This window comes from Helianthus annuus, chromosome 10 (assembly GCF_002127325.2).
Source record: "Helianthus annuus cultivar XRQ/B chromosome 10, HanXRQr2.0-SUNRISE, whole genome shotgun sequence".
Classification (NCBI taxonomy): domain Eukaryota; kingdom Viridiplantae; phylum Streptophyta; class Magnoliopsida; order Asterales; family Asteraceae; genus Helianthus; species Helianthus annuus.
The window spans coordinates 155,785,290-155,857,378 of record NC_035442.2 but is presented as its reverse complement, the minus strand read 5'-3'; the positions used below and the strand labels follow the sequence as shown (position 1 = coordinate 155,857,378).

The 72,089-nt window shown below is 37.9% G+C and overlaps 2 protein-coding genes, 3 long non-coding RNA genes and 1 pseudogene across 5 annotated transcripts; 2 read left to right on the top strand and 4 right to left on the bottom strand.

Annotated features, from left to right (window-relative positions):
* Window positions 1-30,480: 30,480 nt before the first annotated feature.
* Window positions 30,481-45,352, bottom strand: LOC118482730 (annotated as a pseudogene).
* A 4,130-nt stretch (window positions 45,353-49,482) lies between these two features.
* LOC110882996 lies at window positions 49,483-52,066 on the top strand. Its single transcript, XR_002560321.1, has 3 exons — window positions 49,483-49,614; window positions 50,277-50,365; window positions 51,873-52,066. It is a non-coding gene; the product is annotated as an uncharacterized LOC110882996 (long non-coding RNA).
* Window positions 52,067-55,011: 2,945 nt separating this feature from the next.
* LOC110886088 (protein SUPPRESSOR OF MAX2 1) lies at window positions 55,012-58,894 on the top strand. The gene is made up of 3 exons (XM_022133846.2): window positions 55,012-56,733; window positions 56,829-57,060; window positions 57,151-58,894. Exons 1-3 carry the CDS (start codon window positions 55,424-55,426, stop codon window positions 58,663-58,665), a joined length of 3,057 nt encoding a protein of 1,018 aa, XP_021989538.1. The 5' UTR covers window positions 55,012-55,423; the 3' UTR covers window positions 58,666-58,894.
* A 1,349-nt stretch (window positions 58,895-60,243) lies between these two features.
* On the bottom strand, window positions 60,244-62,040 carry LOC110882935. The gene is made up of 3 exons (XM_022130820.2): window positions 61,838-62,040; window positions 61,610-61,740; window positions 60,244-60,367 (listed from the first exon to the last, which is right to left on the bottom strand). Exons 1-3 carry the CDS (start codon window positions 62,024-62,026, stop codon window positions 60,244-60,246), a joined length of 444 nt encoding a protein of 147 aa, XP_021986512.1. The 5' UTR covers window positions 62,027-62,040.
* A 388-nt stretch (window positions 62,041-62,428) lies between these two features.
* LOC118483187 lies at window positions 62,429-63,108 on the bottom strand. Its single transcript, XR_004869808.1, has 3 exons — window positions 63,029-63,108; window positions 62,869-62,937; window positions 62,429-62,472 (listed from the first exon to the last, which is right to left on the bottom strand). It is a non-coding gene; the product is annotated as an uncharacterized LOC118483187 (long non-coding RNA).
* Window positions 63,109-64,543: 1,435 nt separating this feature from the next.
* Window positions 64,544-66,399, bottom strand: LOC110882998. The gene is made up of 3 exons (XR_002560322.2): window positions 66,321-66,399; window positions 64,912-65,034; window positions 64,544-64,617 (listed from the first exon to the last, which is right to left on the bottom strand). It is a non-coding gene; the product is annotated as an uncharacterized LOC110882998 (long non-coding RNA).
* Between the last annotated feature and the right edge of the window lie 5,690 nt (window positions 66,400-72,089).

Below are 72,089 nucleotides of genomic sequence, written 5' to 3'. Positions count from 1 at the left end.
TAGGCGGGGTGACAAGATGGAGGTGCGGTTTCAAGAAGTACCAGTTTTGTATATGTTGATGAATGGGTCACCAAAGGTTCCTTTCCGATTTTTGGTACTAAACAACATCTGGTTGAGCAAGATTAGCGGGGAAAGGAAGATTATACCCCACTGCCGGTTGATTACGGCATTACTCAAGAAGTATGGGGCAATTAAAGGAGATGAAAGAGGTTCTTACAAGAGGTTTAGACCATTCGACCTTAAGAATCTTGGGTCGGATTGGACGTACACCGAATCGGATAGGTTTCATAAGTTGAAAACGGATGGTAGAAGGTGGAGAGCGTTAAAAGTAGACGCGAGACCGTTGCGACCGGGGGAGGAAGAGGAGCCCGAGTCAACGGATGATGAAGTGAGCGGGGATGATGATTACCGCGAAGACACATTCACGGTAGATGCTCAAGTAAGAGGTGTTGGTCAAGCGGGGGTTCAAGGAGCCGGCGTACAATCTGGCTATGTGGGAAGTGCATTTGACTATGCACAACAAGCTTACGACCCGTATTGGGCCCACTCGGGGGATATGGGTCAAATCATTCAACAAAGGCGGCCACCCACATTCGGCAATTGGAGTGAACCAAACCAAGTGTTATTTGATCATCAAACTTTTTTGGGTGCTAGTGCGGAAAGGGCTATCAAAAGAAGCTATGATAGGAATGAGCAATTGAACCGCGCTCATAGATATGCCCATGAAGAAGAGATGAATAACCGTTACTTGGATGATCGACAAAGGCGCATGCACGATCAATGGCATGCGGGGCAACCGGTTGTGGGAGATCCACCCGTTGTGGACTACACCACACTTCCACCATATGATGGTAGTGTGTCATACCCCACCCCACCATTGCACCACTCTCAATGGGTGGATCCGCATGCTATGAGTTACCAACAAGCAAATCCAAGTAGTGATCAAGGAAGCAGTAGTGGCGGTGGAGCATTTGGTTTTGGTGAATGGACGGATGTGATGACATCCATCTTTGGGCCTCCACAGCCGAAGTATTACTAGCCAGGTCGTATTTCGCTCCTTTGTACATTTTTGTATATATGTTTATGTGTTTATGTTTATGTTGCGGTTGGGAGGTAGGGTGGTGTTTGTGTTAATATGTTGATGGGTTGTGAGAGTCGGTGGAGTTTCTAAAAAAAAAAAAAAAAAAAAAATATTTGGGTTTGAGAATATAAGCCATTGGGGATGTTTTTGTTGAAAGCGATCTTTCCCTCAAAACCATACATTGGGACAATGTATCCCAAGTGTGGGGATGGGGGAAATTTTTGAGAAATTCAAAAATTTTTGCAAATCCAAGCGAAAGTGTAAAATTTTGAACACTTGATATTGTTCCATTTGACACACCGACACCCATCTCTAATCCTTTCTTGGTGAGAATTGAGCCACGCATGATTGTTAGTGATATTTTCTTGTTTGAGTGGCGTTGTGTGTTGTGTGTTAATAGAACTTGTGTGTGAATACTTGTTAAATCCTAGAGTCAACATGCTTTTGAAGATGATAGGGGACTTCTAGGATGCCTCGTCTAGATGAGTGCGAGTGTGGGATTTGGGGGGTTGGACCTCATTAATTATATATATGAGCATGGTTGCGAGAAGGGTGGGGGTTTGGACATTTAGTTGCCCATTTTGTGCTTAAAGCCTATCATTTGTTACCCCCCCTAGTTAGTTACCTAAAAATTTACCCGATTTGACCCAGTCTTATAATATTAGTGGTTGTTTAGTAGTTTGTGATTTAGTTGTGTTCTAAAAAAAAAAAAAAAAAAAAAAAAAAAAAGAGAAAAAGCAATGAAAATATGAAAAAAGGTGATGCTTAGTTGTCTTGTATATAGTAGTTAAGTTTGATAGTTGTTCGTTTATTTCATTGTGTAATAAAAGACCGGGTTAAATCCTTCGCTACTACATATATATTCCTTTTCCTACCCTTGCACCTAGCCCCATTACAACCCGTAAGTTTCCTTGATTCAAAAGCATGCTAGACATTGGTTAGGAGGCAACTTGATTTTCATACAAGCTTATTGTCGCACACACACATATACGCATTGAGTGGTTTAGCATAAGTTGCTAATTTTTCTTGTCACCGAGAGTTTGTGAGGGGTGTGTCTTGTGGATTGATAAAAAGCTAGTAAAAGGATGGCATTTTGGTTTGGTTTGCATGTTTGGTCGCTTATGGTTAAAAACAGTTTTTGAAGTGGTTGCTTGGGACAAGCAACGGGTAAGTGTGGGGATGTGACGGGTGGTCCGTAGGACAACCCTTAAAAGGCTTTAACTTAACGCACATTCTACATTTTATCCGGTTATTTGCGTGAATTAGGTAATCACAAGTTAATGGTGGTGCAGGTGTTAAAGTGTACAAGATGCAGCTTTTAGAGGGCTTGAAGGATGTTAGACTGGCGTGATCAAAATGTGTGAAAACAAAGGAAAATGAAGGAATCGGAAGCAAAAGATCACTCAGAGCCGTAAGCTACGCCACCAGGCCGTAGCTTACGGCCCCTATAACCTACAAGAAATGTCCGCCGTAAGACAGGAGCAAAGCGGCGTAAAGGTTCAATGCTCACCGTAAGCTACGGCCTCCTGCCGTACCTTACGGTGTTGATGGAGGGTGAATTGTTCGCTGGGTGGCGTAAGCTACGGCAGGCGCCGTAGCTTACGGCGCCGATTGTTCTAAATGGGTAACTCCTGCATTAAATGGCCGTTTTATGGAGCTTTAAGGGTCCTCATCATGGGTCTTCGGTTACACCTGAATGGAACACGACTTGGGAGCATAAATTAGAGTCTTGAAGGCTTGGGAAAACAGCTTTTGCATAATCTTTTCACTAGAATCATTGGGGAACAATCTTTGCATTATATTCTTGTCTTTGTTGGTGGAACTTGTGAACTTTGGTCTTATTTCTATTTTGTCATGATGTGTGTTAAAGCCATGAGTGGCTAAGTACTTTAATGACTATCTTGTGGTGAAGGTTTGTTTAGACTTTTGTGTTCTTATTTGCATTTCTAGAATATCAATCTCTTTTCATTTAAATTGATTGTTATGGTGTGTAATCAATTGTTAGTAACAGGTTGATTCTTATTTTAAACTAATTAGAAACCATACGTTCTTGGTGCCGTTGGCAATCGGGATATCATGGGTATAGTTAGGTTTGGGTAAGGGTTGATTGATCATCGGGTGACAACCTCACGTTCTCGGAATCTGAGTACTTCGTCCCCTTTCATCACTGCAATTGTTTATGCATGAACCATGTCTATGTAGTTCTTTCTAGTTAAATGATTAACACAAAAGTTGAAGCAAACCGGATACACAAGATAGTCGTTTATTTCTCAACTGTTTACAACTTCAAGTTTCATTTCGCAAATTAGTTAATTAATCTTAGTTTTTAAAACCAATCAAATCCAAACAACTCGTGAATTTTATTTTTCTTGCAATTAGTTTAATTTAGTTAACCTAGAGAAGCATCGCAAATAGCACATTTTCCACAAACTCCCTGTGTTCGATACCCGCTTACCACTATTTACATAGTTGTTTTTGGGATTAAATTTGCGTGACCACGACATCACGTCAATGATCTATGGTTGACATAAGAGGAAGAAATTGCAAATTCTTTCTAGGAACAGATAAAGAAGACGAAGAAGAAAAAGGTTTTCAAGAAAGTAATGATTAACAAGAATAGGCAATTGAAAACACTTATATACTCACCACCATAAATAGCCTAGGTAACTGCAACAACACCTTTTTCTGGATGGCACAGTTATCCAAGCGTCAGGGGTGAGTGGGGAAGAGCACAAACGCGAGTTTACGCACGCGTGTGAAACACGGTCAGTAATATACAGGCTGACAATGACAGCTGTCACCCGTCAACAGTCATTACTGCACCCTTTTGTAGACCCAAGGTCAAGATTTTAAAAAAATCAAAATAATGAGCAAAGAGTATCTTGTCCCAGAAGATTCTCCATATTCGCGCCAAAAAACCTCTAAAGCAAAAAACACATCCCTCTTATAGTCCAGTGCTCCACTTATTTGCATAAGAGCAACACTAGACTTGGGGGACTTGAAGGGGTAAGGTCCCAAAAACCTCGCCTTAAGTACTTGAGACCATAGCACCTCATCTTTAACCCTCTTTAGACCTTGCGCGACCGCGCACTGGTCCAACAAAGAGGACACAGAAGAAAGACAACAAGCAACACATGCGCGCCAAAAGGAAATTAATAAATCCTTACGCCTCTCTCCATAATAGACAGGGATAAAAAATCCCTGTAAGCACTCCCACTTAAATAATACCCAGACTTGGATATTATTTACTTCACTGATACCACATGATAAGGAGTCACACCGGATTACGGCTGTAATCTAGAAGACTCAATCATGCACCACCAGACGGTTATAACCGTCTAGGCCACGTGTCATCACCTCGGGCTCCCTTGAAGTCACGATGATGGCATGGAATTAGAGAGAAATCTCCATTTGCCCACTTTCCACATGGCAATACCCCAGCCGTAGATCTAAATCGCGATCTGTGTGCTCTCACATCGGATTCTAAGAATTATCAGAGAGAAAATAACTGCTTACGAAGTGAGCATATTCCGTCAATATTTCAATAATAGGTTTTCCCGCCCAAAATTCAGCTATAAATAGAAGACCAATTCAGGTACAACTTCAAGTTACTTTCACTTTACTCATACTTCTTCTTCTTCTTCATATACCGATACTTATTCTCACGCCGGAGGGTGGTGTAAGAACCTGCAAAAATATCCTAAAACGACCCGTAAGTAGTATCCCGGATCCCCAAAACCCTAATATTCAAGAAAAATCAAGAAATTAAGAAAATTGGTTTCCACGCGAGCCGTGTAAGCCATAAGGTAAGGCTACGTGGGCTGCGACAACTTAAAATTTCACCAGATAAGCGCTTAGGCCACATGTCGCACACGTGGCGGACCTACCGGTGACACGCTAGCCCTACACGTAGACTAGGGGGCCCTCACGGGCCGCGTAAGAACTTGTTAAGGTTTACGCGGGCCGCGTAAAACTTGAAAAGTTGCTATAAATTGCCTGGCACTGGGACTTGAATCTGTGTTCGAAAATTTAGATAAAAAACGTTTCTTACTGCTCAAATTCGAAGTTTTAAGTAGGGAAACGCTGCTACGAGTACAGGGTATTAACTCGATCATTGCTACGATACAATGTCCGATCGATTGAAACCGATCCGATGGATGTTTAAGTACTTCCCGTATTTGGGCTATACTTTGTCATTCGTCGTGAGGGTTTTGATTTCGTGAGCTAATCGTAAATGTTGTATTAAGTTACTAACCTACTTTCGTGTGCATTGTTATTTAACTAGGTAACAAGGCTAAAATCAGTAGGCACAGTTCTGTCCAACTAAACTTGCAATGTGAGTCATTCTCTTTTTATCAAAGTGTTTTACAAAACCCTAAATGTTTTCCAGTTATATTTTGCAGTGATTAAGTCTTTGCTAATCTTTAATTACTGGCAGTATGTGGGGGGGTTTTGTGCACATTACTACTAACGATTTATCACTGTTAGGTGGGCAAGCCTAACTATTGATATGTCCACAGTTATAGATTCGGTCGAGTGACATCAGAACCAGTTAATTATGATAGGGGCAAATATAAAAACCCTTAATGCTGTAAATTTATAACAATGTGTCTTTTGTGCAAATTGAATGACTCGCCAGTATTTCCCCGCTGATAAAATCTTTTTAAACATGTTTCAGGTGACTTACTGTGAATCAAGGAAAAGTGCTAGGTAGCACTAAAAAGCTTGAAGAGGTGGCTCAATAAAATAAATAAACACGTTTTGTAAAACCAGGGATTTCCTCGTGAAATTTCCTTTATTGTAAATTATGGGATTTATCCCAAATTGTGAAATAAAATAATTGGGCATTTTCAGTTAAAAAGATACTTTCAAATATTTCCGCTCCCAAATTAAATAATCAATACCACGGGTTTCTGTCCCGCGGCTTCTGGACCGGGTCACACCGGGCCGGGGGTCGTGACAGAAAAAGGTGGTATCAGAGCCACTGATTTAAGCTAATTAAGTATTTAGAAATACTTAATTTTTCTGATTGCCATTCTGTGATTTCGTGAAAATCCAATTTATAATAAATAAAATTTTAACTTAAGTTTATGTGTGTCTTCATGTGTGCTAACAGCATGAATGAACTATCGGAGGCACTCCGAAATTTCACTATCCATACCACCGATATGGATATCACAGGAAACCCATCCGGCTACCAAGTAGATACTGAGGAGCCCATGATGTTCCAGGCCCAACCACAGGAGAAACCAAAGCCTAAAAAGAGGAGGAGAATCTTGGACTGGAAGCGTGGGCGTAGGAAAAAAACCAGCTACACAAAAGATTAAAAAGACTGAGGATCCGAAGGATAAGGGGAAAGGAAAAGAGATCGGGAAAAGTTCAGGGCAAGCTCAGGAAATGCCACCATGGGAGGAACTGGATCGTAAACTGGCAAATAGCGACCTCATCGGACCTGCCGATGAAAACCTCTTCAATTACCCAGCCGAATCACAACTTCCAGTTAATTTGGAACCTGCTACCCCAGATCCTATTGCCAACCCCCGACCTCTACCAGGAGAGCTGGAAGAATGGTGGACAACTGACTGGCAATTTCAGAATCTCTTGAATAACCCTAACACCTATTTCCCCCAGTTTGACCCTGAGCATGCACCAAACCCACATATGAGCACAGAAAACTTGGCTGAACTCCGCCACTATGGTGAGGAACTGATGAACGCAGGAAATCGAATCTGCGAAGTGGGGGAACAGATCTAATGGAAATACGACGAGAGGGAGTGTCGTTTCTGAAATGCCAGCTGACTGTGTTTGTGTGGTTGTTTAATAATAATAAAATAATAATAAATAATAAAAATATAATCATGTAAAATAACTAAAACTTTTGTAAGATAACTGGTGTGTATGGATGCATACTAAAATATATAAAATATGAAAGTCGCAAAGTCGACAATTTTGGTTATACGTGTTGACATGATTTTGTGCGATAACTTTATTGCGTTTGGTTGTTATTTATTTGTGCCAATAACTTGTATATATTGTTAATTATCAGATGGAACACGCTGTTAATGAACCAGTTAATGAATTTAATCAATCAGAACACAATAATGAGGATCACTTTCTAAATCGGCAAGATATAGAAAACATCGTCGCTCAGGGAATAGCCAATGCTATCCCGGCAATCGTCGCTGCTGTTAAAAGTCCTGTTGAGCCTTCGCAAGCCAACCCCAGTAAACGCAGGCACAACGATAATTTTAGTAACAGTGTAAATGGAGGCGACAACAATGATAATAATGTGATTCAAGCCCCAATCCTCAAGAAAATGAAAGTTGCAACACCTGGTTGCACTTATAAGTAATTTCTTGCATGTAAACCAGTCGAATTTGCAGGCAATGAAGGGGTGACTGCTGCACTGCGTTGGTTAGCGAAAACTGAAGCAGTAATTAAAATAAGTAAATGCGCCAAGGAAGATAAAGTCATGTATGCTTCCCACCTTTTCAAGGAAGAGGCATTAGAATGGTGGAACACGGTGTTGCAAGCCAAAGGAAGTGACATGGCTTATGCCATGAACTGGGAAGAATTTAAGCAATTGGTGGAAAGGAAATTCTGCCCTGAATATGAAAAGGAACAAATGGCGAATAAATTCCTGAGCCACAGGATGGTAGATGTTGACTATCGAGGGTATAGTTCGAAATTTTTCGAATACGCCCGAATCGTACCAACTCTGGCTTTGCCAGAACTGGTACTTATTTCTCGCTATATTTGGGGTTTAATTAGCGAGATTCTAGATATCATCAAAGCTGCAAGGCCCCGTACAATTGACGATGCAGTGGAATTAGCCAACACTCTGACTGACGGGCTGGTGCGTACGCGAGAAGAAAACAGGAAAAAGGAGTTAGCCAAAAGATTACCCAAGGATTTCGTGTGGGTAATAATAGTAACTTCAAGAAAAAGGGAACTGGGTACTCTTCCACCCCGCCATTTTGCGGAAATTGCAAAAAGAAACATTTTGGAAAATGTAGAGAAAATTGTAATTTCTGCAAAATTCCGGGCCATCGGGAGGAGGAATGCAAGAAGAAATTAAAGGTCTGCTACAACTGTGAGAAGCTGGGCATTTCAAACCAGAATGCCCTAAATTTATCAAGCCAGTGGATAATAAGGCCAAACCTGCTGAAGGAACTAATAAGAAGAACGCCAAAGCCTTTTAGCTGACAACCCAAGAAGCCGATCTGATTCCGGATGTAATAGCGGGTACGTTCTTAGTTCACAACGTTTATGCGAAAGTATTATTTGACTCTGGTGCAAACCAAAGTTTTATAAATACTTCGTTCTGCCAAGTTCTTAATCTACCTTAACCAGGCTTAAGCAAATTTATTCGGTAGAAACGGCAGATGGGAATTCTGTTAACATAGATACGGTTTTGCAAAAAGGAAATATAGAACTTTCAGGTCATAAATTTTCTGCAAACCTGTTACCTATGAATTTAGTTGGATTCGATGTCGTATTAGGAATGGATTGGTTAGTAACCAACCATGCTCGAATCCTTTGTGCTAAGAATTCCATAGAAATTCATGCACCATCGGGAGAAATAATCATGGTTACAGGAGATAAGCCACGTAAGCCAATGAAGTTCATTTCTGTAATGAAAGTTGCTAGTTATGAACGAAAACAAGGAATAGTGTATATGATTTCAGTAATCATTAGCACTAAGGGTAAGGAACTTAAGGAAATTCCTGTAGTATCAGAATACCCGGATGTATTTCCAGAAGAGTTACCAGGATTACCTCCGGATAGGGAAGTAGAATTTAGAATTCATCTAATTCCTAGAACTACACCCATAGCCAAGGCACCCTACCGGTTAGCACCTACTGAGATGTTAGAACTGAAAAAGCAGCTAGATGAATTGCTAAGTAAAGGATTCGTACAACCTAGTTCATCCCTTGGGGAGCTCCAGTGTTGTTTATCAAGAAGAAAGATGGATCAATGTGAATGTGTATTGATTATAGGGAATTGAATAAGGTTACAATTAAGAATCGATACCCATACCTAGGATTGATGATCTCTTTGATCAACTCCAGGGAGCTAGATATTTTTCTAAGATAGATTTGCGCTCCGGATATCATCAGTTGAAGGTACAAGAAGAAGACATACCTAAAACCGCTTTCAGAACTAGGTATGGCCACTATGAGTTTACAGTTATGCCATTTGGATTAACAAATGCTCCTGCAACATTTATGGATATGATGAATAGGATCTGTAAACCGTATTTGGATAAATTCGTAATTGTCTTCATCGACGATATACTTATTTATTCCAAAAGTCAGGAAGAGCAATGTAAGCATTTACATGCACTCTTAACCCTGTTAAGAAAGGAAAAGCTTTACGCCAAATTCTCAAAGTGTGAATTTTGGCTGCAGGAGGTACAATTTTTAGGACACATGGTGAATCACGAAGGTATTCACGTAGACCCCTCCAAAATAGAAGCAATCACCAAATGGAAGGTCCCGCAATCAGCTATGGAAGTTAGAAGTTTTCTAGGATTAGCTGGATACTATAGGCGCTTCATTAAGGATTTTTCCAAGATAGCGGTACCATTAACTAAGCTAACTTGTAAAGCAGTTAAGTTTGAATGGGGCCCTAGACAAGAGGAAGCTTTTAAGGTTTTAAAGCAAAAGTTAACAAATGCCCCAATTCTAGCATTACCCGAAGGAACAGAGAATTTTGAAGTTTACTGTGATTCTTCTAAGTTAGGATTAGGATGTGTGCTAATGCAACGCAAAAAGGTAATTGTGTATGCCTCAAGACAATTGAAAAAGCACGAGGAAAATTATACTACTCATGACTTAGAATTAGGAGCGATTATTTTTGCCCTTAAAATTTGGAGACATTATCTGTATGGAAGTAAGTTTACTGTCTATATGGATCATAAGAGTTTAAGATATATATTTGGGCAAAAAGAATTAAATATGAGACAACGAAGATGGATAGAAATTTTAAGTGATTATGATTGTGATATTCAATATCACGAAGGAAAAGCAAACTTAGTTGCAAATGCCCTAAGTCGTAAGTATCATGAAAAGCAAAAGCGAGTTCGTGCTCTTAGATTAAATCTACAATTAGATTTAATGGAACAACTGAAGAATGTTCAAGCAACAACAATCAAAGATGATACTGAAGGAATGAAAGGAAGGATAAAAGAATTAGAACAAGGAACCGATGCAATTTGGAGATTTCACAAGAAAAGGATTTGGGTACCTAAGCAAGGAAATTTAAGAGATAAGATTCTAGAGGAAGCCCATAAATCTAGATATACCATGCACCGTGGAAACAATAAGATGTACCAAGATTTAAGAAATAATTTCTGGTGGATAGGAATGAAAAAGGACATAGCTAGATATGTATCTAAGTGTCTGACCTGTTCACAAGTTAAGGCAGAGCACCAGAAACCTTCAGGGTTACGCCAACAATTAGAAATGCCTGTATGGAAATGGGAACTAATAACAATGGATTTTGTTACTAAGTTGCCTAAAACTAGAAAAGGTAATGATGCGATTTGGGTAATTGTGGATCGATTAACCAAATCAGCTCATTTTCTACCCATGAAGGAAACTTTCAGCATGGAAAGATTAGCCAAGTTATACGTAGACGAAGTAGTATCCTTACATGGAGTTCCACTCTCTATTTTATCAGATAGAGATAGTCGTTTTACTTCGCATTTCTAGACAAGTTTCCAAGAAGCCATGGGGACTAGACTGAACTTAAGCACTGCATACCATCCCCAAACAGACGGACAAAGTGAAAGGACGATCCAAACCCTAGAAGACATGCTCAGGGCATGTGTAATAGATTTTGGTGGAAACTGGGATGACCACTTACCCTTAATTGAATTCTCCTATAACAATAGTTATCATGCAAGTATCGAAGCTGCCCCATTCGAAGCACTATATGGACGAAAGTGCAGAACTCCAGTTTGCTGGGCAGAAATAGGAGAAAGTCAATTATTAAGTCCCGAGATTGTGCAGGAAACCACCGATAAAATAACTCAAATCAAGGAAAGACTAAAAACAGCTAGAGATCGCCAGAAGAGTTACGCAGACAATCGGCGCAAGCCGCTGGAATTTCAAGTTGGAGACAAGGTACTCTTAAAAGTTTCTCCTTGGAAAAGGGTAGTCCGCTTTGGTAAGAAAGGAAAGCTAAGTCCAAGGTACGTAGGACCATTCCCAGTAATTCAGCGAATAGAACCAGTTGCCTATCGCTTACAACTACCAGAAGAGTTAGCCGGAGTACATGACGTATTTCATGTATCCAACCTCAAGAAATGTTTATCTGACGAATCTCTGGTAGTACCTCTTCAGGATATAGAGGTAAATGAAAAGCTAAAATTTTTTGAGAAACCACTCCAACTAGAAGACAGAAAGGTCAAGTTTCTCAAGCACAAAAGACTAGTACTGGTCAAGGTTAAGCGAGAGTCAAAAAGAGGGCCTGAGTACACCTGGGAACTGGAATCAGAAATGAAGCGAAAGTATCCTCACTTATTTCAGTAAATCTCGAGGACGAGATTTTAAATAAGGTGGGGTGGATGTAAGAACCTGCAAAAATATCCTAAAACGACCCGTAAGTAGTATCCCGGACCCCCAAAACCCTAATATTCATGAAAAATAAAGAAATTAAGAAACTTGGTTTCCACGCGGGCCGCGTAAGCCATAAAGTATGGCTACGCGGGCCGTGACAACTTAAAATTTCACCGGATAAGCGCTTAGGCCACGTGTCGCACACGTGGCGAACCTACCAATGACACGCTAGCCCTACACGTAGGCTAGGGGGCCTCGCGGGCCGCGTAATACCTTGTTAAGGTTTACGCGGGCCGCGTAAAACTTGAAAAGTTGCTAAAAATCGCCTGGCCTTGGGACTTGAATCTGTGTTCGAAAATTTAGATCAAAAACGTTTCTTACTGCTCAAATTCGAAGTTTTAAGTAGGGAAACACTGCTACGAGTACAGGGTATTAACTCGATCACTGCTACGATACAATGTCCGATTGATTGAAACCGATCCGATGGATGTTTATGAACTGCCCGTATTTGGGCTATACTTTGTCATTCGTCGTGAGGGTTTTGATTTCCTGAGCTTATCGTAAATGTTGTATTAAGTTACTAACCTAGTTTTGTGTGCATTGTTATTCAACTAGGTAACAAGGCTAAAATCAGTAGGCAAAGTTCTGTCCAACTAAACTTGCAATGTGAGTCATTCTCTTTTTATCAAAGTGTTTTACAAAACCCTAAATGTTTTCCAGTTATATTTTGCAGTGATTAAGTCTTTGCTACTCTTTAATTACTAGCAGTATGTGGGGGTTTTGTGCACATTACTACTAACGATTTATCACTGTTAGGTGGGCGAGCCTAACTATTGATATATCCACAGTTATAGATTCGGTTGAGCGACAGCTGAACCAGTTAATTATATGATAGGGGCAAATATAAAAACCCTTAATGCTGTAAATTTATAACAATGTGTTTTTTGTGCAAATTGAATGACTCACCAGTATTTCCCCGCTGATAAAATCTTTTTAAACATGTTTCAGGTGACTTACTGTGAATCAAGGAAAAGTGTTAGGTAGCACTAAAAAGCTTGACGAGGTGGCTCAATAAAATAAATAAACATGTTTTGTAAAACCAGGGATTTCCTCGTGAAATTTTCTTTATTGTAAATTATGGGGTTTATCCCAAATTATGAAATAAAACAATTGGCTATTTTCAGTTTAAAAGATCCTGTCAAATATTTCCGCTGCCAAATTAAATAATCAATACCACGGGTTTCTGTCCCGCGGCTTCTAGACCGGGTCACACCGGGCCGGGGGCCGTGACAGGTGGTCACGGAGAGAACCCCCATTCTCCCCGTGGTGAGTCTGACGGTGTCTATTTTGCAGCTATCGAGAAGAAGAGAAGATCTGTCCCCTCGAACCTAACGAGAAGGAACCAACCCTTTTTATGGAGAACCTAACCCCCTGGTTTATCTGATTCCGGTCATTTAACCAGTGTTTCTTCACGACGTAAAACATTAAATCACATACGCACGTTGCTTCGTGTTAACTCGCAAAATTTAGAACGAAACATAAAAAAGTTGAATCACACAGCACGTTGCGCCGTCTTGACTCATAAAATTTAGAACGTAACGTAAAAACCAAAAAAATTGTGAAACATGAAAAGTATTGTGGACCAAAGTTGAAAGTAAAAAAGTGGTAACGTTGAATTATAAAAGATGAAAACTTTTGGGTTAAAAGTAAATAATCAAGTAGTTTTGGGTTAAAAGTGTAATATCAATTTTTAACAAAAATCCCCTAAAGATGTTGTAAATTTATAGTATAGAAATATGTTATCAAAGTAAATCACATGAGGGACACATGACGTTCTCTGGGGTGATCTCAATTATTTTTTCCCACCTAAATAAATAGATATAGATAATATTTGTTTATAAGATTCAAATAAAAAATATATTATTTTAATTCACATTTTTATCTTTTACCATTTTGTTTTCCATTTATATTTATTATGTATTTGCTTTATAATATAGATTAATAAAATTGAATTATAATAAGATAAGCATGAATAACTCATGGCTTTACTAATGTTTTAGACTTTTAATGTAAAAAATATAAATAAAAATACAAGTAATAATAAAATTCATAAATAACAACCTATAACAAAATAGTTTATGTTAACGTTCTAAAAATCTATAATATATAATCTTTCAAACAGATGTATTTAAATTTACACACACCCACACGTATATAATATAAAGCTATAATATAAAGTTACAATATAATTTTTATACTATAAATTTTTAACAATTGTATGCATAGAGTGGGTGTACCCAATGCTTAGGGGGATTTCAAAAAAAAAAAAAAAAAACTTGATTTTTCACTTTTAAACCAAACCTATTTCATTTTCTTACTCTTAATCCAAAAGTTTTCTCCTTTCACAATTTAAATTCACAATTTTTTTTTTACTTTCAAATTTGTTCCCTTATATTTTCCATCTTACTCAAATTTTTCGTTTTACGTTCCGTTTTAAATTCTGCGAGTTAACACGGCGTAACGTGTGTGCGGTTCAACATTTTTACGTTGTCTATTTTTTCCAGTTTGATAGGTTCGTTGCAACGCACGAGTCCTAGGTCAACTTAGTGTAACACGTCGAATTTTTGTGTCCAATAAATAAATGACACATGTCAAGTACGACAAAAATAATATAAACCCGGATTTAATTAAGATATGCGGTAGGATTTTCGGATATGTCGACATGTTAATTTTATACCTCTGAGCGACTCCGCTATTATAAATTCCGAGACCCCGAGCAAATTTATAAGCACCTAATCTTAATCGGGTCATCATTAATATTAATAAAAAACATCCAAGTTAATAAAATGGGTTCTAAGAAAATAATGCAATGCAAATGATAAGACTTGAGCCCATCCTCTTTTGCAAACCCATATTGCATAATGGGGTAGACATCTGGGCAAGTATGGGTTAAAGGCAATCCATCAAAATTATTAATTTCAAGTTGACCATTCAAATCATGAAAGGTTAATTTTTTTTGCCACTGATGATCGCTTACGGACCGTAAGGGTCATGCCTTACGGACCGTAAGGGGGTGAAGGGGTAAAAGTGTTTCCGCCACAGACTTACGGACCGCAAGGCCCAAGCCATACGGTCCGTAAACGATGCCCAACGACAGAAAGTTGGCTGTTGGCTGTTTAAAGCGGTAAAACATTAATGTATGGATCTTCCAAAGATATGGGCGACCCCTAATCACTCTCTAACACTATAGGACACTTGTTGATGATCAAGGAGCATGGGTAGACTTGTTTGTCAACAATCTAGGGCCTTATGAGCTCTATATATGGACCTCATTGCACAACAAGTCCTTCACACCCTTCTCTTGCATCTCTGATCATCTCTGGAGCTCAAGACTTCTATCTAAGCTTCACATTTCGTGCATAGAACTTCTGTAAGTTGGTTCAACCCTTTATGGTTTAGTTTTGCTTAGTTTTAGCTTAAAAGTCAAACCGTCGTAATTAACAGTTGACATAACGGTTAATCACAAATGGTCCAGTGATTGACCGAATCAAAAGTAGTTATAAGTTGGTATTCATGTGGGCTTTAAACCCTTAAAAGGGTTCCCCCTGATCACAATTCTAACTAGTTCAAATGACGAGTCAAACATGCTTAGAAAAAGTCAACAGAAGTACTATTTTGCGATTTACGCATAATATGTAATGTAGATGATATGTAACCTGTTTAAACACTCATAAAACATGATAATAAGTATATTAACCAGTCTAAGCTTGTTTGATCCGGCCATTTACTATATTGACGCGGTTCGGAGCCGAAGGTCGCAAAACTTTGACTTTTGCTTTGACTTCAGTTCTGACCCGTTTTAGGGTAATGTAGATATGCCTTAAGACTCTCTTAGGACCAGGTTACATGATGGTATAACCCTCTGTGACCGGTTCGTCGTTTGTCCAAGTCTTTTACACCTTTCCGTTAAGTGCTTAAAAGTTGACCGTAACGCCCTTTCCAAATTAATACGAGAATTTCGGACATGTGAAAGGACCATAACCTTGGTTACTGAATTCTAAGCATGTCCCTAAAGTTTCACATCAATCCGAGGTCTAGAATAGAAGTTATGCTAAATAGCGCAATTAAAGAAAACTTTTGTAATAAACGGCGCAATTAGCATAACGCCTATCTAAACCAAGATTTCGACACCAAACCTTTTACACACTGATGTAAAATAATATTTTGGGATTTTTAAAGATTTTTAATTATTTTTGACCTGCTCATAACCTACGGTTATGGCATCGGTTCGGTAAATACCGAATATGCCCTTTTTGACCATAACTTGAGTTCTACAAGGTCTTTTGACCCGATTCCAGTTGCTACTGATTTTAATTAATAAATAAAGTATTTGAGACTTTATAAACTGTTCGGGAAACTCAGATTTCCTGTAGAACTCAGAAAGCTCTTTAAAAGCCTTTAAAATGACCGAAAAACCCCTACGGGGCGTATAATGAACTTAAACTCGTTACGGGCAATACGGAAGGTATCCTACTGATACCACAACCTCTTTAAAAGCATATTGACTTAGGAAATCAGTGTAGGACTCCTTCGGTTACCCGTTGCACCTTTTGCGCGCCCGGTTCGGCTTATGTAACTAGTTTACATAAATTAGCCGAAACGGGTCAAACCATATTGTTTTGACCCCAAAATCCAGAGTATGATTATTATACCCATATAAAACAAGTCTTCAAACTTGTTGGGTCAAAATCACACTCCATTCACGGTTTTCGCCTTTCACGCGATTAAACCGTAACTATCCTTTGAAACCGACCGGTCTAAGCTATGGCAAATATAAAGACCCGTTAGGATTCTAATAGGTTATTTTTAAACCTTCGTTCCAGAATAGGAGACCAGTAAAAGCTATCTGTGATTTATTCAATTAAGGATTATACTTGCAAAGGTAAATACTTTTAACTTATTTTCCGTTATACGGGCTTGGGTTACGGTATCTAAAATACCGCTTGGTCGGGCAATTGACCCCAACTCATTCGTAGTTGGGTATTATCAATGTGACCCGTTTGAAAACTTGTTTTGTTGGCTTGACGCCTTTGGGGGCTTAATGACCATGTCCCGGATATCCTTGGCAGCATTTACGAATGGCCACGACCTTGACATCCCGGTGTAGGCGTACACCCGGCATTATGTCTATAATTATAAAAGTGTAGCCGTTGGTTACCCGCCACGGTTTTATACTATGTGGTGTGTCTATTAAACTTTAACCCGATACGACTCGGGCGACCGAACGCATAGTAACATGTAATTCTTTACAAGATTTAATTATAAATTATCCCAAGTTATAAAGAGTTTGTGCCTTGAGCATTTAAACCAATTTCATTAAACATTTTTACAAAAGTGTCAGTTGAACGTATTTACCAGTGTAAACTGACGTATTTTCCCCAAAAAGACTAAATGCAGGTACTAGGCGTAATTGGCTGGGATTTCTCCTTAGCATCACTAGAAGTCTCGCAAGCTTAAGATGCCTGAAGTCTGTTGAATAATACTTTTGTTATTTCTATGTGATCCCCTGTGGATTATTATTTCAACAATGGTGATACATTGATATTACACTTAAAAGTTGAAATATATTATCTTTATGCTTCCGCTGTGCATTCTTATATTGTGTGGTTTGACTATAATGTTGCCAACTACGTCACGGTAATCCCCCACCGGGCCCACCGGTGAGACATGTGGAAATCGGGGTGTGACAGGTTGGTATCAGAGCCAACACTGAGTGAATTAAACACTAGCCTTTTTGTGTTTAATCTCAGTTACACAATTACACATACTTGAGTCTAGACAAGAACATAGGACAAATTCGAATTTGTTATTCCAGTTTGTCTTTTTATTGTTTATTGTTATTTAAAGTTTTAAAAGCAGGAAAAATGCCACCTGCAATCAGACGAGGAAGAGGAGGAAGAGGCAGAGGAACAATCATTACTCACAATGATGACGAAGCTGGACCTTCGAACACGCGAGCTCCTTCCAGTACAAGGAGTGAAGAACCACAGAGACGAAGAAACCTTTTTGAACCTGCGAGACATTCTACCTCGCATAGCTCAACACCCTCATACCGCCATTCATTTGGACCAGACTCGGAAAATAATCCCAATAACCCTCAACCATCCTTTTTACCTCTACAGCGATCTGCATCGCACCGTGCTTTTGATGATCCCACTCCTTACTTCATAGGTCAGTTTAACCCAGCAGATTACATTCAGGAACCTACAGGCTTTGTCCCGTTAGGACCACAGGATCACTTCTCAGAAGACCATATGGATGAGGACACAGATCCCATAGAACCTGCTCGTGGTACGCCAACACATCCTATCGAGATCTCTGATGGATCTTCTGTTCATGGCACACCTTATCAAGGGCCATATAGTTTTCAAGCGTTGTTCAACCAGCACGAGTGGTACTACACACCCTCCCATCAGACATCGCAACAGCAGCAGCAACAGTAAGATCCCTCCAAGGATCCACGTTTCGTGGCAGTTACGCCACCACCTCCGCCACCGGTTCAACCAGAAATGCCTAATCCGCCAAGGCGTAGGAGATCGGGTGCTCGTATGTCCACCCGAAGAGGGGAATTCCACTTCAGCACCCCTCGACCCTCTAGTGGTAGTCACTACCCGTCACTACAAGAAGAAGGACCTTCAAGTCCAGTACAAGAGGCGAACTCCGCACCAGTTGCACCATCTTCGCCACCATTTGGGTATGACCACCCAATACCTGCATACACGGGTCCAACGGCATACAACCCGTTCGAACAGCCGTCGCACACGCATTACAATTACAATTATGAGCGCGACCCATATGTGATAGCGGCTAGGTATAATGCCCGCTATCCCGACGGAGCTTTTGGAAACCTAGGGATACCGGATTACTCAGCTCATGGGTATCCAGCACCTCCTAGACCTCCAGTTCCGCAACCGGCACCACAACCACGTTTTTCTCCGCCCGAACAAGAAGAGATCCTCCACCATTTAACTCGTGTGGAACGAGATTTCGAGGAAGAACGAAAGAACAACAGGGGATTCCTTAAAGGTCTAGCAAACCTGTTGAAAGGCAAGAAAAAGAAACGTGACCACTAGTCCTTATATATATTCTAATGTAGTGCCTATTTTAAATAAGTCCCTGCGTGGACATTTATCGCATTTAAGTCCCTGCGTGGACTTATCTTTTAGTCCCTACGCGGACACCTATCTTGTATTGGTCCCTGCGTGGACTTGTCTCTTTATTAACCTCTATGTAGGTATGTACTTGTTTAAAAGTCCCGTTTAGGGCAGCGTGTAATCGTATTTGAAGTTTATGGAATGTTATGTTATAGATTTCATTTTGTTATTACTATATATGAAATAAATCAAAATCATTCCTTTTAAATTTAAATCTGCCTAAATAAAGAATCTTAAGAGTGAAACCTAGCCAAGTGTCTTTTTAGACCCGACCAAGATGGTAAGACCTGATTAAAAGATTCAGAATTCCAGTTAACCTCTGTAATCATGTTAACGTTCATGGCAGATGTGATTTGTTAAAATCGCACGCGTCATTCTTGTATAAGAATCCTTCTAAGGATTCCAAAGCCCAAATTAATGATATAATAAATCATGGGTTAAATCATCAATAAAGATGATCAATTATTAAACATCCATTAGCGATGTAGTGCCTACGGGCCAAACTTGTTAAACATCCATTAGCGATGTAGTGCCTACGGGCCGAATTATCAAGCATCCATTAGTGATGTAGTGTCTATGGGCCATAATTATTGTCATAATAAGACAAAAGACAGTGGTGGTCTATGACTCCCTGTCGGAAAGGGTAAAAGGACTACGGTTCAAACCTTCATACCTTGATTCTCTGTAATCTCGGCTAATATTATAAAAACGTCCTCGTGACTAGGCTTTTGTGCCAATAACAATATTATTTGTAATTAGGATAAGTATGTTCAAATCCTAAATAAAAGTGAGTAACAAATTAACCAGATATGGTCTCTATTACCATGGTTAATGAATTGCCATAAAAGGCAATTCCATAATAAACTCCTAAATAAAATTTTCGTTATCTTCTGTAACAGATTCAATTTACCATGGCTGATCCTAGTGGAGAAAATAGCCACTCGAAGGAAGACGAATATGATAACGCCCAAGTACATCTGACGGGCGCAGAGTTGAAAGCTCTTGTCGATAACGCTGTCAAGGCAGCTCTGGATCGACAATATGAGGAATATACTGAATCTCGGAGTCGAACCATATCCAAACCACACTCCAAGCCGAAAACCCACACAAAATCTCACAGCAAACTGCTGTCCAAGCCTAAAAAGGACGATGATAATCATTCGTCCAATGAAAAGTGTCCGTCAAGAAAGAGTATATACTGACGCATCTCGCGCCAAAGGCTGCACCTACAAGTACTTTGTATCATGCAAACCCCGGGACTTCAATGGGGAGAAAGGAGTGGTCGATTGTATGATGTGGCTTGACGAGATGGACACTGTGGTGGACATCAGCGGCTGTGCGGAAAGAGACGTGGTAAAGTTTGTGTCTCAATCATTCAAGGGCGAGGCCCTAGCTTGGTGGAGGTCGTTGGTTCAGGCCTCGGGAAAGGCTGTTCTATACAGCATGACATGGGAGGAATTCGTTTCTCTCATTAAGGAGAATTACTGCCCTCAACATGAGGTGGAAAAGATAGAATCCGATATTCTATCATTGGTGATGACAAACCTTGACTGCCAAGCTTACCTAACGAGCTTCAACACGATGTCTCGGTTGGTTCCATATCTGGTAACCCCGGAACCAAAGAGAATCGCTCGTTTCATCGGTGGGTTAGCCCCCGAAATAAAGGCAAGCGTGAAGGCCTCTCGGCCAGCGACCTTTCGATCTGTAGCCGATATATCTTTGTCCCTTACTCTGGATGCGGTCCGGCAAAGATCGCTAAGGAATAAAGAAGCTGAAAAGAGAAAGCGTGAAGATGAAACTTCACGGAGGTCGAGCAAGAAACACCGTGGAAACGGTGATAACAAGAGGGGGTCGGAGTCAAGGAAGGATGGGCAACAGTCTGGTGAGAAGCCCAAGTGCAAGACTTGCAAGAGACATCACTTTGGAAAGTGTAGGCTCGACTCAAACTCGCAGACTCAGTCGAAGTCGTATGCTTGCGGGTTGTGCAAGTCAAAGGACCACAAAACCGTGGACTGCAAGAAGATAAAAGATGCGACCTGCTATAACTGCAACGAGAAGGGTAACATTAAAAGCAACTGCCCTAAATATGCCAAGAAGCCTGAAGAGGCCAAGAAGAACAATGCTAGAGTCTTCAGGATGGAGGCGGAAGAAGCAGTGCTGGATGACAACGTAATCACAGGTACTTTTCTCGTAAATGATATCTTTGCAAGAGTACTTTTTGATTCGGGCGCTGATAAGTCTTTCGTAGATCATAAATCTTGTAAATTACTGAATATGCCTGTCAAAACCTTAAACGTGAACTACGAGGTAGAGCTAGCAGATGGAACCATAGAAACCGTCTCCACTGTGTTAGATGGATGTGTGATATCCATTAAGAACCACTCTTTTCCTCTATCTCTACTTCCCTTTAAATTGGCCGGTTTTGACCTAGTATTGGCTATGGACTGGTTATCTCACAACCAGGCCCAAATCGTCTGCAACAGAAAGCAGATTGTGATAAAGACTCCGGCTGGTGAATCGCTTACCATTCGGGGAGATACCCAGTACGGATTGCCTGAGCAAGTGACTATGCTCAAGTCTTCTAAATGTCTAAAGAAGGGTTGTGTCATCTACATGGCACAAGTGATTATTGAAGAACCTAAACCAAAGATAGAAGACATTCCCGTCATTTCGGAGTATCCAGAAGTTTTCCCTGAAGATCTACCTGGTTTGCCACCAGATAGGCAAGTGGAGTTCAGGATTGATATCATCCCTGGAGCAGCACCTATTGCTAGAGCACCTTACAGGCTAGCGCCAACCGAAATGAAGGAGCTAAGGACCCAGCTGGATGAACTGCTAGCTAAAGGTTTCATTAAACCTAGTTCGTCTCCCTGGGGAGCACCTGTCCTGTTTGTTAAGAAGAAGGACGGATCGATGCGTCTGTGCATCGATTATCGCGAACTTAATAAAGTCATGATAAAGAATAGATATCCCTTGCCGAGGATCGACGATTTGTTCGATCAGTTACAAGGGGCAAGTTATTTTTCGAAGATTGACTTGAGGTCAGGCTACCATCAACTGAAAGTCAGAGATGAAGACGTACATAAAACAGCATTTAGGACTCGCTACGGTCACTACGAGTTCCTAGTGATGCCTTTTGGGCTCACAAATGCACCGGCTGCGTTCATGGACCTCATGAATCGCGTTTGCAAGCCGTACTTGGGTAAATTCGTCATCGTTTTCATCGACGACATTCTTATATACTCGAAGAACCGAGCTGACCATGAGAAACACCTTCGCTGTATTCTCAAACTGCTGCACCATGAGAAACTCTATGCCAAATTCTCTAAGTGCGAAATTCTGGCTACGAGCAGTCCAATTTCTAGGACACGTCGTCAGCGAGCGTGGTATCCAGGTGGATCCCGCTAAAGTAGAGGCTGTCATGAATTGGCAAGAGCCAAAGACGCCTACTGAGATTCGTAGTTTCCTGGGGTTAGCAGGATACTACAGGCGATTCATTGAAAATTTTTCAAGGATTGCTGCGCCCTTAACTTCCCTGACCAAGAAGAAGATAAAATTTGATTGGGGCCCTAAGCAGCAAGATTCCTTTGATATTCTAAAACAAAAGCTGAGCAACGCTCCTGTGCTGACACTACCGGAAGGTACCGAGGAGTTCGTAGTTTACTGCGACGCATCACACATTGGCATGGGGTGTGTGCTCATGCAGAAAGGCAAAGTCATTGCCTATGCTTCGAGACAGTTAAAGGTGCACGAGAAGAACTACACCACCCATGACTTGGAGCTGGGTGCCGTTGTGTTCGCACTAAAACTGTGGAGGCATTACCTGTATGGTATCAAGTTTGTGATCTATTCGGATCACAAGAGCCTTCAACATCTGTTTAATCAGAAGGAGCTAAATATGAGGCAACGCCGTTGGATGGAAACTTTGAATGATTATGATTGTGAAATCAGATATCATCCCGGCAAGGCGAATGTAGTCGCTGATGCCTTAAGTAGGAAGGAGAGGGTGAAACCCATCCGAATCAATGCCAAGAGCATTGAAGTCAAGAATAATTTGATTGGAAGGGTGTTAGCTGCACAGAGAGAAGCTGTGTTGGAAGCTAACTATCCTAAAGAGAAGTTAGGAGTAACTGAGGAGCAGTTAACTCTTAGCAAGGACGGAATTCTACGTTTGAATGGACGAATATGGGTTCCGATTTATGGAGGACTACAAGATGTTATCCTCCAGGAAGCCCATAGTTCCAAGTATTCTGTTCACCCGGGAGCTGATAAAATGTATCAGGATCTAAAGGCAAATTATTGGTGGATAGGCTTGAAAAAGTCTGTAGCCGCTTATGTAGCAAAATGCTTAACTTGTGCGCAAGTCAAAGCTAAGCATCAAAAGCCATCTGGCTTGCTACAACAGCCTGAGCTTCCCGAATGGAAGTGGGAATGCGTAACTATGGATTTTATTACCAAGTTACCCAAGACAAGGAAAGGAAATGACACAATATGGGTTATCGTTGATAGACTGACTAAGTCAGCGCATTTCTTACCCATCAAGGAGACTTATAGCTCCGATATGTTAGCCCAGTTATACGTTGATAAGATTGTAGCCCTGCATGGCATACCTGTGTCTATTATCTCTGACCGGGATACTAGATACACGTCGCACTTCTGGAAAAGTTTCCAGCAATCTTTGGGCACACGATTGAATTTTAGTACGGCTTACCATCCTCAGACAGACGGTCAGAGTGAGCGTACTATTCAAACGTTGGAAGACATGCTACGTGCATGTGCTATCGATTTGGGTGGTAGTTGGGATAAGAACCTACCACTAATCGAATTCTCCTACAACAATAGCTACCATACCAGCATTAAGACTGCGCCTTTCGAGGCATTATACGCTAGAAAGTGTAGATCGCCTGTTTGTTGGGCGGAAGTTGGAGACGTCCAGTTATCAGGACCAGAGATAGTCTTCGAGACGACTGACGTGATGTCGTGGTCACTATCAAATTTAATCCCCAAAACAACTATAGATAGTGGTAAGAGGGTATCGAACTCAGGGAGTATGTGGAAAGTGTGTCGATTGTATAGCTTTGCACTTAAACTACAATTAATCTAATTTGCAGAAAAATAAAGATCAATGGTTTGGATTGTTGTTTTAGAAAACTAAATTAAAAACTAATTTCAAATCAAATGTTGGTTGTAAAACAGATTAGGAGAGAACAATGACCATCTTAGGTTTCAGTTTCTTTAAACAATTGTGTGTAATTCCAACTAGAAAGAGTTACATAGACATAACTCGTGTATAGATAATTGAAGTGATAAAAGGGAACAAAGTACTCGGATTATATAAACGCGAGGTTGTTTCCCGATGACCAATTAATCCATAACCAACCCTAACCCTTCCCGTGATATCTCGATTGCCAACGGCACCAAGAACGTACGATTAAGACTAGAAATTGCAATATCGATTAACAAGTTACAAGCAATTAAACATACACCATGATATTCAAGCAATGCAAGTTATCATTCTAGAAATTCAGAAATAAACACACAAAAGTTCAAGAGAAACCTTCACCTAAGATGATCACCGAAAAGTTTAGCCGGACATAGTTTGGTGAATCATCATACCAACAAATCTAATGTTCATAGGAATCATAAACACAAACCGAATGTTAGCAAATGTTCACAACCAAGCAAGATCACCAAAATCGCCCCTAACAAGCTCCCAAAAACGTCCAATGATGAGAATACTTGAAAAGACATCATAAAACTGCTTAAATGAGGCAGTTACACTTTGGATCGCAGCCGCCACCGTAAATTACGGCTCCACCGTAATTTACGGTGGACTTGATTTGTTTACGGTGGCAAGAGACAGATTTACGGTGGCCACCAATTGATTCTCAGGTCCACAATAAATTACGGTGAGACCGTAATTTACGGTAGTGACCTGAATGTTCTTCTTTGTTTCATCTCTTGTTCCACGCTCGACCCGTTCATCTCCAAACCCTCCAAAGCTGCATTTGATCCATCTTTTTCGAACCGCACCTGAAACATAGGCAACAGTAGTTATCTAATTCAAGATAATTACACAATTAAGTGAAGGATTATTTCGTCTTTTAACATGATTAAGGGTTGTCCAACGGACCACCCGTCACATCCCCACACTTAACCATTGCTTGTCCCAAGCAACTCATCAAATCAATTTCAAAACAAGTGATCAAATTAACCCAAGCAAAACATGCAATCTTTTTACTAACCCCTTTTTAACACCCAACCAATGCACCCCTCTCTAAATCTCTCCTCTCGGCTACAAGTGAAAACTAGCAAAGATAAGCTAGACACACACACTAGGCAAACGGGTGGTTGCACAATCATAGGCTTGTACCTAAATCGATCATTCTCCTAAAATGTGTCAAACATAAATGCAAATCAAAGGGACTTTCAAGGTTGTAACACGACTGGGTGTATGGGTAAGAAATGGAATATATATGAAGTAGCGAAAATTCGACCCGGTCTTTTTATTACACAAATAACCAAAATAACAACTACCAAACTAGCTACTAAATACAAGGCAACAAACATCCTTTCTTTTCATTTTTCATATATTTTTTTTTCTTTTTTTTTTTTAACAAGCACCATGCAATAAAGCATCACATGTCTACGTTACATTACTACAACTACTACTAAAGCTAAAAGACCGGGTCAAATTGGGCAAATTTTTAGGTAAGTGACTAGGGGTAACAATTGATAGGCTTTTAGGCACAAAATTGGGCAACTAAATGACCAAACCCCCACCCCTCTCACTACCATGCTCATATATATACTTATGAGGTCCAACCCCCCAAATCCCACACTCACTCACACCACGACGAGGCTACCTAAATGCCCTTATCCTTTTTGCATTCATGTCTAACTAAGGACTCAAATCGCATTCAAGCACAAGTTCTAATGCACCCCCACCCGTAGCCACTCTCATCAAAGACAATCATTATTTATGTACAAGTGTGGCTACAACTCTCACCAAGAATGAAAAAGGTATCAAGGGTTGCCGGTGCACCAACTTGGGGTTAATCTAGGGTGTTCAAATTTTCACATCGTTTCGCTTGACTCAAAATTTTTCAAAATCTTTAAAATTTCCCCCCATCCCCACACTTGGGATACATTGACCCCAATGTATGGTTTTGGAGGCTTTGACCACTACAATTCTTTCCAACATCAACAAAAGCTTCTTCACTCAAACCACAAATTTCTTTTTGTATTTTTTCATTTTATATTTTTTTTTATTTTTTTTTAACACATGACACCACCAACAAGCACCAACCCAACAAAACAACACAATCATACACCACCCAACCGCCCAACCATAATCAAAATAAAACCACAAATATGTACAAATTATACAAAAGAGAGAATACCACCTGATTAATAGTAGCGCGGTCCTGGAGGTCCAAAAATGGATGACATCATGTCATTCCATTCTCCGAATCCAAACGCGCCGCTGCTACTCCCTCCTTGTTGTTGGGCTCCCTCTTGCTGCCTCGGGTCAAGCCATTGAGAATGGTGAAGTGGTGGAGTCGGATATGAAATGCTACCATCATAAGGCGGTAACGAGGCATAATCCACATGTTGTGGATCCTCAACAACCGGCCTTCCGGCATGCCAATCTGCATGCATCCTCCTCGCTTGATCGTCATGATATCTATTATTCGTTTCCACCTCTCGGGAATACACCAATGTGCGGTTCCACGACTCTTTGCGATCAAAGCTATGTTTTAACGACCGCTCTATACTTGCACTATTCCTCGTGTTTTGATCATACAACGTCCTCTCCGACCCCGACCATGTATCAAAAATAGATGCCGGAGGACGTTGACTTTCAATCACTTCTTGCATTGTACCATTATAAGCCCAACCCGGCTCATAAGATTGTTGCGCATAATCGTAAAACATACCACCGTAACCTCCACCATGACCCCCTTGACCCACATTCAAGTTCACCCCACCTTGCGGTTGCTCCTCATAATCTTCATCCCCACTTGGGATCTCTGCTTCACTTTCGGGTTCATCCTCTTCACCCGGTAACAAATCTCTCGCATTCGCCTTAAGAGCTCTCCACCTTTGGCCTTCCGACTTTAACTTGTGATAACGCTCCATCTGAGTATACGTCCAAACACTCCCCAACTTATCCAACGTAAAAGGCTGGTGCCTTTTTGTTGCTCCCCGATCTTCAGATGTTATCGCCTTCTGTTGTTTCATCAATCCCGTAATTATTCGACAATACGGGACGATGTCTCTTCCATACTTATTCCGGCAGATCCATAAGTGGTTCATGATAAGATAACGTATCGGGAAACGTGGAGCCCCATGCATTAACGAATAAAGAACGGGTACCTCCGGAAACCTCACCTGCTCTTTGTCTCCCCTTCTTGGAATGACATTGAGAAGACAGATTGTATGCAACAATTTAGCTTCTATCTTCAAATTCTTCCGGTATAGAATACCACTGTATTTACCGGGTAAAAATATTGCTGCCAACATATCATTCCATCGAACATGTTTCTCCGGTTTAAGCAAGAGGTCATCGAGAGTGGGAACCATGTAATCACGAGCCGGGAGACTATCATACTTCCCGAGCTTCTTTAACGTGTCAAATGACATCTCCACCGGTACCCCGTGCACCTCACCAATCAACTTCATCTGTGACGGCTTGTTGAAATTGTGACATTTCAAGGTCGCCATCCATTCTTGTATCTCGGTCATAAATAAGTTGCTTTTGTCTTTATCGAAACATTTAAGCGCCAATTCCCATCCTAACGCCCGAAACTTATCAAACACCCCAAACTATTGGAACTCCACTTCCCGAACCTCTCGTTCACAAATGAAGGCCGCTGCCTTGTTCTTCAACTTATTCATGCAGTCATGGTAAAGTGTCGGTTGCCACTCCTCTGCTTGATCATCTAATGGACCCGAATTCCACAACGGCTTATCACTTGGATCCAATTCCATTTCTTCTTCGCTCTCACTTTCGCTTTCACTTATACGACCCATATATTGCCTTTTTCGCGGTTGTTGTTCCTTTTGTTTGCCTTTCCCTTTTGATGATGATGAACTCGATCCCGCTTGTTCTTTCGTCTTAGCCATTTCCTACACACATTAGACAATCAACAAAAGCAAACACAAAATTAGGCTCCTTCCTCCTAAACATCCCCACACTTGCTTGTTACTATGGTTGTAGATGCTAGTGAACTACAATGTATAAGTTTTTCAAAATTTTGGGCATGGTGTCTCTACAATGTAGAAATCCCCAAAAAGTTCACTACTTTACTAAACATCCTAAATCTACAACCATATTCATGTTCAAGAACAATTGGCAAGTAACACTATGAACAAGCAAGTGGGTATGAACAAACATCACAATAACCTCAATCTTCACAATGCACCATCAAAATACACAAATTAAACTTCCATACCTTGATTTGAAGATGAACAAGTGCTTATGAAACAAAAACTCCAAAAACCCCCAAAAAATTTCGAACTAGGGTTTAGAATTCGGACCCTAAAACTGCGTTTTCTCTTAAGTTTCTTGGCAAAATCAGAATCTACGTGAAAAATTAGTCAAGATAGACTCCGATTTCACTCAGTTTGGTCAAGAATTGAAGGAGTTATGGAGGTTTGAAGGTTGGGGAAGAAGATGGCTTATGGGGCTTGAGAGAGATGAAGATGGATGGTGATAGAGGGAGTAAGATTGTGTGGCCAGGGTATACTCACGTGACATGCTTTTGTGTTTTTATTATATTTTTTTTATATATACATACGGAACCCAGAACGACGGATCAACATATTCACAAAAATTGTGTGCCGTAAATTACGGTCATACCGTAATTTACGGTATGATCTGAACATGAGCCCCCACCGTAAAACAGGAGACCTATACCGTAAAACTCAACAATTTTCATAACTCACCGTAAATTACGGTATGACCGTAATTTACGGTGAAACCTGAACATGAATTCTTACCGTAAATCAGTAGAGTTTTACCGTAAAGACCAACCATATTTCCTTTCCTTTCCACCGTAAATTACGGTAAAACCGTAAATTACGGTGGATACTGGGCGATCCTGATTCGTGCAAAATGCTGTTTTAAGGTATCATTTTTTATGTTTTTCAATTTTTTCGATTTTTTTATGGTTTTTAAATTTTTTTTTAAAAACGTGTAAAATCACCCTACCCCCTCAAAAATCCCGTGTTGTCCTCAACACAATGTTAGAGTAATTCGTGACCCGAACGTCCCCACACTTGTTTGAAACACGGATTTCGAAGAAATACGGCAATTGTGCAAATTATACAAAACAAACAAAACAAAATACAACTATGTACACTACCAAACCTGGGCCTCTCATGGTTGTTCCTCATCAACCGGGCGCAAGATGTAACCCGCTTTGTCAAGCTCCAAGTTGTTGATGTCATTCCCCTCCAAGTATGGCTTCAAGCGGTGACCGTTCACCGTTTGTTGTTTCAATGTTTGCTCGTCTTGGATGTCTACATCACCAAATCTCCCAACTCTCCGAATGACGTACGGACCCATCCATTTGCTTTTAAGCTTGCCCGCGAACATCTTCAATCTTGAGTTATACAACCAAACTTTTTGCCCCACTTCAAACGTTTTCTTTCTCAATTTCGCATCATGCACTTTCTTGAGTTTATCTTTATAGGCCAATGCACATTCGTACGCCTCATCCCGAATCTCTTCTATCTCGCTCAATTGCAACTTTCTCAACTTACCCGCCTCATCATAATCCGCGTTAACCGTCTTAATCGCCCAATGTGCCCGATGCGCCAACTCCATTGGCAAGTGACAACCCTTACCATACACCATCCGGTAAGGCGTTGTGCCAATAGGAGTCTTGTAGGCCGTTCGGTATGCCCACAATGCATCGTCTAACTTGCTCGACCAATCCTTTCTATCCGTTCTTACCGTCTTCATGAGAATCTCTTTGATTTGACGGTTGGACACTTCGACTTGTCCACTTGTTTGCGGATGGTAAGGTGTGGCAACTCGGTGGTTTACGCTATACCTTTTCAATAATTTCCCGAAATTGAAGTTCTTGAAATGCAAACCACCATCACTTATAATAACCCGCGGGATTCCAAAGCGAGAAAAGATGTTGGATTGAACAAATTTACAAACAACCGAATGGTCGTTCGTTCGTGTTGCAATAGCTTCAATCCATTTCGAGACATAATCCACCGCTACCAAAATGTATAAGAAGCCATTCGAATTCGGGAAGGGACCCATAAAATCTATACCCCATACATCAAATATCTCAACAACCAAGATTGGTTGTAATGGCATCTCATCCCTCTTCGATATACTACCCATCTTTTGGCAATTTATACAATTTCTAGCAAATTCACACGCATCCTTGAAAATGGTGGGCCAATAAAACCCACATGAAAGAACCCGATAACCTGTTTTATGCCCACTAAAGTGACCCCCACATGCGGACGAATGGGCATGGGTCAAAATTTCCAACACTTCCGTTTCGGGCACACACCTTCGTATAACTTGATCCGGTCCAATCTTGAAGAGATCCGGTTCATCCCAAATGTATTGCTTTACTTGGACCATGAATTGTTGTCGACGCTTTTTGGTCCAATGACTTGGGATGGCACCCGTGGCTAAATAATTGACATAATGAGCATACCACGGTGCAACGAAAGTGGAAACGGCTAAAAGTTGCTCATCGGGGAAACTTTCATTAATTTCACTCACATCATCGGTCCCTTCCACCGGAATCCGAGACAAGTGATCCGCTACTACATTCTCACTTCCCTTTTTGTCTCAGATTTCTAGATCGAATTCTTGTAACAATAATACCCACCGAATCAAACGAGGCTTCGCGTCCTTTTTCTCCATCAAGTACCGGACCGCACTATGATCCGAATAAACCACCACTTTGCTCCCCCAAATATACGAGCGAAACTTATCCAAAGCATACACCACCGCTAGTAATTCCTTCTCGGTTGTGGTGTAGTTAAGTTGTGCTTCGGATAAAGTTTTACTCGCATAGTAAATCACCACCGGCTTTCTATCAACCCGTTGACCCAAAAACTGCACCAATAGTGGTGTCGCTTGCATCACACATTATCTCGAACGGCTTTGACCAATCCGGTGGTTGCAAAATAGGAGCTTTGACCAAGTGTTCCTTCAAAACAGTGAAAGCTTGCATACACTCGTTAGTAAAATCAAATGGGACATCTTTTAATAACAAGTTGCATAAGGGTTTGGTGATAACACTAAAACCCTTAATGAAACGTCTATAAAAACCCGCGTGTCCCAAGAATGACCTTACCCCCTTAACATTTTTCGGAGGTGGCAAAGATGATATTACCCGTATTTTTGCCTTATCCACCTCCATCCCCCTTTCAGAAATCACATGACCCAACACAATGCCCTCTTGCACCATGAAATGACTTTTCTCCCAACTTAGCACTAAATTTTTCTCAACACATCTTTTTAACACTTTTTGTAATTCATTGAGACAAGCATCAAAACTAGTGCCAAAAATGGAGAAGTCATCCATAAATACTTCGAGCGACTCTCCAACCATGTCCGAGAAAATACTCATCATACATCGTTGGAAGGTTGCCGGAGCATTGCACAAGCCAAATGGCATTCGCCTAAAGGCAAAAGTGCCATATGGACAAGTGAAGGTGGTCTTGTGTTGGTCATCCGGGTGTATGGCGATTTGGTTGTAACCCGAATACCCGTCTAAAAAACAATAGTATTTTTGACCTGATAGCTTTTCAATAATTTGATCAATGAATGGTAGCGGGAAATGATCCTTAGAAGTGGCGGCATTCAATTTCCGGTAGTCAATACACACACGCCACCCGGTAACCGGTCGGGTGGCAATTTGTTCACCACTTTCATCCTTGACTACTTGAATGCCGGCCTTCTTAGGCACAATTTGGGTGGGACTCACCCAAGCACTATCCGAAATCGGATAAATAATTCCCGCATCCAACCATTTAATTACCTCTTTCTTAACTACCTCCCGTAGGTTCGGATTCAATCGCCTTTGAGCCTCTCGTGTCGGCTTTGCATCTTCAGTGGTAATGATCTTATGCATGACAATGGATGGACTAATTCCTTTGAGGTCGGCAATCGTCCATCCAATAGCTCCCTTGTTCTCTTTTAAAACCTCCAACAATGCTTGCTCTTGTGCCAATTCCAAATTAGAGGCAATAATGACCGGTAAAGTGTCATTATCCCCTAAAAACACATACTTCAAGTGGCTAGGCAAGTCTTTGAGCTCCAACTTTGGCGGTTCCTCCAATGATGGTTTCGTACCCGAATCAATCTCCACCGGTAGACCTTCAAACTGGTGGGTCCATGGCGGTCTACCTTCTTTCAACGCCATCGCATCTTGCTTTTCCTCTTCAACCCGGAGTGCATAAGCATGTACCTGTTCAGAAAAATCACACAGGCAAATATCCAAACCATCCTCCTCATACTCATGCGGGTTGCATCCGTCAACTATATCTGCCATGAAACACTCATCAACACCATTAGCATTAGAATTGTTAGTAAAAACATTCAAACGCATTTTTCTATTTCAAAAAGCCATATCAACTGTACCAAATCTACAATCAATAATAGCATGTGCGGTGCTTAAAAACGGTCGACCCAAAATTATATTTTGTTGTTTCTTAGGGTCCGCCGATGAGTAATCCAAGACTAAAAAGTCAACCGGGTAATAAAACTCATCAATTTTCACAATTACATTTTGAACCATACCCCGAGGTAACTTATGAGACAAATCGGCCAAAACAACCGTTGTCTCCACCCTTGCTAACGGACCAAAGTCATATTGGTCATATAAGCCCCCCGGTAAAATGCTAACTCCGGCTCCAAGATCTAGCAACGCCTTAGCCATTTGAAAATTACCAACTTGTATATTAATCAATGGCGTGCCCGGATCTTGGAGCTTAGGAGGAAGCTCCCCATTCAAAACCGCACTCACTTGTCCGGTTAAATCCACCCGCTTAGGCACTTTCTTTTTGTTTTGCCTTTTTTGTGTACATAATTCTTTTAAGAATTTTGCATAAGCGGGGACTTGTTTTATTGCATCGAGAAGTGGAAGATTTATTTTCACTTGTTTAAACATGTCCCACATCTCCTCTTTTTGAGGGCCTCTCGACACAATAAAATTTTTCTTTCCCGGGTCAAGTAAGGCCGATGGAAACGGGACTTGACTCGGTTCACCCTCAACTTTTTCATTCTTTTCGTTTTCACCCAAACCCGGTTTTTTAACAATTGTTTCTTTTGGTTTAACCGGTGAAACTTCATCATCACTTTCATTACCCGTGACATCCTCAACTACCCCCTCAACCAATTCGGGTGACAAATTGGCTTTGAACTCTTTTCCACTTCTCAAAACACTAACATGATTAATATTAACATTACCTCGTGACGAACCATGTGAAGGGTTTACCTTAGTGTCGCTTGGAAGTTGACCCTTACCTTTCTTCAATTCCGCCACATCGGTTGCTAATTGACCCATTTGGGTTGTTAGTGATTGGATGCTTTTGTCACGAACCTCATCCTTTTGCATTCGCACTTCATCAAGTTGGTTCCGTTTTTGCATCTCCATTTGCATACTCTTTAGCATCTCCATCATCTCGTTTCCACCCGAAGACCCCCCTTGTTCTTGACCCGTTTGATATTGTTTTTGATAGCCTTGGTTATTTCCGCCTCGGTATCCACCTTGGTTATTGTAAGATTGGCGTGAACCAAAGTTACCTTGGCTACCTTGAAAGTTCGGGTTGGCTTGATTTGAAGGGTTCCCATACCGAAAATTCGGGTGATTCCTCAACCCGGGGTGGTAGGTGTTAGAGTTCATGTTATTGTAATTCCTACCACCTCCTCCTTGACCTTGGCCTTGAACCGCATGGACTTCTTCGTATTGCCCTTCCAACATCCCTTGGCAATTTTCAGCCGCATGACCTATTTCATTACACAAAGCACAAACATCATAAATCTGGTTAGTGGTTTGAACATTACCATCATCTATGGCGTGCACTTGAGGTCGGGCAATGGCCGGTCGGGCTCTTCTTGAGGCTTGAGCTTTCCTCTTTGATGTAGTTGCCATGCTTTCCAAGAACTCCCAATCATCGTTCTCATAATTTGTTCCAAAAGTCCCACCGGTAATAGACATCAAATCAGGTGCATCTTCGGCACTCAACCCCTCGTGAAAGGCATTCATCAACTCCCACAATTCAATTCCATGGTGAGGGCAATTCTTTATCATCATATTGAAGCGTTCAAAAGCCTCGTGAAACATCTCACTATGTTGTTGTTGGAAGCTTCTCAACCCCTTTCGTGCATCGTTAGTCTTTTGGGCGGTGTAAAACTCATCCAAGAAAGTTTGTTGCATCTCCCCCCATGTATATATGGATGCCGAAGGTAACGTGTAAAACCATTTCTTCGCCTTATCTTCCAAAGAAAATTGGAATAATACCAATTTGATATCATCGGCCGAAAACCCTTGACTCCCAAGAGTGTTGCAAATCGAGTCATAAGCCTCTAAATGAAAATAAGGCTCCTCCGTTGCCAACCCCTTGTACTTTGGTAAACTTTGCAAAGAGTTGGTTCTTACTTCAAATGTTCGCCCTTGATCATTATGAGGAATGACTACCGGTGAAGGGTTTTGAGTGATTACCGGCCGAAAATGTGCTTCGATGCCCCTCACATTTTCCCTAAGGTGTCTCCTTGGTACACCATACCTACCTCTTGGAATAATAGGACCATTTGGCCTTGGTACTTGCCCTTGTGGTTCGATCGGTTGTTGAAACTGTTGTTGTCGCATCGGTGGGCGTTGAGGTGGTCTTTGAAATTGTGGTTGTACATGTTGTGGCCGGACTTGTTGCAATGGAATAGGTTGTTGCATTGGTGGCCCTTGTGGTCTCGGCCGAATGTGTTGTGGCATAAGTTGTTGTTGTGGCATTCCACCAACACTTGTCATCCCTTGAGGTTGACTTTGCACATATCCAAAGTCTCCTTGATCACCATAACCTCCATAAAAATACCCATCCTCTTCATAACCCTCAAAATCTTCAAATCCTTCATCATAACCATCTCCTTGAATTCCTGAAGTTTGCCCAAATGGGATGGTCGAATACTGAAAACCCGATTGTTGTGGTCTAAAGGATGAAGTAGTATGCACAATGGTTGAATTTGGTGCAATTGTGAAAGCGGATGATGATTGACCCGTAGTTAGGGGAAAGAAGTGGGATAATGGTGGGATTGTGGTGGATGGGTTGTAGGTGATGGCGGGTTCAGCTTGAGTGGTAATTGGTTGGGTGACATTGGATGGTGTGAATTCGGCGGTGGTATTAGGTAATGTGGTGTTTGGTGATGGTTGGGTGGAAGTAGGTATAAAGGATGAGGATGATTGACCCGTTGTAGGTGGAATTTAAGAATCAGCCATGATGTTTCTCGGTGTGATGGGTGAAATGGGTGAACCAATGATCTTGTTTTCTCGTACTAAAACTCTGTTTTGTCTTAGCGTTCTTTCAATTTCCGGATCAAACGATAGCGGTGATGACCTGTGAGAGCCCCTAGTATGCATACACCTGAAGTACCTGCACACTAAAACACAACCAGCGTAAACCCGAAAATAACAAAACAAAACTATTAAACTAACACACGTTGCACACTACTCCCCGGCAACAGCGCCAAAATTTGACGTGATGTCGTGGTCACTATCAAATTTAATCCCCAAAACAACTATAGATAGTGGTAAGAGGGTATCGAACTCAGGGAGTATGTGGAAAGTGTGTCGATTGTATAGCTTTGCACTGAAACTACAATTAATCTAATTTGCAGAAAAATAAAGATCAATGGTTTGGATTGTTGTTTTAGAAAACTAAATTAAAAACTAATTTCAAATCAAATGTTGGTTGTAAAACAGATTAGGAGAGAACAATGACCATCTTAGGTTTCAGTTTCTTTAAACAATTGTGTGTAATTCCAACTAGAAAGAGTTACATAGACATAACTCGTGTATAGATAATTGAAGTGATAAAAGGAAACAAAGTACTCGGATTATATAAACGCGAGGTTGTTTCCCGATGACCAATTAATCCATAACCAACCCTAACCCTTCCCGTGATATCTCGATTGCCAACGGCACCAAGAACGTACGATTAAGACTAGAAATTGCAATATCGATTAACAAGTTACAAGCAATTAAACATACACCATGATATTCAAGCAATGCAAGTTATCATTCTAGAAATTCAGAAATAAACACACAAAAGTTCAAGAGAAACCTTCACCTAAGATGATCACCGAAAAGTTTAGCCGGACATAGTTTGGTGAATCATCATACCAACAAATCTAATGTTCATAGGAATCATAAACACAAACCGAATGTTAGTAAATGTTCACAACCAAGCAAGATCACCAAAATCGCCCCTAACAAGCTCCCAAAAACGTCCAATGATGAGAATACTTGAAAAGACATCATAAAACTGCTTAAATGAGGCAGTTACACTTTGGATCGCAGCCGCCACCGTAAATTACGGCTCCACCGTAATTTATGGTGGACTTGATTTGTTTACGGTGGCAAGAGACTGATTTACGGTGGCCACCAATTGATTCTCAGGTCCACCGTAAATTACGGTGAGACCGTAATTTACGGTAGTGACCTGAATGTTCTTCTTTGTTTCATCTCTTGTTCCACGCTCGACCCGTTCATCTCCAAACCCTCCAAAGCTGCATTTAATCCATCTTTTAACTCCCGAACCGCACCTGAAACATAGGCAACAGTAGTTATCTAATTCAAGATAATTACACAATTAAGTGAAGGATTATTTCGTCTTTTAACATGATTAAGGGTTGTCCAACGGACCACCCGTCAACGACGGACAAGATTGTCCAGATTCGAGACCGTCTCAAAGCTGCCCGAGATAGGCAGAAAAGTTACGCAGATCCAAAGCGTAAAGATTTTCACTTCGAAGTAGGTGAAAAAGTGTTACTTAAAGTATCACCCTGGAAGGGGGTGATGCGTTTCGGTAAGAAAGGCAAACTAAGCCCGAGATACATAGGACCTTTCGAGGTTATCGAACGGGTCGGGTCAGTTGCCTATAAGCTAAACTTACCGGAGGAGCTCAATGGAATTCACAATGTGTTCCACATCTGCAATCTAAAGAAGTGCTTCGCTGATGAATCATTGGTGATCCCACACACAGATGTGCATATAGATGAGAGCTTGAAATTTGTGGAAAAACCTTTGTCGATTGAAGATCGACAGGTAAAGAAGCTTCGAAGGAAGCATGTGCCTATTGTTAAGGTCAAGTGGGATGCCCGTAGAGGCCCCGAATTCACGTGGGAGGTTGAAGCCACGATGAAAGAGAAATACCCTTATTTGTTTCAGTAAATCTCGGGTCAAGATTTATTTTAAGGGGGTGAGGATGTAACACCTCGAATTTTTGTGTCCAATAAATAAATGACACGTGTCAAGTACGACAAAAATAATATAAACCCGGATTTAATTAAGATATGCGGTAGGATTTTCGGATATGTCTACATGTTAATTTTATACCTCTGAGCGACTCCGCTATTATAAATCCCGAGACCCCAAGCAAATTTATAAGCACCTAATCTTAATCGGGTCATCATTAATATTAATAAAAAACATCCAAGTTAATAAAATGGGTTCTAAGAAAATAATGCAATGCAAATGATAAGACTTGAGCCCATCCTCTTTTGTAAACCCATATTGCATAATGGGGTAGACATCTGGGCAAGTATGGGTTAAAGGCAATCCATCAAAATTATTAATTTCAAGTTGACCATTCAAATCATGAAAGGTTAATTTTTTTTTTGCCACTGATGATCGCTTACGGACCGTAAGGGTCATGCCTTACGGACCGTAAGGGGGTGAAGGGGTAAAAGTGTTTCCGCCACAGGCTTACGGACCGCAAGGCCCAAGCCATACGGTCCGTAAACGATGCCCAGCGACAGAAAGTTGGTTGTTGGCTGTTTAAAGCGGTAAAACATTAATGTATGGATCTTCCAAAGATATGGGCGACCCCTAATCACTCCCTAACACTATAGGACACTTGTTGATGATCAAGGAGCATGGGTAGACTTGTTTGTCAACAATCTAGGGCCTTATGAGCTCTATATAAGGACCTCATTGCACAACAAGTCCTTCACACCCTTCTCTTGCATCTCTGATCATCTCTGGAGCTCAAGACTTCTATCTAAGCTTCACATTTCGTGCATAGAACTTCTGTAAGTTGGTTCAACCCTTTATGGTTTAGTTTTGCTTAGTTTTAGCTTAAAAGTCAAACCGTCGTAATTAACGGTTGACATAACGGTTAATCACAAATGGTCCAGTGATTGACCAAATCAAAAGTAGTTATAAGTTGGTATTCATGTGGGCTTTAAACCCTTAAAAGGGTTCCCCCTGATCACCATTCTAACTAGTTCAAATGACGAGTCAAACATGCTTAGAAAAAGTCAACAGAAGTACTATTTTGCGATTTACGCATAATATGTAATGTAGATGATAAGTAACCTGTTTAAACACTCATAAAACATGATAATAAGTATATTAACAAGTCTAAGCTTGTTTGATCCGGCCATTTACTATATTGACGCGGTTCGGAGCCGAAGGTCGCAAAACTTTGACTTTTGCTTTGACTTCAGTTCTGACCCGTTTTAGGGTAATGTAGATATGCCTTAGGACTCTCTTAGGACCAGGTTACATGATGGTATAACCCTCTGTGACCGGTTCGTCGTTTGTCCAAGTCTTTTACACCTTTCCGTTAAGTGCTTAAAAGTTGACCGTAACGCCCTTTCCAAATTAAAACGAGAATTTCGGACATGTGAAAGGACCATAACCTTGGTTACTGAATTCTAAGCATGTCCCTAAAGTTTCACGTCAATCCGAGGTCTAGAATAGAAGTTATGCTAAATAGCGCAATTAAAGAAAACTTTTGTAATAAACGGCGCAATTAGCATAACGCATATCTAAACCAAGATTTCGACACCAAACCTTTTACACACTGATGTAAAATAATATTTTGGGATTTTTAAAGATTTTTAATTTTTTTTGACCTGCTCATAACCTACGGTTATGGCATCGGTTCGGTAAATACCGAATATGCCCTTTTTGACCATAACTTGAGTTCTACAAGGTCTTTTGACCCGATTCCAGTTGCTACTGATTTTAATTAATAAATAAAGTATTTGAGACTTTATAAACTGTTCGGGAAACTCAGATTTCCTGTAGAACTCAGAAAGCTCTTTAAAAGCCTTTAAAATGACCGAAAAACCCCTACGGGGCGTATAATGAACTTAAACTCGTTACGGGCAATACGGAAGGTATCCTACTGATACCACAACCTCTTTAAAAGCATATTGACTTAGGAAATGAGTGTAGGACTCCTTCGGTTACCCGTTGCGCCTTTTGCGCGCCCGGTTCGGCTTATGTAACTAGTTTACATAAATTAGCCGAAACGGGTCAAACCACATTGTTTTGACCCCAAAATCCAGAGTATGATTATTATACCCATATAAAACAAGTCTTCAAACTTGTTGGGTTAAAATCACACTCTATTCACGGTTTTCGCCTTTCACGCGATTAAACCGTAACTATCCTTTGAAACCGACCGGTCTAAGCTACGGCAAATATAAAGACCCGTTAGGATTCTAATAGGTTATTTTTAAACCTTCGTTCCAGAATAGGAGACCAGTAAAAGCTATCTGTGATTTATTCAATTAAGGATTATACTTGCAAAGGTAAATACTTTTAACTTATTTTCCGTTATACGGGCTTGGGTTACGGTATCTAAAATACCGCTTGGTCGGGCAATTGACCCCAACTCATTTGTAGTTGGGTATTACAATGTGACCCGTTTGAAAACTTGTTTTGTTGGCTTGACGCCTTTGGGGGCTTAATGACCATGTCCCGGATATCCTTGGCAGCATTTACGAATGGCCACGACCTTGACATCCCGGTGTAGGCGTACACCCGGCATTATGTCTATAATTATAAAAGTGTAGCCGTTGGTTACCCGCCACGGTTTTATACTATGTGGTGTGTCTATTAAACTTTAACCCGATACGACTCGGGCGACCGAACGCATAGTAACATGTAATTCTTTACAAGATTTAATTATAAATTATCCCAAGTTATAAAGAGTTTATGCCTTGAGCATTTAAACCAATTTCATTAAACATTTTTACAAAAGTGTCAGTTGAACGTATTTACCAGTGTAAACTGACGTATTTTCCCCAAAAAGACTAAATGCAGGTACTAGGCGTAATTGGCTGGGATTTCTCCTTAGCATCACTAGAAGTCTCGCAAGCTTAAGATGCCTGAACTCTGTTGAACAATACTTTTGTTATTTCTATTTGATCCCCTGTGGATTATTATTTCAACAATGGTGATACATTTATATTACACTTAAAAGTTGAAATATATTATCTTTATGCTTCCGCTGTGCATTCTTATATTGTGTGGTTTGACTATAATGTTGCCAAATACGTCACGGTAATCCCCCACCGGGCCCACCGGTGAGACACGTGGAAATCGGGGTGTGACACTTAGTTATTATTTCATATGTTTTACGTTTCGGTCTAAGTTATTCGCATTAACACGCCGCAAGTTTAGTGTTGATGGCTCCGCCTCAACGTTGAGATGCTTAATACCAGGGCCGGCCCTGGGGGTGGGCGGGGAGGACCACCGGCCAGGGCCCGATATTTCAGAGGGCACGTTTTTTTAGAAAAAACCCGATATGTATAAAGTTTCTTTTTTAATAGGGTATACCTATACAAACACCAATATAGGCCCACTTACAAAACTATTCTTATGCTTAGAATAGTTACTAGCCCATTGGTATTAGGTTTAGACCTTTATTGAGCCCAATACCCAATTTCGTTAACGCCCAAGGGCACGTTTTTTGGAACTCGAACAGGGTACACGAATTCTTAGGACCGGCACTGCTTAATACTATTTCAAATAAAAAGACAAGAAAAAATAAGTAAGAAAGAAACGAGTCTATAGGGGATTCTCTCGTAATTGTAATTATTACATGGGTAATGGGTATTATTGAATATATCCTCTCCTGTTTTTGGCCATCGTTTTACATCTGAATTTACAACCTAAAGTGGTAGTACAATTTTCCGTTGACCAAGCATTGTACTGACTCCCTTCCTGTTCAGAGATGAGAATATCCAACATTTGGTCTGATTGAACTTTCAGTATTTTAATATTAGTTAATATAGTTTGAATATTTAAAAATATGAATAAGGATCATTTGTATTTTTGTAACTTAGCTAATACGTAAATTCGAAAATAAAAATGTATTTTTATACACTTTAGAAGATAAAATACACATCAACTTATAAAAAAAAAAAAAAAAAAAAACCCTGATTTGTACCAGTGTAAGCTCAAAAATTTCGAGTTACCGAGTTTACCAACTGAGTTTGATGAACTCAACAACAACTCGTATAGCTATAACAATTTTTACGAATTTAATTTGCACATACTTAATGTTGAATCATGCCATGTTCATTTAGGAATATCGGTAATATCAAACAAACTTTGTAACAATTTAATTTTTTTTAACAAGCTAACAATTTTCACCCCTATTCCATCTTTGATTAGTTTTGAACTTCTGCCTCCCCCAAAAGGGTATCTTTATTTATGAATATTGGTAATATCGAACAAACTTTGTAACAATATAATTAAAGAACCAATTACTACATCTCAAATGAATACCACTGAGTAATGAGTAATTGGTGGTGCTTTTTTTAATGTTTTTTTTTTTTTTTTTTTTTTTGCAAACTATTGGTAGGGTTTTATTTTAATTGGTTTTATCGATGTAATGTTTTTTGAGATTGTGTTATGAGTAGTATGTACAATTAACCGAAACACTGACGTATATGAAAGAGAAATATTTGGTTTAGTGCCCCGCAACGCGGGCAGGGCAACACCTAATTTAATACAATTTAAATGTTACAATGCCAAATCAGCACCTTGACGCTTCACACTACAACAGTTTGGTCGTGAAAGGGCGTGACCAACCTCACGAGTGTAAGGGGTGGAACTGTGGAAGATGATGCAATCTCTTTTTTTTTTCTAATCGTAACAAATTCTTACCAACAATACATTTTTATTCATTCCTCCATGTGTCAATGAATACCCCACAAAGAAAAAATAAATACTCCTGCTACCTAAATCTTCACAACAAGGTAACATGTAACTAGCAATTGTATGTTTGTGCTTGCACAACTCTTATGTAATTAACTCTAATATTACTAATGGTATTTTATATTTCATGTATATAGAGAATTCTCGTTGTACCGTGCAAGGAAATTCCATTACTAATAATAAATTCCCAAAAAGAATAATGTTTGAAAAAAAATTAGTTTATAGCTAATAATGTTTGGAGACAACATAATCAACGTTTTATACAGAAATTTGATAAATTTAAGACCGGTATCTATACCCGATACCATCCTAATTTTAATTACTATATGATAAAAAAAGAAACACTGTTCATTGTGTTTCTTTTTTATCATATAGTAATAATTACTAATTAACCTTTACATCAATCATTTACCTCCATATGATTATTTCTTTTTCAACCTTTTAGTACACACCCCACCACATTTCAAAATTTCATAACACATCTTAGGTAAAATATGGTATATGAAAGCCTCGTGCCTACCTGGCAACACTTGTGTTTTCAGATTCCATCCAACCACAAAACACAATCTAAGCTTAAATAGGTTAACAAGTAATAATGTTTATTAAGGTTAATAGGTAGAGGCGTCTTTGAGAATTCACATACCCTGTTCGAGCTTGAAAAAATGTGTCATTTCGTAATGTTTTATTATTATTTAAAAAATCAAATTAGCATTGAGCTCAATAAACCTAATGCCAAGTGGGTTAAATTCTAAACCACAAAATATGATTTGTAAATGAGCCTACATTGGAATTGATATGTGTTTACTATTTAAAAAAAAATAACGTACATATATATATATATATATATATATATCGGATTTTTTTCTAAAAATTGCGTGCCTCTCGAAATCACGGGCCTTGTGCGGAGGTTCTCCCCGCACACCATCAAAGTCGCCATTGTTAATAGGTCAATCTGTTTTTAATTGGTCACATTTAGTGTTCGAATAAAACTATCTAGTAAACATGTTATATTAATGAACCAAAACAAATTATTTTCATGAATCTTATTAAAATGGATATCCATATGTAATACACACGAAAAAAATATACAATTTGTTGTTTACCAATTAAAATTTAAATGTAGTGTTTCTATGTTTTCTACCTTCTTGGTGAATCTCGTTTTATTAAATAAAATTTGGCGTTCAGAAAAAAGCTAAAATCGAAATTATAGTTTTGGACAAGTGATGAATTAATATGGTATTTCATATTTGAATGCGCGTTGACAAATTGACTTTTGAAACGTGTAGTGTGAAAAGTGAAAAGGGGGCAGTCAATGTCCGAAATACATATAAGGCTAGTGGGTATGGAGAGTCTTATCCCCAAGAGGATGAGCCATCACGTCAGCGCCACGTAGGCTTGGCTTGGAGGGGATGGACCTACGGGGGTGGGGGATGAGCCCCTTTATGTATATATATGTATGTATGTATAGGTTATTGTGAGAGAAAGGAGGCCCGTCTCCTCCGGCTGTGGGGAGCCGCTTTTGCCGAGCCGAGCCCAGGGGGCGGTGTGGGGGACCGGCGCCGGGCCTCAGCCGGCCCCCATACCCTTTAGTCTAAAGCATAATTATCTTACGTATATGGTTCAATCACTTTAGTGTATTTGAGTTATTCTCTAGCCAATAATATTATGTCATGTCAAATCTTCATTTCACTCCCCATTTTATACTCAATCACTAGGTATGTTTCAATCACTTTAGGGTGTTTGAGTTATATATTTTTTATTCTAGAAATTATAAATTATGTATAAATAAATAAAATATATTTTAAACTAAATAAAAGTACTTTTAATTAAAAAAAACACATTACATACTTAAAACTAGAAAATTAAACTATAATAAACCTAATATTTAGAAATTGCATGACCAATTATATTTTTTTGCGATATCTCGTTTCCGCGCTAGAATAAACGGCAACATCTCGGGTGAACATGGTCGTGTGGCTTAGTAAATGTCTCCAAATCCCGATCATACAAAAGTTGTTTCACCGCCTCGCGTTGTTCCGCCACTAAGGCTATGGTGTCTTCCTCGTGTTTCTTTCTTATATTCGTCAACTCTATCGCCTGTGCTTTTTTTTCTTCTTTCATAAGAGTGTATTGCGCGAGCTTCTGGGTCAAAGTCGTTTTGCTATCGGTTGTTGATGTTGCGGGCCTCTTTTCTTTCTTTTTTTGTCTTGTTGGTGAGGGGTCTACGTTTATGTCCGGTATATCACTATTGAACTCAGTTCCCGATGTACCCGTATTGTAGTTATCCGAATCGGACGACTTTCTTTTTTGTCCTGAACTTCCACTATCTTCACCCAACAATGGTACCGGTACCCATTTGTCATGTTTACGAACAACCTCCCATGCCTCAATATGTTGAAACCCACTCGGATATTTTGATTTGAAATCAGTTAAAACCCTATTCACGACGTCGACGTCGCCACACCCACTACCACGAATACGATCCTACATAGATAACAAATATAAAGTAAAAAATAATTAAACAAAAACAATGTTATGGAAAATATTTTTTAAATGTTCAAAAAAAATGTTACCGCTTGTTGCCAAAGACCGTTGAAGTAGTTTATCTTAGTTAACATAGGCATCCATTTTGAACGTACATGATGAACTGTTCGAGTACTTCCGCTGACCGTTTCGTTGTAATGGTCGAGAACTTTTTTCCAAAAACTATCCCATTTTTGTTGGTTTCTTTTTATCTTGTTTAAAGAACAATGAACCCATGCCTTGGCTAAGGCCTCTTCTTGTTTTTTCGTCCAACTTTGACGCTCCGCCTTGACTCCCTTTTGTTTCGGCTCACTTGCTTCACCAATATCATCGTCTTCATCCTCATATTCTTCTTCGTCCTCGCCACTATCTACATCAAAATGTTGTGTTTCGGGGACAACCTCTAAATCTTGGTCTTCATCGTAGATAGGAAGTGGGCGCTCGACATTCTCTCTTGGTGATTGAATTGGTGGGGTCCTAAATGCAAATGGATCGAACTCGGTTGTGAAGCTTGGGTGTGAAAATATTTGTGGTGGAAAATTAGATTGGGTGCTATAAAAAGTCGGTTGTAAAGTTTGGGGGTAAAAAATTGAGGTTGAGAGGTTGGTGAATATCCGTAGGAGGTTTGAACCGGTGCACTCGGACCTCTAAAATCACCTTGTCTCGTTTGCGAAACTTTTTTTCTTGAATCCGATCCTCGGTTAGCGGAACCTTTTTTCTTGGGTTCACCTTTGTTTTGTTATCCATGGTGTTTGTGGGTGTAGAAAGAGAGATGTTTTGAAAGAGTTGTGTGTTAAAATGATTAAAAATTGTGGGTTAAATAAAAAAAATTGGGTAACGGTCACATAGAGGGAAACGGTCAAAAAATAGTGGGTAACGGTCAAAAAATTGTTCACCTTTCATCAATCAATCTCGGTGACCATACACCAAAAAAAAGCTGTCACCGAACCCCGCATGTTCATCACCGATTTAGCGGAAATCATTCACCGATCGGTGAATGGCATCCCCGATTGACTTCACCGAACCATACGGACACCCCTTACCACTATGGGGTTTGTAGGGGCTTGGGTTAGGGGTGTTGCTTGACACATGGCAGGTGTGGGCTTCATCAGACCACACCAAAAAAGTGGGGTGTGGAAGGGTGTGGCCAGACCGGCGTTGTGGAAGGGGCTAGCCAAACGGTCATCAACACCCAGCCAACCATTGTCAGACACGTCACCCCAGGCCAGTGCCCCACGCCAACCAAGCAACACCAACCCAGGGTGGAGCACCCGGCGTTAAAGGGCCAAAACGTCCACACTCCAACGCCCACACCCACAAGTCTTATGTTGTTTATCTATGTTTATTATAATGTTCTATTAGGGGGGGGGGGGTTCCCCATATTTATTGGGTTTACTTCTGAATTGTTGAATATGCATTATGCCTAAAAGAAATGGATATGATCGGGTGGTTCCACTGATGACACGATAATGCTCCATTGGTCCTACGTGACACACTAAAAGTTATATATAGTAAGTAGATGTATCTAAGGTTAGAAGTTAGAATACTTATTTAAGCATTCACAAAGTAAATTAAATTGTTTAAAAAGGGTCTTAAAATGTGTCACTTCGACTTGACAACCCATTTAACATTATTGCTTTACTTTTTTATTATTATTTTTTTTTTCAAAAATGGGTTAGGCGTATTGAACTGGTTAGATGCATTTTTTTTTATCATGGCAATAATGTGTCAACCCGTTTATGACCTAAATCCATTTGCCCAATTTAACTTTGTGTTGAATCATGTTATTTTTGTCACACTCCAACCGATTGCGGAAACATCGGAGTGCGAGCACTAAGCGTTCAGATTGCTCATGAGATTTCATAACAATAAAAGTTCCAATATAGATTAATCAAGATTCATGCATAAATTTGTCTAAAACAGCATAACCGACAAAAGATTCAAAATACAACCATCAATCATTGTTCAAAGTCTAGATTTAAACTAGGTGGGTTTCTAAGCATCAGCCCTAGCTTGATTTCCATGATTCAGCATCCTATCAGCCTGCAACATGTATTAAAATAGAATCAGTACAAAATGCACCGGCGAGTATACAAGTTTGAATAATAGCATAATAGTTTAAAACAACTTATATCCATCGTGTAAATGATAAAATAGTTTCAGCCATGCTAGTGTTCGCAGTCCAGACTAATAATCAAGTCTACAGTCCGTTTAGATCCGGATTCTCACCGTTTTAAGTAAAAGTTTAAGAAAAGGATGAAGATAAACATAGATTTTAGCTTGAAAAGTTTAGATCTAGCATAGACTTAGTGTAAAAACGCATAAAATTCCTTAGATCTGAGCTAGATCTTGACCAGGTTGACATCATACAACAGTTTGGTACAAACCGCCATGATGACATCACCTTCAAGAGCTCAAATCCTAGAGATTTCATGGTGAAAGGTGAGATTTCAAGGGAGAATCTTGTAGAGAATGATGTGTAGATCAAAGATGTACAAGAATCTAGTGTAAAACGTACCGAAATCGCCGAGAAATGGAAGAAAAGAGGAGTGCGTGCATCTGGTCGAGTGAGGTTGTCACATTAGTGAGAATGGTGACGTGACAAGCCTATTTATAGTGTGGAAGGAGAGTTAAGGCGGTGTACACGGATCGGATGGCAACTCGATCGAGTGGCCATCCGATCGATTGGTCATCCGATCGGATGGTCATCCGATCGGATTGCCACTCGGTCAATCCCATCTTTTCCGTTTAACCGTCTTTGATTCGTTTTGCGAGTTAGATTAAGCGTTGCATATTATTGGGTAATAGTATAACTAGATTATAACATAAACACAAAAGATTTTAAGTTTCGTAGTTTCCGCCAGTGACAAGACTCCAGTACCTTGTTCAACCAAGTCTCAAGTTTCACGAGCCTCAAGAGTCAAGCACCAAAGTATCAAGAGTCAAGAGTCTAGTCTTCCAAGTATCAAGTATCAAGTGTCAAGAATCAAGCATCAAGTATCTAGTTTTAAGTGTCAAGCCTCATAGTATTAAGTATCAAGAATCTAGATTTAGACATCACAAGAATCTAATATATAGCATAAGATTCACCATGTATCAAAAGTATCAATGACCACATAGTTCAGGGACTAAAATTGACAATAACTAAAAGTCTAGGGACGCAGGCGTTACAATTTTATAGTTGTTTTTTTCTTTAGATCACAATATGTATATCACGTTTGTAGGATGGAAATCAAATGGGTCTACTATTGGTATTATTAATCATGGTCACACCCCAAATTATAAATTTGCGTTCCATACACGTCGGGTATCCGATTACTCGTTGCTTTTTGAGCATCATGTATAGCCCATTGTTGAAATTTACCCGTTAGAGTTCCAAGTATAATTTTATTGTTCATATATATATATATATACACACACTTTTGATGTATATATTACAAAAGTAATTTTTTTTTACAGTAACATATATTTCATTCCAATCATCAGGGCAAATTACATAAGGATAGCAGGTAGACGAGCAACAAACTGCGCCGCCATCCCTTTCTAAATAGAAAACCCTAATCTACTAAAAACAAAGCCTCGCCCCTGAGGGGTCGAAAAGTTGCTGTGTACCACACGCTGAACTCTAGACAAGAACCGAACTGCCTCCGGCGCCAAGGAGCCGAACGTGTCAAACGCCAGGGGGACAAAGGCATGCTGATTATCCTCACAAGCTTTCGCGTGCTTTTCCACCTTCTTTGACTCTACTTTCAGTACCGCTTGCCCCGCCACAAACCCATTTTCCCGAAACCCGGCTAGGGGGATACACCTGTGAAATCGACAAAAGTAAATTAGAAATATAAAAATTAAAAGCGGTTTAGTGTATTACTCTATTATCTGATGACAATAAAAATAAAAATAATTTGTTTTAATCTATCAGAAAAGATAAACGCATGCGAACAAAACGACTAAATTGTTCGCGTTAACAAATTCGTGGATTAAATCCACATATACAAGGGGTGGGGGGCTTAAAGTTTTCTTACTGTAATTTGTAGACAAAAATTGTCATCGCACCCTTTAAAAGTCTAATTAAATTCCCCGATCATCCTCACTGAATAAATTCCAGATCCGCCAATAAATTCACCACAAGACCATGGTATTATTATTCTTTTCTTTTTTTTTTCTTCTAAGGCTAGGGGGTATGGTATACCGCCCCTGGCCACATCACCTTCGTTAGCACCCCTCCCCCATTTCCCAGACTCCGGGGGGCATTGATACTCTGCCAGCATGGTAACGAGCGCCAACAACTCGAATTTGGTGGTCCCCATTCACTTTATCGTTGACAATGGTAATATTTAAAACAAATTAACTTTTAGTTTTAAAATTTCACACTATATATATCCTACCTATTTTACTCGAACCATATCTATTCTCCATCAATTCTCTATAAATTTATCATAGTCACACAATGTTTCCTGTAACACCCCGAAAACGGGTTTGGTAATCAAACCACGTTAATATTAACGAACGGGTAAAATACCGTTAGCGGTAAAAAGTAACCCGGTAAATATTAGGATTTAAATAATTAAAACTAATGTTAATTAAAAAAGAAGAAGAAGAATAAACACTTTGAGAAACAAAGGTTTATTAGAGGCTCGGGTTAATGGGACTTTAAAATAAAACGGGATATATATACCCCGAAACTCACTAAGAAACTAGGAATATCAACCTAGTTAGTAAATTGTTTAGTAAAACAATAAGGAGAAACTTGAACTAATGATCCTCTTTAAAAATCCTTGAAACTACAAGGACCAAAAGGGGCCTAGTGTGAAAACATGATTTTAAGTGAAAGACTTAAAACACCAAAACACACACTCATGTGTGTGTTTGGTCGATTATCATCAGGAGCAAAAAAGGGGCTCTCACAAAAGCCCTAAAACTCACAAGAACCTAGCAAAATCGAAGATGAATCAAGCTAAAATTTGGGGCTTTTAATAAAATCGTAATCACCAAGCTTGGGGGATCACAAGGTATGTTGAATTTTGATGTTTAGCGATATTTTGAATTTGTGATAAACATGCATGAACAAAATTCTTGTTTCAATGTTGAATGTTATAGTGATATTGATGTGAGTACAAGTCTAGGAACAAACCCTAGATGCAAACTTGTAGAATTGTGTCATAAACTAGTGATTAATCAACTTATCAAGTATGAGCTAAGTGGGTTTTGGTTGATTTGATGAAATTGATGTTGTATTGGTGTTTATAAACATCATATTAACTAGTATGAATGAACTACATGAACAAATTAGAGATTTTGTTAAGAATTCATAAGTGATTAGAAGTGGGGTTTGACACAAGAGTTATACCCATGGTTATGATGGTCAAAGTGTATATGTGCATACAATGACTAGAATTACATGTTGAATTATGGTTACTTGAGGTATGAATTAGATAACATATTAGTCGATATGGCATCTCAAAAGATGATGCTCACTAAGTGGTCGATAATGTGCCTAAATTAAATCATGTGAACTTGTTAGTGCATCCATGTATGTAAATTGGTGGTTGACTTTTAAAAGTCAAACCGACTTATGATAAGTTTCATTGAGAATAGTGGTAAAAGATTCATAAGGTGTGAAGGTCATGATCTTGAATGACTAATCTAACCACCTTATGAATGAAAATGATAGTTTGACTCTTGACAAGCAAGATGGAGGCTTGTGGATGCAGCGGGTCAAACGGATAAAGAACGGAAGGAAAAGCGTGGCATGGATGCAAGGTAAGTGGAACTTACACACTTATGTAGACAACTTGTTTATTCCGTATGTTATAAATGCGATAACCATAATATCAAAAAATAAGGATTTCCGTTAAGACTACCTTGCGGTGTAATCTAATAATGAGGAAAAAGGGTAAAAATGGAAATTGGTCAAGTGTCGACTAATGTGAATCGAAGTTAAAAAGGATACCCACGGCATAAGCCGTAACGGGTTGAATTTGTAAGAAAGGTGTTTAAGAGAAAAAAGATTTGGTAATAAAAATCCGGGATGGGATGGATGGGGGAATTGGAAATCAAAAACCATGTTTTTGATTAAATAGGTAACGTTGGGCATATAGGCCAACCGGGTCGAACGGTGGTGATAACACCATTTGACAATATCGACTAATGTGGTTGTCAAGTCTTATGTTATCAGGAGAGATTAGCAAATCAAATAATTGCGTCGCTATAGATTTTGTGATAATTAAAGCGAGGTATAAATCGGGTCTATTTGTTGACCCGGTCCAGGTACGCTTATATGAATTTATATTTAAAAGTGCAAGTAAGGTCGAATATTTGTGAAGTCCTTCGTCGTAAAAGAATGAAGGATTAAAAATGACCATTAAGCCCTTGATGGATAAACCGGGTAAACAACCCTTAGAGGTTGTTTAGAAACTACTATTATGATTTCGTAACCTTTAGATGCGTATAAGAGTTCTAGGCAAAAACATTGGTGGGTCGGATGCCTAAAAATAGACATTTGCGAATAAGGTCTAGCCGAAGGGTAAAATTGAGAAGAAGGGGTTCATTATGTTAAAATCACCACAAAATAGTTGTGGTGGAATATATGCAGTCAATTTGATATGGAATCTTGAAGTGTCAAAAGAAAAGAGCAAGTGTTAGATTAAATTGTTAAATTCCCTAAACGGGTCAATACGGGTTATGTGTATAGCTTGTGCAATAGTCTCATATTTCATAAAAGCTATGTTTATGTGCCAAGGATTTGAAATAACTAGCAAACCAGGGTTTTAAAATGGTTTGGACACAAGTTGTTTGATAAAATCGTGAATGGGTCAAAAAGAGTGATAATCGATTTCAAGCCGAGAGCTTGAAATCTAAAATTTTATAAACTCAGATGTCGGATTTTAACTCCATGTGATGGAGAATTAAATTACGAACGCGTAGGAAAAAGAATCGCGTAAAATGGATGTGTAGATTAAAAGTTATACACTTTTTCGTAAAAAGAATCGGAGCTGGGAAAATGCAGCATCTGCTGCAAATCGTTATGTCCAGAGAGCTACCGTAAGTTACGGTAGCTACCGTAACTTACGGTAGAGAACAAGTCGTTACGGTGGTTTTATACTGTCTTACGGCAGCCCCTGAAAGCCCAGTGGCTACCGTAACTTACGGTGGCTACCGTAAGTTACGGTGGCGCCCAGTTATTTTTGTCAAGTTTTGTTTCACGATTCCGTTTAAATACGTTCTAAGCTACGTATGACTAATCTAAATCACGTTTTATGAGTTGTAGGTAAAGTTATATTACCGAAGGACGATCAAGCTCAATGAAGAACCGAACACGATCAAGAAACAAGCTTCCGCACGACGTCTCGTTGTTACCTTTAAATGACGAACCTATTTACATTATGTTGCAAACTTTTAAATTGTAAAAAGATTTTAATAAACCCCTATTTCCGAAGCATATGTAAACATAATTACATGATCCTTTTCGCAAACCATAAGTTAAACCTTTAGTTAATTTAAAGGGTGTTACATTTCCCAATAATCAAAACGCGTGAGACCCAACAATCCGTTTTAGGGTGATTTAGCAAACAACGAGCAAGAAGAACGATACCTAAGAGACTCGCGAACGAGTGAGATTGGGTATTATCTGATGCCACCTACCACCCCAACCTCCCCTCATCCGATAACGCCACCACCGCTTCCCGGTTTTTTTGGATACTATTCGGCACCACCATTTTTTCCCCAAAACCAAAACATACCTGAAACCCAACCCATTTCCTCAAAAGATGGACGAACAAGAAGGCACCGTAAGAAGGAGAGAATGTCGAACGTGCTCCTAAAACGATCAAGAGCTGGACGCCTACCGAAGAACTTACATTGTCACAAGCATGGATCGACGTTTCAGAGGATTTGATTGTTTGTAATTTTTTCTCGAATAACTTTTTATATATTTTTAATTTGTTGCTACTATTTTTTTTTTCAAATTATAGCAACCGACCAAGATATAGTCGTCTTTTGGAGGCGTCTACATGAGAAGTTTTTCGCCGTTGTGGGTCGTGGTGAATATCGTACGACCGATTCGTTTTCGAGCAAGTGGACCGCAATGCGCACCAAGATTAACAACTTCAACAACATACACAATAGCCTCGTCAACAATCACACAAGAAGAAGCGGTTCAAGCGACGTGGACATCATGACCGCCGCTCACAACGAATACAGAATGTATCATGACCATCCTTTTACGATTATACCTCCATGGGAGCTTCTACACAAATCTCCAAAGTAGCATCGTGTACCACCGTTTGACCCAATGACCCATAGGTCAAAACGGTCTAAATCAACAACGACTAGTGAACCATCCGAATTTGATGCTTGTAGTGCTTTTAACTTAAACGATGAGTTGGATGAATTGGATTTTGAGGAACCGCAAGAGCTGCCACGACCAAAGGGTAGGGATAGAAGTAATGCAGCAGCACAAGCACGAGACACCTCTTCTTCAACGCCATCGTATGGCCCATCAAGGTTGGACGAGTTCGACGATAGACTCACTCGGCTTCTCTCGATCAAGGAAAATGAGCATGAACTTAGAATGGATTAACAAATCAAAAAAGATATGAAGTTTCTCGAGAAAGACTTTTCCAACCTACCGGAGGAGGACCGCGTCATTTTAGAGGCTGGTAAGGCAAAAGTCCGAGCAAAATATATGTCGTCTTTTATTTTTTATTTAAATTATGTTTTCTTATATAAAAATGGTATATAAATTTAAAAAAATACAATATATTAAAAACAGATAATTAGATAATCATGATAGGGGCTTTAAACCATTGATACAAGTTAAAGAGAGGGGTTTAAAGTCAGCCATATAAGATGGCACCTAAGTGACACTGATTTGAGATAATAAAGCCTCTAAGACTTTAAACTACACATACCAGCCTAAAGACGATAATCTTTGATCATGACATAATCTATCTCCTAATAAATATAATAAATTATAGTTAAAACTTAAATTAGATTAGTTGAGAAATAAATCAACCATATTTACTACATATACATTTCTAAGTTAGGGGAATAGTGCCAGGCAGCTGACCTGGCACTTTCCTATTGTACCAACCCATTTTTATTTTAATTTTATTCTTATCTTAAAATTATGGTTTCGTCGTTTGTTTAAAATTACATTTTTGCCCCTAATTTAACATAACTTATCTTTTTTCCCTGGCTCAAAATTTACACTTTTGCTCTTAGTTCAAAAACCCATTTTTAATTCTACTGCCAGTTTAAATTTACGGTTTCACCCTCCGTCTAAAATTACGCTTTTGCTGCCCCATTCAAAATAAAAATATGTTTTTGCCCTTAGCTCAAAATTACGATTTTGAACCCAACTCAAAATTACGTTTTTGCCCACAATTCAATATAAAATTATGTTTTCCTCCATACTCAAAGTTATGATTTTGCCCTCAGGTTAAAATTATGATTTCGCCTCCAGTCCAACATATTTTTACGATTTTGCCCTCTGTTCAAAATTATGATTTTCCTCTCATTTCAAAAATTACGATCCCCCCCCCCCTCCCAGTTAAAAATTATGATCTTGCCATCGTTTTACCTTTTTTTTTTGCAAAACTATAGTACTGTTTTATTTTGCTTGGTTGACTCAATATAACTTTTATTGTGTCAAGCAGTTGTCTAACATTCGCTCATTGGTCCTGACAAATTAGTATTTTACCCCCAACTCAAAATTACAGACATGTTATTGTTTTAATTTTTTTAGCAAAACTATGGTAGTGTTTTCGTTTAATTGGTTGTCTCGATGTATTTTTTTTATCGTGTTATAAGTAGTTTATACAAGTAACCAAAATACATGCATACATGTTATGAAACTAAGAAATATTTGATTTAACGCCCTACAACGCGGGCGGGCATAGGTGTAATTTTTATTCGTCCAGGCATGCCTGGTACATGCTTATTTGTCCTGAAAAATTACAATTTTGCTCTCAGTTTAAAATTATAGTCTTTCCATTGTTTTAGTTTTTTTAGTAAAAGTATGGTAGTGTTTTTGTTTTAATTGGTTGACTCGATATAATTTTTTTTAGATCGTGTTATGAGTAGTATGTACAAGTAACCGAAACACAGACATACATGTTATGAGAGAGAAATATTCGGCTTATTGCCCCGTAACGCGGGCGGGGCAAAAAGTAGTATTATAACAATTATAAAGTTGAAGAAAAGAGGATATATAATATAATAGTAATAGATATAAAAGGGAGCTTGTGAAGTTGTGATTCCATTAATTTAATTAACTACATTAAACTACAAAGATTTTTTTTTAACAAAAAAAAGGTGTAGGTGTAGAGAGTAGAGTATATAGGCAGAAGAGAACATTTATTTTCCAGAAATCCTTGCAAATTCTCTCCTCTTGAATACAAACAAACATTGCCATCATCATCATCCTTTTTCCCTGCTACCAAAAACTCAAATTTACCCATCCCTGTAACCATGTCCACTTATTAATAAATAATTTCTAAAAAGCTTTTTTTGTTTTTATTTTCATTTATTACATATACACCTATACATACACACAACACACATCCATACATCATACATATAGAGATAGATACAGGGTTCCTTTATCATCTTCCTGACTCCACAGACTGAAAGGAGAAATTATGAGAGTGCGTTTTGGCTTTCAGTGATTTTATTCATCTTTTTCTTTAATTTCTTCTTATCATATTTCAGATTTGGGAGAGTTATTAACTTTTTATACAAATTCTATCACATTTTTCTTTGAATTTACACAAAACCCAGATCAATTTCAAGCACATATTTGATTTGGAAGCCTCTATTATGAGGACAGGATTGAGTACGATCCAGCAAACCCTGACGCCGGAGGCGTCAACCGTGTTAAACCAGTCAATAGCGGAAGCCGGGCGGCGAAACCACGGCCAAACGACGCCACTCCATGTGGCGTCAACCCTCCTGGCCTCACCGACCGGCTTCCTACGCCAAGCGTGTATACGCTCCCACCCGAATTCATCCCACCCACTCCAGTGCCGGGCGCTGGAGCTCTGCTTCAGCGTGGCACTAGAGCGGCTCCCGACCGCCAGCTCATCGCCAGCAGTCACCGAGCCGCCTATTTCCAACGCCCTGATGGCCGCCCTTAAACGGGCGCAAGCACATCAACGGCGTGGTTGCCCAGAGCAACAACAGCAACCGCTTTTAGCGGTTAAAGTCGAGCTAGAACAGCTTATTATTTCCATACTCGATGACCCGAGTGTTAGTCGGGTCATGCGAGAGGCAAGCTTTTCTAGCCCCGCCGTTAAAGCGACTATCGAACAGTCTATGATGAGTAGTATCAATGGAAATGCCCTAAATCCGTCAAGCCTTGGCATCGGATTCCGGCCATCACCATCACCCGCACCCGCCCCGGTTTCTCTACCCGGAAACCGGAACTTGTATATGAACCCACGGTTACAACAACAACAACAAGGGAGTTTTATTCAACAACAAGGGAGTTTTATTCAACAAAAGAATATTGAACCTACTGTGTCATCTCCAAGAAATCTTTATCTGAATCCACGGTTACAACAACAGCAATATGGGAATCCAACTTTGAATCAATCAAATCACCACAACAGGACTGATGATGTAAAAAGGGTAATAGAGATCATGACAAAACCCAAAAAAAGGAATCCAATTCTAGTGGGGGAATTGGAACCTGAAGCCATCCGTAAAGACATCTTGACACGAATCGAAAACGGCGAATTCGTATCCGAGTTAAACAACGTTGAGGTGATTTCAATCGAGCAAGAGTTCGAATCCGTATCGGATAAATCGGGTATACCGATGAAGATCAAGGAGTTAGGTGAAAGAATTGGGGGTTTTGATACTAGTAAACGGGTGATAATTGACCTTGCGGATTTAAAATGGTTGGTTGAGCAGCAAACTGTAACGGGTGGTTCTTCGATTGGGCGCGAATCGGTGGCGGAGATGACGAAACTCGTGGCGAAATTCGCCGGAAAAGTTTGTTTGTTAGGAACCGCTACTTGTGAGACTTTTTTAAGGTGTCAAGTTTATCATCCGTCTATGGAAACAGATTGGGATTTACATGCTGTACCTATTACATCAAGATCACCGCCCGCAAACATGTTTCCGAGGTAATTTTTGTTACGAAACTGGTTTAATTTAGTTTGTAGGTCATGTTTGGATGTAGATGTGCATGTAATATGTGAACTTGTTTTGATTTGTATAGGACGGGGACGAATGGTGTTCTTGGTGGTTCGGTTCAGTCGTTAAACCCGTTAAATGGTTTCACGACCACAGTGAGTTTGGATTATACCCGTAAGGCGAATTGTTGTCCGGTTTGCTCGAGTGGTTATGAACAAGAATTAGCGAAATTGAAAGAGTCGGAGAAGCAGCCCGATGAGGTTAAGAACAGTTTACCTCAGTGGCTGCAAAACGCGAAAACGAACGAGCAGTCTCCGGTTAGTCGATACGTTCGAATTTCTGGATTTTTTTTTTTTTTTTTTTTTTTTGTAATTGTTTGTTGATTTCTTTGATTTGGTTTATCACAGATTAAGGATAAAGAAATTGTTTCGAAACAAAAGATTCAAGAACTCCAGAAGAAATGGAGCGACGAATGCTCGCGAATTCATCCGAATTATAATCAAGCTCCAAGATTGGATAGAGTTGTACCCATGGTTATGCCTTTGACCGGAGCGTATAAGCCGAACATGCTTCTAAGACAAAGTCAACCCGGTCAACAGCCACGGTTACAACCACCTAGAAGTCTTCAAGAGGCTCTGCAACCCGCCCAACAGCCACGGTTAGAGCCGCCACGAAGCCCTGTTGGCACCGATCTGGTTCTTGGACCAAAGAAAGATAACGACGATTTGGCCGTTAAGGACCTTTTAGGTTGCATCTCATCGGAACCGCAAAAGAGTAAATTCGCGGATCCAACGGACACCGACTCGTTCAAGAGACTACTAAAGGGTCTGATGAAAAAAGCTTGGTGGCAGCCCGAAGCGGCTTCCACCATTGCGACAACCGTAACACAATGTAAAGTAGACCCATCAAGGGGTTGCGTGTGGCTACTGTTTGCGGGTCCCGATCGGGTTGGAAAGAAGAAGATGGCGTCGGTTCTCGCTGAGCATATAAATGGGACCAACCCGATTACTTTCGAGCTTGGGTTGAGACGCGACGGTGAGGAAACCGATATGGGATATCGTGGAAGAACGGTTTTGGACCGTATCGCTGAGGCTGTCCGTACGAACCCGTTTTCCGTAATTGTACTTTCTGACATTGATGAAGCGGATATGTTGGTTCGCGGGAGAATAAAACAGGCCATGGAAAGAAGTCGGCTCACGGATTCTCACGGACGTGAAGTTAGTCTCGGGAAAGTCGTTTTTGTACTAACCGGGAATTGGTCAACCGCCAACATCGACGAGCATCAAGCCGATGAACAACGGTTGCGCTCCATGGCAAGTTGCGATTGGCAGTTGAAGCTAACCGTCAGCGAGAAACGGTTAAAACGGAGAGCGAATTGGTTATCAGGAAAAGATAAATCGCGGAGACAAAGGAAAGAATCCGGATTAGATTTGTCGCTCGATCTTAACCTAGCGATAGACTATGACGAAGATCGAACCGACGGCTCGATAAACTCGAGCAATCTAACGATTGACCAAGAAGACGAGAACCAACAATTTGCGGTCATGTCGGTACCTCATGACCTCATGGGGCATATCGATGGGACGGTCGTGTTCAAACCCGTCAATTTTGGAAACATTCGTCGCGAGATTGAGAAAACCGTCACGAACGCGTTCGAGACTATAGTTGACGAGAAAATTACGATTGAGGTGGAAGAGGGTGCGGTGGAGAATATATTGGGCGGGTTATGGTTCGGCCGAACCAGTTTAGAGGAGTGGGCTGAACAGGTACTGATTCCGAGCTTGCACCAGGTTAACGCACGGTTACCCACTCGAGGCGAAGACATGATGGTTCGGCTCGAGTCGGATCGTGATAATGTTCAAGTGGGTGGTGGTGGCAACAATTGGTTACCGAGTATAATTTCGGTTGTGGTTGATGCCTGATGGAGGCTAATTTTGGTACTCTTGATTTTACATGGACTAAATATGTAAATAGACCATGGTGGGGGGAGGTATAGTGAAACTTGTAGAAAAGTGAGGGACGTTAATAGATGTAATGGAAATGACGGTCCTCATATTTCTTTTCTTTTAATTGTCGTATAAATATTACAAGTAATTATTACCATTTACTGTTTGAGCAATAAGATTTACCAAAAGATATTCATTTATTTAATTTTCTACTTCATGTCATGTTTCTATGTGCACTAGGTTATCACCCGCGAACTTCGCGGGTAGGAAAATTTACTTTATATTAATCAAACTATGTCAGAAAGTTGTTTTATAATTGTTTTGAATTGAAAGTTGTAGTCATTAGGGTTGCGAACAAACTTGTTTTTTAATTGTTTTGAATTGAAAGTTGTAGTCGTTAGGGTTGCGAGTAAGGTTAGAAACTTTGAGCAAAAACCGGAGGCAGAAATTTGCCTCACTGAATGACCCACGACAAAAAAAAACTTTTATTTATTATAACAGATTATTAGAACTTTATTAATATTTTGTCCGTTCTTTATTATAACACTTAACATGTACAAAAAAATAAAAAAAAACTATAATGAATTCTCCAAGCCTTTAACACCACCATTGTCACCAACCTTTGAAACACACAAACACAATATCTTTTGATATGCACAATCACATTGGTTGAGTACCACACATATAGGTCAAACAGGTTGAAAGTTGACTGTAGTGCAATCCAAATTTCAAATGCATAGTTTTCAAATGTATTTATTATTGTTATAATATTATTTACGTAACTATATTTGACCTATTAATTATTATTTACAAAACATACTAAAAGTGGTTTTTGAAACTTTAAAAGTTAAACATATGAGGTAAAATCTTACTTCATAATAATAGATTGTCAATTTGTAAACAAAATTATTAACTCAAAATTATAAAATAAATCTATCTATGGAGTATGCATTGGTAAACATACACGACATTCTCAAAATTACAGAGACAAATTTCAATAGTTTGTTTGATTTGCAAAATATTTTATAAATTGATATTAACAAACGGGAAAAAATAAAGATAAAATATAAATTATTAATGTTTAGTTTATTAACAAATTCGAAACCTTAAATTTTTACCTACTTTGATTTTAAAAATATAAGAAAGTACTCACGGTTACGTAATTGATGGTTTTAAATTCAATTTGTTTGTTTTTAAAAATAAATTAATTTGGAAATTCAAATTGTTTGTGTAAAAAAATATTCATGTATTGATCAAATAAAACGTACATCAAACGGAATTTGATCCATTATACGAAACACCTAGTAAAATGGAAACGTATAATAAAACATAAATGATATTAGTTTGTATTGATACATGAAAAAGAGATTGTGTATTACTTAAAAATTTTGCAAAGTACCTGGTTGAAGAAACCAAAGAATAGATTGAAAGTTGATATGTAATGGAGATGTATGTTGTAATTTATATAAAATGATATTATAAATGGAATGTTCTTTTATGATGAGAAATTTAATAAGATACATTTTTAAATCCTAGACTTAATAAGATACATTTTTAGGTTTTAACAGCACCAAAATGAACAGATTTGACAACATGGGCTTCAAGATCTTGACTAAGCATGTACGAACACATGTCCTTCGCATAATCATCCCAAAGAGTTAAATCAACCTCAACATCTCTAAAAAAAGAATATAGGCAATTAATTTCAGATTAACAAAATTAGGTAATATTTATAAAATATAAAGAAAAAAAAATGTAAATTGTATTACTCGAGATCTTGAAGCTTAAGATTGAGGCGTTTTCAAATTAACATGAGATTTAACACTTACCTGCATAACCCAACTTTGATCAAAACAAAACCTCATTTTCAAATAGAAAACTGTGACAATAAAAATAAGGATTTTTTTATTAGTACTCAACAAATGATCGTTAAATAATTAATTAAAAGTGTAATACCATAGAACAAAACAAATATTATATTTATTTTGATAAAAAATAAAATATCTACATCAAAATTATTTGTCATTCTATTGTAGTTTCCATTTTACTTAAAAATGATTGTCAATTAATAAAGAAACAAATTTATCTAAAATTAATTTGGATATGTTATTGCATTATAAATGGAAATATTAATTTACAAAACTTTGGAAATTACGAATAGACAAAATCGACCAAATAATTTAACATAAATAAATTATCATTGTTTTGTTAATTATTATAAATATTTATAAGTTTCCTAAAATAAATAATAAGTTAATAAAAATATAAGATATACATCTAGAAATAAGTCAACATACAAATTCAAACATCAACTTATTTGGTAATTTGACTGTTATGTTTTATCGTGTGTAAGATATACTGTATTCAATTGTTATATTTTTTAATAAAATTATATAAAACTAACATTCGTATTGAAAAGAATTATATATTTGTATTAAAATAATATATGTAGAGGTTCGGATGTTTGCGTTGGATACTTGGATATTAAAAAAGTAATATGATTGGTTGTGCAAAGCTAATAATAAAATTGGAAAAAAGAGTGGTACCAAAATTATGTTCTAAATTAAAACAAAAATTAACTTGTAAACTTTCTTACAAAAGAGGGCATGTTTAAGTACTAATTGTCCAAACAGAAAACATAACTGACATCCAACTTGGGCCATACGAAGATCAAGTAGAAACTATGCAAACAACTGTAAACCCACCATCAACTAATAACTACCAGTTCACGAAAACATATACAAAACCAACTAACAACCACAAATGCAAACAGTCACGGACGGCCTCTTTTCTTTGTCGTCTTGTGTACAAATTTGGTCAAAATCAAAAGCTGCGAAGACTTGACATATTTAAAGAAAAGAGTAGCGCCATGTGTATTTGATTTGATTTCAAGAAAGTCGACCACTTGGAAAAACCATACCTGTAACCATCTCCATTCTTTTCCGCTATCATCTTCATGTTTGTTACCTCACATCTAATGTTTTGGATTGAAACATCACGGAGGTTGTGAAAAGAAAGAGACAACTCATCGGAAATAGCAGACGGTAAACGCTGAAAGTCACAAAACAAAAAATTGTAAAAGTAATCTAAAACATATGCTTATTACTTGAATAAAATATATAAATTTTAATAATATGAAAACACATACCATTCTGTTCTCGGCGACTTTGGTGAACTCAATGATTGAAATTGTTTTCGACCTTTTCAATGTAGAACGTTTACGGCTAACAGATGTGGTTTCAGCAGCCATAAACTTATCAACAACCACAGATTCATTTTTGTTTCTAAACTTTGAACGTGTACGATGAGCGATAAGAGACTCATCGGACACCAACATAACTGCTTTACATTTCTGAGTGGCCTAATAAGTTCAAACAAAATAATAATTAGTTCTTTTTTAAGAAATAAAATTAAAAGTAAAAAAGTTATATATGATACTATACCTTCCTCTTTATCAGCAAAACAATTTGACCAACATCAACTTTATATTTCGGAATGGTCTAAAACAGGTAAATAAATACATAAGTAACTATCATAATTCGAACAAAATATCGAATCAGAAATACTCACATCAGAAACAACTATGGAGGACAGACTCGGTTCAGAAATAAAAATATTTGTTTTTCGTGTAGGATCAACCTATAAAACAAAAGAGTATAAAAATTATTAATATAGAATGAATTAATACATTGAATTATATAATACTTAAGTAATCAGATATACATGGGAGTTATTCTTTGGTATCAAAAATTTGTCCAGGTCCATCTCAAAGTTGCTTTTGTCCTGAAAAAGGTAAACGTATAAATAAAAAAAATGTAAAGTAATCAACTTAAATTCATAAAAATATAATTAAGTAACTGAACCAAAACCTTTAAACTTAGATTTTCATCAACAACAACATTTGTTTTCCCCTTCGGATCATCGTAAGAAACATAAAACATTAACGGTTTAAAATGAAAAAATATAGGTAAAACAATTCAGTTAATTACAAACTCCTATAAATGAACACAAACTTTTAAACTTTGATTTTTATCACAAACAACACTTGCTTTGCATATCGGATCGGTTTTTTTATCTCAATCATCTTTGAACTACATATAAGGGAAAAGTGTTTAACAATATAATAAGAATAATAATTAAATTTAATAAAATACGAAAAAAACAATGACAAAAAATTACCTTCTTCTTAAGGTCTTCCATTTCAAGTAGAGATGAGAAAAAGTTATCAAACTTCGAATCATCAATATCCTACATAATTAATAATAAACAAATGTATAAATACAAAAAAAAAATATTTATGATAAGTTTTAATAAATTAGATTAAAATATAGGGGTTTACATTGAACACAGACTCAAAACTTGCCAACTGAAATTTGTCGTCTTCACATTCCACAACAACACTTTCCTGAAAGTCAGTTTTGGCAGTACTACACTTCTCCTTATGTTCGGACTACAAAAAAAGATAAAAAATAACAATGTGTGTAATTCAAGATCTACTTGTAAGCTCGCGTTAATAACTAAATAATAGTATAGATGTATAATTCTAACCGCAATAACCAAATCATCACCATCATCACCATAGATGGAGTCATCCAAAACAACTAACTCAACCTTGTTGTTCTGAATTTGAGTACTGGTTTGATGATTAAAGACTGAAAGCTCGAAAATTTTATTTCCAACCACTGAAAAGACAAAGATAGATCGGCTGTCTAAGGCAAGATCGTTTACCATCTTAGAACATCCATGAGTAAAAACACAGCTGTCAGTTAATCCGTCCATCTTAACGTTCCAAAATCTATCTCCTAAATAAAGAGTTGATTGACCACCTTTGAAATTTTTCCCATAAAATTGCCTTCAAAATTCATCAGCCATGACCTGCATAGGCAGTGATAATTAAAAATTAATTTAAAAACCAATATACAGAAAGAAAACATTATTCATCATACTGATTGTATAATATACTACTTACAATAACGTCTTTGTCAGGTGTGATTTTGGATATAAAGCAGTATTGATGAACAGATGATTTAAACACCATTAGAAAGAATGATGATTGTCCAAATGACTGAAACATAAGATAGTTATTTTTTCTTATACAACTATCCCGAACAACTTTGGTGAAGCCATCAGCAAGAACATGGCCAACATCAGTTTTTTTTCAGTCTTACAAACCATAACTTGTTGCCATCAACAATCTTAACTGAATCTTTGTAAGGTGGTTGGTCTCCCCAAATCATTGAAGCAAAGTCATTAGGTATTTGCTATGAGTTTAAAAAAAATAAAAAAAAAGACAAACATCAGTTTACTAAAAATATGATTAGTATTTAGAATACCAATAACCGTACCAAAAATATCTGGTCATCTTCCTGAATAAGCTTTAAAATGAAGGACTGTTGTTCATTGGATCCATATCTGAAAATTAAATATGAAGGTTTTTTACAAAATTAAACGGTAAAGTATTTATAGAAACACAATCAATATTTCTCAATAAGCTTTAAAACTTATCTCAATAGTTTTGTTATTACTGATTCACCCACTATTGTTGGTAGGGTAGCCAATGCAGATGCAGCTTGTATTCTTATCTTGAAAATAGAATAATTACTGAGCGAAGTAAAAGAATACAAAAAACTGAAGGAGCCCTATGCAGAGCAAAGTAAACACAAAATTCAGACACCTATAAGTTCATCAAAGCACTTATTCTGCAATCCAAATAAAAAAACTCGGTAAAATAAGTTTAAAATATACCTTCACATTATGTTTTATATCCAAGTCAAAACACAAAATAATACATTGAAAGAAATTATAAAGCAAGAGAATTCAAGTAATAGAAATATTGAATTTTGATGTTAATTACCTTAGCACTATCCCCTGTAAGCGGAAGAGAATAATCAATTAACAAAGAAACCTTCTTATATCACTCCATCAATTCTGTCACATTAAAGATGAATTAAGTTAATTGAAAAAGGAATGGCTAAATGGATGAAACACATTAATGGTTTACTTCCAAATTTAAATTTTAAAAAATGATTGACTTCCAAATTTAAAATCAAACACATTAATGGCAAACTTCAAAATTTAAATTTAAAATAATGATTGACTTCGAAATTAAAAATTTAAAATCACACATAGTAATGGTTTACTTCAAAATATAAATTTAAAATAATAATTGACTATCATTATACCAGATCAAAAAACACAAAAAAACGATAAAATTAAACTTACCTCTTGTGTTCGAAAAAGATTCAGACTCATGCAGTTGCATAAGTCATCATCAATAAGTTCAAGACATTGACCATATGGAACTTTTCCTTCCCACAATAAGCTTGCAAAATCATACGGTATTTCCTATGAATCGAAACAAAAAACATATATGCTTAAAATTTAATTTTAATGATGTAAAACTTATATGTAACAACCAATAAATATTTTTAATATGATTGTTGAATAATTTGAATCTAATTAGCTATATAGAAACCAATAATTGTTGATTAAAGTTTATTAAAAATTAGGATAATTAACAATTATACAAAATGAATATAGTCAACTTCTATTTTAGGTAACTTTATTTAAAAATAAGCCAAATATAATTTAAATTTAAAATTACTATAATATGTTGGAAGATTTAATCAAAATTATATATAGAATTTTAAATTTTAAATCACTAACATGTCTTTGTACATTGAACCCACTTAAAAAGGAAATCCAATTAATGTTATTAACTCCAAATCGTTTACTTCCATAATATCCTCCAAATCAAAATTTTGAATTTTAAATCAAGTTATTATCTATCATCTAAATAAGGAAATTATCAGCCAAATATACTAAAAACACATTTGTTGACGTTTTTAAAAAATATTAATATATTCTTAAAACAGGCTTCTAATAATTAAAACGATATTAGAAAACATACAAATGTTAGCATCTTGAAGGACATAATCATCTAAAATACAGTGAAAGTTCAAAACTCAATTCCGTATCTATTATTTTAATGATTTAAAGCATATACGGTAAAAACCAATAAATTTTTTAATATGATTGTTGAATAATTTGAATCTAATTAGTTATATAGAAACCAATAATTGTCGATTAGAGGTTATTAAAAATTAGGATAATTAGCAATTATAAAAAATGAATGTAGTCAACTTCTATTTCAGGTAACTTTATTTAAAAATAAATCAAATATAATTTAAATTTAAAATTACTATAATATGTTGGAAGAATTTAATCAAAATTATATATAAAACTCTAAATTTTAAACCATTAACATGTCTAGGTACATTGAACTCACCTAAAAAGGAAATCCAATTAATGTTATTAACTCCAAATCGTTTACTTCCATATTATACTCCAAATCAAAATTTTGAATTTAAAATCAAGTTATTATATATCCTCTAAATAAGGAAATAAAAATTAACAATAATAATTTTGGAACAAACGGATGGATAGCACCAAACCGTTATCATGATCCGAAATTCAATTGTCAAACATCAAGGATCAAACCATTAAACTCCAAGAACAAATATGATATTCAATCAAGCTTCAAACAAAACAATAGAAACGTGGAGCAAAGATTCTGACAAAACAATATTACAAACTTAAAAAAGAGAAAACAACTATAACATTCAACTAACCTCTGTTGCTTGTTGAATGATCGGAGTCCGATTGTTATCCAAGATTTAGGGATTCACATGAAAATCAAAATAAACAAAATTCAGTAAGTTTGATAAATGTCCAATACATGAGTTTGATAAATGTCCAATACATGATTAACGTTCATAGACACTACATAAATAAGAGAATGTAGATGATGATAACAAAACCTCTGATCTTGATATTGTTTGCAAAAAAAATATAAATGTTCAATCGCTTAGATTAAAGATGCACAGTAGATAAACAACAAACTAAAACAACATACCTTCAATTTTATGATCGGATCTACAAAATTCAGAACAACATAACTTATTTTGGTAGACTAACAATCCGAGTCCGAATTTCAAAAAAGATTGAGGGTTCACCATGAGAAAATACAAACCATAAATCATTCAGAACATATATTAATAAGTAAAAAAATAATGAACAGAAAGGATATAAAATTACATATTACAAACTTAAAAAAGATAAAACAACTATAACACTTAACTAACCTCTTTTGATTGACGAATTATCGGAGTCCGAAATCAGATCTACAGAAATCAGAACAAAGAAAAAGTTATTACAAATCAGAACAAAGATTATTAGAAATCCAAAGAAAGAAAAAGATAAAGTTTGATCGGATCTACTGAAATCAGAACAAAGAAAACGTTATTAGAAATCGAAAGAATCTTTACAAAATGAACTTTATATACAATTGGACAACATAAATAACAACATACCTTTAATTTCTTTAATCAGATCTACAGAAATCAGAACAAAAATGGTTTTTAGCAATCAAAACAATATTCATAAAAACAACTTTGTATAATACAATCGAATAACATAAATAACAACACACCTTTAATTTCTTTTATCGGATCTATAGAAATGAGAAAACAAATGGTTTTTAGCAATCGAAACAATCTTTATAAAAACAACTTTGTATATACAATAACATAAACAACGCAGATCTAGGTTTGATTAGGTATATTTACCTTTGATCTTGATAAAATCTTGAAGATCCGATGAGACGATGAACAATTGTAGAAGAAAAAGAAGATAGAGAAGGGAGATTCGGTAGGTATGATTTCGGTGAACAATTTTGGCCATTTTTGCAGGTATTATTTTAGGGAGATCGAAGATACCTTATAATAAAGATGAAGGAGAATGAAGATTATTGACTCGAAATGGCTGCTTGAATCGTATGCTTGAACCAGAAGGGAGATGAAAGAAAAATGGAGATGAATGTGGTGTCTAGGGTTTTGGAAAATAACATATAGGATCCATTTTCTGTTGACCCGACCCAACTCAATTCGGATCCCGCCTTTTTTCCTTGGAATCGTGATTGTTGAAAGCTAATTAGGATTTCCCTCCTAAACCAAATTGCCACATCAGCCTAGATGGCCAAAGACAAAGGACACATAGCCCAAATCCATCTCATTTATATATATATATAGATTGGCTTCGATGATGAGTTATGTTTAAATAAAACAAATGTAAAATATGTTTTTGAGTTTAGTTTGGGGTGTCAAATGAAAGTATGAAACCATGATTTTGTTCATGTTCCATCCTTTAATAAAATAAAGGAGGAAAAGTTATAAACATAAAGTTGGTTTACAACTAGGGTGTAAACGAGCCAATGTTATTAGTTAAATGAACTTGTTCAAATGGACAAAATTGCATACATAAAAAACGATATAAAACTTATTTGGGCCCGTTTAGGCTCGTGGGCATAAACGAACTTTGTATGTACAACTCAAGCTCGAGCTCGATAATTAAAAAAGTCAAATTTCAGGCTCAAGCTCGATCTCGGGCTTGTTAAGACTTGGCTCGTTGATCCCTAGTAACTCTCAAAGCCGCTACGTATCACCTACACCCTATTTACAACCCAACTAGTGCAACTTAAAAAAAAAGAATAAAAATAAAAAAAAAATAAAAAAACTTAGGAAAAGTGTAATATAGTGTGAGAATATAGAATGAAGTATACAAATAACATTCAAGTGAACAAATAACAGAATCTATCTATATCTATATCCTAGAGTTAGGATACAAAGGGGTTTTTTCTAATAAGTCTTATGAATAATTAGATTGTAATTTTGGATGATGAGATTAACTAATGGTATTTTTGTAAATTATGTTTTATTTTTAATTATTTATTTGATAGATACGAGTACTAAGATAAAGTTTAAGCGCTCTGTCTATGGCATAATAGTTAGTGGCATCTTGAAGGTGAGATAAGTCTTTGACCATTAGATCTTAAGTTCATTTCTCACATGGGTTTTTTTCCATATTTATTAGGTTTACTCCTGAAGTAGTGTATATGCATTATTGTCTAGTAGAGATGAATATGATTGGATGATTTCACTAATGGCACGAAATATTCTAATAATCCGTTAGTAATTGTTAGAAATATAGAACTAAATAAGTTGAAACTAAATGAACAGCCATTTTCCATTACGTTTTGCCAATGTTATAAAGTTATTACCATAAGTCAAAGGGGCTAATTTGAGGTAGAGAGTTTCTTCGAAGGGTTTAAGTGACAAACAAAAGAAAATACGGGAGGTGACCGTAAACATGTGAATTAAATATCACATGCCAATGATATAGATGAAATTCAAGTGGTCATAAAAGCACTTTTTGGTTTTATTAAAATAAATAACAAGTAATAATAAAATAATGTGGATGTAAATGAGTCTAAACAAGCACACGTCTTGGCCTCAATCTATGTCTAGCTACTATTTCTATAACTACGCCCTTTCTTAATTTAATATTATATCTATTTATTTGTTATTGTGTTATCTTATTTATTTATACACACTTAAATCTTTTTCATACGCTTTTTTTGCTCTATCTCTTTCTATATATATCTATTACCTATATTCTTAAAAACAAAGGTCGGTGGTTTTTGCCACCGACCTAAACACACCCCTAAACTTTGAAAAGTAATCACTTTCACCCCTTAATATTCTGCCTTATTTGCTCATCAGTGTTATTTCCTTTTTGACCGCTTATATTTTGTAACACATTTTCTTTTTGGCCCCTTCTGTGTGACATTTTCCATTTTGACACCTCTATTTTGTTAACTAAATTTTATAACATCTTAAAAGGCAAAGTCCGTGGATTTTTATCTTTTAAGTTCTTAACTTTTACATAAATACACATTTAGCCTCTAAACATTTATCTCCTTTCAATTTTCATATATTAGAATTCTAACTCCAATACTTTTACTTTCTAACCCCTTATACTTTTAATTCTTTCACTTCACACTTTCAAACTAAGTAAGTTACACATTCACTTTTAACTTTTGGTAATTGACAACTTTGATCCGCCAACTTTTTCTACTTAATAACTTGACGTCTCATTTTATTTGAATTGCTTTTACGACTTTATACCATAGCGCCACACATTATTATACTATTTTTTATCTATGTATAAACATGTTAATTACTAGATTACTTTTACGACTTTACACGATTGTCTAAAATATTGTTACAACTTTACACCACAAGGATCGAGCCATACCTTATATATACATAATGACGTTAATGTCACGAAAGTACCGTGTGTAACAAAGTCAAAAACGTGTAATGTCACGTGCGGGCATCACACGTTATTGTCATCATTGTACATTGTAACCACAATGCTTATATAGGTTACACTGAGTTTGATCGGATACATCAAACACGTGTTTTATATATATGGTCAACGCATCACATAATGTGTCGTCCGCTATAAACAACTAAGGTGCCGCCAATGTAATGTGTTGCGTATCGCAGTTTTAACGTACCTGTCATCTTAAATTCACGTTTTAACATAAACTTTTTTTCTCAAGTGAGTCTGTTAAAAAATAATATGTTTTATACTTATTGTATGTACGTTCGTAAACTGGATTCGAAAGCGAGTTGGGTCAAATATGATACATTTTCATTCGACGGCGACGTAATTTTATTCAGTAAAGAGTCAGGTAAAATATAAAGTATAAATACGAGTTACTTTAACTTTTGACGCCGCCGCAACGCGCGGCGGGTCAAAATCCTAGTGTGTATACTATAGAGAAAAGAAACATGAATAGTAGGGTTGTAAATGAACCGAACGTTCAGCGAACAGTTCGTGAACCGTTCGACGGGAAGTTCGTTTATGTCCGTTCGATTAGCTTAACGAACGAACACGAACAAAAAATTCCGTTCGGTTAGCTTAGTGAACGAACACGAACACAGGTCTCGTTCGTTCGACTACGTTCGTGAACGTTCGGTAATATGTTCATTTACGTTCGTTCGTGTCCGTTTGATTATATCAAAAAAATAATAAATAATAAACCTTTTACCTAAACATATTGAAAACTTAAAACCCTATTTTTTTCTAAGTTAGCTAAAATTTGGACATTCCAAGACATTTTTTGGGATAATTATGTCTAAATTACTTAAACTTGATTCATCGTTTGGTGGTCTAGTAGACTTCTTGTGTTTTGATTTATCATTTGATGGTTGTATTTAACTACTTATATCCAATGTTTAAGGATAACAATGTTTTTATTTTTTTTATTTTCAAGTTAAATGTTCGTTTGCGTTTGTTTTTATTTGCTTACGTTCGTTTGTGTTCGAGATCAGTGTTCACGAACTGTTCGTGAACAATTGAATTTTCTTAACGAGCGAACACGAACATAAACTTATGTTCGGTATGCGTTCGTGAACAGTTCATGAACATGTTAATTTTCTTAACGAACGAACACGAACATGGCCTTGTTTGTGTTCGTTCGGTTCATTTGCAACCCTAATGAATAGGTACGGTACAAAATATTATGTATGTTTTGATTTTAACTTCCTTTGGAACCCACGTTTCTATGTTCATATGATTTATCAGTTAACACGTTACTGGTGGGGCCCTTTAAATTTATCGATTGCTTCTTGCGGTAAAAAAAATTACGAACGAAATATTCAGGGTGAAGGGGGTGCTCACCTAATAGGTGAGTCCCCTCTCTTACGCCAAACCAATCCTCGTGTGCCACGTCAACTCCCCTCTTAAACTCCCCTAACACCCTAAATTGATGGCGGCACTCCCCTCTTAACTCCCCTTATTTTTTTATTCAAAAAAAAAAAAGAAAAAGAAAAACAAGTGATTGGTTGGAAAATGTGAAAGGCCCCACCATCTCTCCTTCTTCATGCGGTGAACTCCCACCCAAACCACACCCCGATTCGGGACCCCGCAGTGATGGCGGCGGTGTTCCCGATCGGGAAAACCCTTCACCGATTCCCTTCCCCGCTTACACCCCGTACACCCTCATGTAAACTTCTAAATAGATATGTTAGTTGAGTTTTGTGCTTTTACATGATTTATGAAATATATTTAAATATTAATTTGTGTAAGTTTAGTTATAAATTATACCTTGGCTTCATGTAAAAATACAGTGATAGCAACTATATACAAATTGTCAACAATAACGGTATAGGAATCTTATTATAATAAGTCTATGTATATGTTAAATGTAACAAATTTTAATTTAATAAAAGTAGATGGTCAAGTCATTGATGGTTTTGATTCTTTTCCAAAACAGATATCATCATACAGACATTAACGACACTGTTTGTATTAGATTACTTTTAATTCTAATTCTACAAAATAACTATAAGTTTGATTTTTTATTTATTTTATGTTTCTTTAAACGGTAGAATTCTATGATTATAGAACTAGGTTTGAATCTCGTGTATTATACCGGACTGCATAAATGTAATTTTATATAATAAACATATATCTTTAAAAAAACTCATGTA

Coding starts and splice junctions, on each gene's coding strand:
- LOC110886088 (XM_022133846.2), top strand. CDS start 55,424: ATGAGGACAGGATTGAGTACGATCCAGCAAACCCTGACGCCGGAGGCG. Junction 56,734..56,828: donor CCCGCAAACATGTTTCCGAG/GTAATTTTTGTT, acceptor TGATTTGTATAG/GACGGGGACGAATGGTGTTC. Junction 57,061..57,150: donor AAACGAACGAGCAGTCTCCG/GTTAGTCGATAC, acceptor GGTTTATCACAG/ATTAAGGATAAAGAAATTGT.
- LOC110882935 (XM_022130820.2), bottom strand. CDS start 62,026: ATGTTGGTGTCCGATGAGTCTCTTATCGCTCATCGTACACGTTCAAAG. Junction 61,741..61,837: donor AAGTCGCCGAGAACAGAATG/GTATGTGTTTTC, acceptor TGTGACTTTCAG/CGTTTACCGTCTGCTATTTC. Junction 60,368..61,609: donor AAGAATGGAGATGGTTACAG/GTATGGTTTTTC, acceptor TTCTTTTTTTAG/AGATGTTGAGGTTGATTTAA.